Raw genomic sequence first — 72,089 nt, 5'->3', positions numbered from 1 at the left:
CTGAATAGACCATAAATGTGAAATATGAAAGAGAGCAAAATGAGACAGCCAATAAAATAAAAGATTTGTTAGTCAGCTAAAAACTATCTACAAAATGGTACTACCGACAATCAGAACTGGTGATTAAAGAAATATTCTTTAAAACTGATGCTAATTTTTTTCCATGAGAAATGAGTTCTTGTGATAATGCAAAATGGTAAAATTGCTATGCATAAAAAGTTTTTAATTAGATAGCAAAGACTGTGACGGTGCATGTATCTTTTCTGCGCGGAAATTGAAACACCATGTACACATAACAGGAGAAAAGACCAAGAAATGTGCCAGGTCTTTAAGAAATAAGCCAGGTACTAAATTATTATATAGTTGTAAACTCATGCGTCAATAATATTTATCAACTTGACATTATTCCCTTTCAAAGTAATTTATAGCAATTAATTCTTATTTATAGATATGCTTTCTACTCTGGTTTCCACCCTCACCCCCAAAAGATGGTGTTGAAAAACCTGTTCCCATCTAGGAGCCACTACTAAAGATGTTATTTGGTGCAGTGATTTTGGTAAACTAAATTGTCAGCAGTTCTTAGGTTGGAACTACCTTGAAATTCGACAGACTGTAATGAATTCTAAGATAAATACATTATTTTTAACTTTTCTTTAAAAGGACTTCACTACGATACTGAATTTCTTAGATAAGCCTGACTTCCAAAGGATTTCAGAGGATTTGGCTTAACAGTAAAATGAGGTAATGCAAAGAAAGTGCTTGGCACAGTACCTAGCACGTGGGAAGCGCTCAAGGAAGTAGGAGCTCTATATAATTGAATGGACTCGATACATATTTCCAAGAAATTAGAGTCTTTTTTGTTCAGGGCTCCATCATGTATGGGTTCGCGTGCTAGAGAAAACCCATACATGGGTTTAATTTCTTAAAGTCCTGGAGGCTGGAAGTCAAAGATCTAGGTGTTAGCAAGATTCGTTTCTCCTGAGGCCTCCGTGTGCTTGGATCGTAGGTGTCCTCACATCATCTTTCCTCTTCGCACTGGCATCCCTGGTGTCTCTGTGTGGTCTTCTCTCTTGTAAGGACATTAGTCAGGTTGAATTGGGACTGATGCTAAGAGCCTCATTTTAACTTAATTGCCACTTTAAAGGCACTATCTCCAAATGCAGTCATATTCTGAGGCCCCTGAGGGTTAGGGGTTCAAGGTATGAATTTGTAGAGGATGCAGTTCAGTCCATAACAACACAATAAGATGAAGTATAAGCACCTCCCAACACTGGAGGAGCTGTTGGGATCCAAAGTGTCCAGAGGATGGGAAATCTAATAAGCAAGTATGGAGCAGAACGGCTGGGGAGGGTGGTGGCCCAGCACCTGCTCTGCACCTTCTTCTTGCCCTGGTACCATTTGCCTCCTCTCCTGCACCAGCGTCTGTGCAGCTTTGCATTTCTTCTACATCAACATCAAAGCATCTGAGCCCTGAGTCAGATGTTGGTTTCCTTAAATTAATACTTGATGAAAATGAGTAAAAGGCTTAGTCTTTGAGGAACCTCCTCCCCCTACCAGAGAGCCTAGTTCTGCCTAGAGAAGCTCTGGTTAATTGAATAGGGGCTAAGGGGGTGAGTAGGGAAGATCCCCCACCACGGTTTAAACCACCTGCTCAGGATTCTTTATTGTCCCCCACTTGCTTCCTTACCTTTTTTTTTGCAGGTGACTCTGTGCTCCCTGGATGAAGAAAAACCAAGTTATGGGGTGAAGAGGGGGTGGTTATTCCAAATAAGGACTGGGGGGCAGTGAGACAGCCAGTGGGGAAGTGAAAAGGAAAAGGGGAGGTCAGGGAGTGCCCTCTATTTAAAGGGACCTGAAGAAACTTGAAAAACAGAGACTGGTCTTAGCACAAGCAGTGTTCTTTTATCCTTATTGTTTCATCCCATGCAAATGATAACTGCAATTTATGAGACCCTATTAATGTGCTATTCAGGAAAGAGTCTTCTTTCCTTCACAGGATGTTAGCATGAAGAAACAGTGTCATGGCATAAAATCATTTCCATAGAATATGTAATTAGCTAGAGCGGAACCTTAAGGGAAGGGAGGAAAGAGACCTCTCTTCCCTGTTTCCCTTCTCTCCAAGTTACAGGGAGGAGGGGGCTTGAATCTGAGAGTGTCTGTAATTTAAGCCCTGGAATAATGCCTAGTACAGTGCTCTACACTGTGTTCAATAAATAGATGTTGTCAACTGACAACCCCATTGTAGAGGAACATTTGTTTCTTTAGCCAAATTCACTGTATCTGCAGAGTTCCATTGTTCTTTGGGGCTCTCTCTTCCTTAAAATGATGGATTGCCAAGTAATAAAAATGTTTTCACCTTTATCTCCTCTACTCTCACCCCCTTTACTTCTTTTATTGCCAGGCTCCGTGTCAGGTGATCCGTCCACCCATCTCTCATTGGCTTCCTGGTACCCAGCAGCTCAGAGCCATTCTGGTTTTAAAATTTTGGCAAATTTTTCATTATAATTGTTGAGGTTTGTCGATTAGGGGAAATGTGGATTGTGTTTTAATTGTTCAGAAATAATAGCATTCTGACTGGCATGAGCCAGGAAAGTCTCCCCTGAGCAAAGACGCCCTAGCTGTGAAAAATTAAGAGGCAAACTAAGCCATAAAACCAGGAAGCTGAGAGGGGTAGAGCAGCCTAACACCAAGGGGTTACCATCTTTTTTTCCTAAATCGAAAGAGGTTATTTAGTCTTTTAAAACATTTTAGAAAATTAATGGTTTGGGTAAATAATGTTTTTATCCAAAAAGAAAATGAGTGGTTTCCTCTTATCTCTCTATATACTATCAATTATCCTGGAGCTCTCTGTGACCCACATTTCTCTCCATCTACCAGTCAGAACCTAAATTCCATGCAACACCTGAGGAAAAGGCACTCACCCAAAGAATCACAAGTTGACATTTGTCTTCTCTGTATAATCACAGGTAGTGTGAATATGTTTCAAGCTAGAACCAGAGAGATACTGCACAGAAAGTTTTTTGAAGAACTTTGCAGCTCAGAATCTAATTTAATTAATGAAATGGGACCTATGTGATCATGGGATAAATATACCACATCTTCTTTATTCATTCACCTACAGCTGGACACCTAGATTGCTCTCTTATCTTGGTTATTGTAAATACTCGTAGGAGTGCCGGCCGCACTGGCTCCATCTTGCCCTTCCACCTTGTTCATTGCCCCAGCAGTGACCTCCCTCAGGGCTATGGGTTCCAGGCCCCACGGAGGTTAATGTATGCCCTGATGGGGATGTAGAGGACTTCTTCTGATCATCCTTAAAGTGGTGCACAGAAGGTACCAGTTTAGATAACTAGTCAAGATGACCGGCACACAGAAGGGTCTACTTCAGATAAGTAGTAGAGATCCTCTGGCCCACACATGGCACCACCTTCGATAACTACCCTGTGACCTCACTACCATGCGCCTCACTTCATAAAACCTGAGGATTGAGGTCCAGACTGGGTGGAGAAAGGCTCAGAGAAGAGCTGCAGGAGAATGGTCCTCACATGCCTGGATTATCACCGGATGCTTCTTGTCGGTAAGTTACACAGAATAAAACTGTGTAAACAGTGTGGAGTGGCTTGCTCCATTCTTCACTCTAAAGTGCCTTCTTAGTCTGGAGACTTTACTGACCCTTCACCACCTTCTAATAATAATGGTGCAATTAACATAGGGGTACATATATCTTTTCAAATTAGTGTCTTTGTTTCCTTCAGGTAATTCCCAAAAGTAGATTACTGGATCATATGGTATTTCTATTTTTAATTTTTTTTAAGTTTTTTTTGAAGAACCTCCACACTGTTTTCCAAAGTGGCCACAGCAATTTATATTCCCACCAACAGTGCACAAGTGTTCCCTTTTCTCCACATCCTTACCAAAACCTGTTACTTCTTGTCTTTTTTATTTTAGCCATTCTGACAGTTGTGAAGGACGATGTGTTGATTTGTATTTCCCTAATGATGAGTGACATTGAGCATCTTTTCATATATCTGTTAGCCATCTCTGTGTCTTGTTTGGGAAAATGTCTTTTCAGATCCTCTACCCATTTTTTTTTTAAGATTTTATTTATTTATTCATGAGAGACACAGAGAGAGGCAGAGACACAGGCAGAGGGAGCCTGACGTGGGACTCCATCTGGGGTCTCCAGGATCACGCCCCGGGCTGAAGGCAGCGGCGCTAAACCGCTGAGCCACCGGGGCTGCCCCCTCTACCCATTTTTAAATCAGATTTTCTTTGTGCGTGTGGTGTTTAGTTGTATGAGTTTTTATATATTTTGGATATTAACCCCTTTTCAGAAGTATTTGCAAATATCTTCTCCCATTTAGTAGGCTGCCTTTTTGTTTTATTGATGGTTTCCTTCGCCGTGCAAGTCTTTTTGGTTTGATGTAGAGCCATTATTTATTTTTGTTCTTGTTTCTCTTGCCTGGAAGATAAATTTCCAAAAATAATATTGCTAAGGTTGATGTTCAACATATTACTGTCTATGTTTTCTTTTAAGAGTTTTATAGTTTCACATCTCACATTTAGGTCTTTAATTCATTTTGAGTTTGTTTTTGTGGATGGTGTATGAAAGTGGTTGGATTTCGTTCCTTTGCACGTAGCAGTCTGGTTTTCCTAATTTATTGAAGAGACTATCTTTTCCCCATTGTATGTTCTTGCCTCCCTTGTCATGGATTAACTGATGGTATAAGTATGGGTTTGCTTCTGGGCTCTATATTTTGTTTCATCGATTTATGTGTCTATTTCTGTGCCAATACCATACTGTTTGATCACCATAGCTTTGTATGATAGTTTGAAATCTGGGATTATGATACCTCCAGCTTTGTTCTTAAGATTGCTTTGGCTGTTCATGATCTTTGATGGTCCCATAAAATTTTAGTATTATTCTAGTTCTGTGGGGATTGCATTGAATCTGTAGATTGCTTTGGGTAGTCTGGACATTTTAACAATATTAATTTTTCCAATCCATGAGCATAGTATATTTCTCCATTTTTTTCATATTGTCTTCGGTTACTTTCATCAATGTCTTACAGTTTTCAGAGTCCATGTCTTTCACCTCCTTAGTTAAATTTATTCCTGGGCATTTTATTCTTTTTGATACAATTGTACATAGAATTGTTTCTTTAATTATTTTGTTTGCTAGTTTGTTGTTTAGTGTATAGAAACACAACAGATTTCTGTATGTTAATCTTGTATCTTGAAACTGTACTGAATTAATTTATTCTAATATATTTTGGGTGATATCTTTAGGGTTTTCTATGTGTAATATCACGTCATCTGCAAATAGTGACTGTTATTTCTTTCTTACCAATTTGGATGCCTTTTCTGTTTGATTGTATTGCTATGGCTAGGACTTCCAGTACTATGTTGAATAAAAGTAGTGAGAGTGAGGTATCTTTGTCTTGTTCCTGATCTTAGAAAAAAGCTTTGAGCTTTTCTTTTTTCTATTGAATATGCTATAGCTATGGATTAATTATATTAACATTACTTTTTTAACAGTAATTCTACATTAAGTAAATGAAAATTTGGTTACCTTATTTGTAAAAGTATTGAAGCCTATTCTTGGAAACTCATTGGATGTAAAATGTCCTGAAATCAATATGTTATGAATATTTTGGCAGCAAAATTTAAGAATTCAATGTGCAAATTCTTACTTCCTACACCAGTGAGAAGGATTTATAATTTTATCTGACTAAAAAACAAGGTGATAGGTGATCCCTCTGGAGGATGAGGCAGCACATAAATAAAACAAAATAAATAGGTTATGAAGACTTCTAAAGAAATTTTAATTTAATAAAATAAGGTTTCAACTTTTTCCCTTTACAAATATTTAGTAAGAAATATGACTTGTGTGTCTTTTATTTCTAACAATTTATCTGCAAACTTTTTAGCATTACTTACAAAGAAAACCCACAAAAGAAGAAACTAAGTGGCTGACATTACATTGTCTTGGCAGTTATCTCTGATAAAGTGTTTAAGTGAGCTAAGCTACTATTTATTTTGAAAGCTTCAGTAAACACCTATCTTTGAAAAACTGAAAGCTTCAGGGAACACACATGTAACTTGAGGTGAGTTACATTTAAAAAGATGGAGAAGAGAGGAGGGCTTGAGTCAAGACCAGTCATCATAGAGTGTGAACTTCAGAACTGCAAGGGCTAGAGGAAATGCCTCTCCTTTTCCTGGGCTCCACCAACCCGGTGCTCACTGACACCTCTGTCCTAGCACACAGCTTGCTAAAGTCCAGCGACCTTTATTCTACTACTAGAGGAGCTCCTTGAGGAGCAGATATCTTATTTCTTCTGTTATACAGCTGTCTAACGTGTCTTTTCAAACACATTCAGTAAACTGTGGGTGAATAAATAACATGGCTCAATACTCTTGTTACAGACAACAAAAAAGAGATCAACAAAAAGACAATGACTTGTGTTAGAGTCACACAGTTGATTAGAATGGTGACTGGTATGGGGCTCCTGGGTGGCTCAGTCAGTTAAGCCTCTGCTTTCAGTTCAGGTCATGTTCCCAGGATCCTGGGATCAAGCCCCACATCTGGCTCTCTCCACAATGGGGAGCATGCTTCTTCCTCTCCATCTGCCACTCCCTCTCCTAGTTCTCTGTTACTTGCTCTCTTTGTCAAGTAAATAAATATTTTTTTAAATATTTTTTTTTAATGGGGACCAGATAAAAACACAGATCTTTCAAAATTCATGCTGTGGAAATCTTAACCAGGAAGTTGAATCAAAAGTAGGCCCAAAGTGCAGAAAATGGGTTGAATGTAGGTTGTGGCTCATGATAACTGATTGATTTATATAGTTTTTTTTTTTTGATTTATATAGTTTTTAATGAAGACATTGCCCTTAATATTATCAACATAATTATCTTACTCCATGGAGATAACTAACATGGAAGTCCAGTGATTTAGAACATGGTGGATTTGAATTCCAGGTGGGACACTAGCTGTGTGGTTTTACTAAATTCCTTGATCTGATCTTCAGATCCATGCTCTCTGTAATATGGATTGGAAAGTAGCTACCTCTTTGTTGTTCCAAGGAACAAACAGATAATACATATTTAAGAGCATAGAGCTCAGGGTGTATCACATGCTTATCAACACAGCAATAATTTGAAGTGCTTTGAAGGGATTCATTAAACCTTTGAATGAATGAATGAATGAATGAATGAACCCTTGAATGAATGAGAAAAAAATGAGAAAAACACTCAAAATTTATTTAAAACCTGTATACCTGGGGCACCTGGGTGGCTCAGTGGTTGAGCGTCTGCCTTTGGCTCAGATCCTGATTCTGGGGTCCTGGGATTAAGTCCCACATTGTGCTCCCCGTGGGCAACCTACTTCTCCCTCTGCCTCTCTCTGTGTGTCTCTCATGAATAAATAAATAAACAAAATCTTTTTTTTATTGGTGTTCAATTTGCCAACATATGGCATATCCCCCAGTGCTCATCCCGTCAAGTGCCCCCCTCAGTGCCCATCACCCACACCCCGTCCCCCCACCCACCTCCCTTTCCACTATCCCTTGTTCTTTTCCCAGTTAGGAGTCTCTCATGTTCTGTCCCCCTCACTGATATTTCCCACTCATTTTCTCTCCTTTTCCCCTTTAATCCCTTTCACTATTTTTTATATTCCCATATGAGTGAAACGTATAATGATGTCCCTCTCCGATTGACTTACTTCACTCAGCATAATACCCTCAAGGTCCATCCACATTGAAGCAAATGGTAGGTATTTGTCGTTTCTAATGGCTCATTAATATCCCATTGTATACATAGACCACATCTTGGCTATTGTGGACATTGCTGCTATAAACATTGGGGTGCAGGTGTTTCAGTTTTTCACTGCATCTGTATCTTTGGGGTAAATCCCCAGCAGTGCAATTACTGGGTCATAGGGTAGCTCTATTTTTAACTCTTTGAGGAACCTCCACAGTTTTCCAGAGTGGCTGCACCAGTTCACATTCCCACCAACAGTGCAAGAGGGTTCCCCTTTCTCCACATCCTCTCCAACATTGTTGTTTCCTGTCTTGTTAATTTTCCCCATTCTCACTGGTGTGAGGTGGTATCTCATTGTGGTTTTGATTTGTATTTCCCTGATGGCAAGTGATGCAGAGCATTTTCTCATGTGCTTGTTGGCCAAAATAAATAAAATCTTAAAAAAAAAAAAAAAAAAAAACATGTAGGGATCCCTGGGTGGCTCAGCGGTTTAGTGCCTGCCTTTGGCCCAGGGCACAATCCTGGAGTCCTGGGATCAAGTCCTACATAGGACTCCTAGCGTGCAGCCTGCTTCTCCCTCCTCCTGTGTCTCTGCTCCTCTCTCTCTCTCTCTCTCTCTCTCTGTCTATCATGAATAAATAAATAAATCTTTTTTAAAAAGTATACCTATTAATATAAATCTTAAAACATAGCTCATGCACATTTATATATTTAAATAACTTCCATAGGTACAGTATATTACAGAAAGGGAAACAGTTCTGGAAAAAAGTACAAAACATTAAGATGGTTGTTTTGGGGTAGAGTAATTTTTATCTGTATTTGCATATATTTTCTACAATAAGCATGAATTAATTGTATAAAATAAATTTATTTTAAAATGTGAATATTTGGTTTTATCTGGCTTCAAATCATATTTAAGTCCTAAGATTACTGTACTTTCACACATGAGCTACTGATAATGTCAAAGTTATTGGGATTTTCCTCCCAAATGCTGCTGAGGTTTTTGTTTTTCATTATTTTTATAGTGATTGATTCTACCTAATACCATGTGTCAGGTACTATTCCAAGTGCTTTATAAATATCAACTTAAGAAACAGCAATAATACCTTATTTGGGGAGAAAAGTAGCTCAGGGTAAAGGCAAGACAGACCTGGATTAAAATCTTTTTAAAGGACAGTCTAAATTCGGTCTTTTAAAACCAGATTAATGAAAAATGCAGGGCAAATACAAAATTCCTGCAAGCTATTCTATTCATATGTGCAGAGTAGCCACAAAAAAAGATCTAGTTAAGTATATTCTGTTAAGAGATTAATAATGATTTTCTAAATAATTTGGACATGGCTTTATAAGGCATTATTTCACAGGATCACCAAAAATTATGTAAACTACATAATAGGCACCTAACATACCCTATTTTTTTCTCTAAACTAAGCTACAAATTGCTGTTCTCTAAGTGAAATTCAAGTACATAATTACAAATGTAATAATAAAGTTGAAAAGTAGTTCTCATTATCTCCCCATCTTACTCTTCTCTGCAAGCACAAGGTCCCCATGAAGCCAGCAGGCAAGACTGGGTAGCTGTGAGGTCACAGAGGGGGCACAGCGGTGGGTAAGCCTCGAGCTGGTAGTCAACATGATATACCTCTAGAATCCGTATAATCACCCTGAATAACACAGGCACATCATGGTAATATATGATGAGCTATCATTCTCCCTTGCTGTTCCTTATGTAGCCGTGATGACCATAACTCAACAACAAATTTGTCATAGAACCTTCAAAGAAGGGGGGGGGGGGAAGAATCAACGAGCTTGCATACGTCTGTTCTGGGAACATATGATTTTGTTCTAATATAAATCCAGATATATTCACAACCGTATTTGCTTCATGTGTAGAAATGGCTACTCTTAAATATCAGTGTTCCAAAGGCACCAAATGTGCCACTGCTGTCACCTCAATGTCAAGCAACAGAAAGGAGGCCTTGCCAGAGGAAGGCTGAAAACCTCTTAGCAACAGGGAGAACCATCATGAGTCTCCCTGAGCTGGGCGCTGGGCGCTGCAGAAAAGCCAGTGGCCGCAGCCCCACCTGGGAGAGGTTAACTGCTTTCCAACCAGCTCCAATATTCATCTAACGCCAGAAGATGATTTCATGTTTGAAGTTTTAAACCCTAAGCATTTGATTGAGGAAACAACAGAGCCAGCCGCCTTTTTTCCTAATGCTCCCTGGGCGGGCGCTGGGAGGAGACCTATGCCGGCAGGGGCCGAGGGCTGCACTGGTAGCTGTTTTCACATGGAAAAGAAGGCAGCAGAGAATTATAAAACCACCTCATCCTGGCAGTAAAACAAAGGAGCTCTTCCAATGCCATATGAAAAAGCAGAAGGCCTGAGAGGATTTTTCTGAAATTTCTTTAGAAATCTCATGGACACCTGCTAGAAGATGTGTCAAAGTTCAAAGATCTCTGAGTCTGCAGAAGGGAGGGGCTCTGAAAGAAAACAACACTGATAAATAGAAAGAAAGCTGAATGGGTGTTTAGAATTCACCATACCTGATACCGACCCCTGTCATCCCATTACTGACGAGGGAACAGAGGTCCAGGGGCACCTGAGTGGCTCATTCGGTTAAGTGTCTGCCTTTGGCTCAGATAATAATTCTGGGGTCCTGGGATCAAGCCCCACATTGGGCTCGCTCAGCAGAGAGTCTGCTTTTCTTCCTCTGCCCCTCCCCCTGCTTGTGCTCTGTCTCTGTCTCTCAAATAAAATCGTTAAAAAAAAAAAAAGAAAGAAAGAAAGAAAAGGAAACAGAGGTCCAGAAGAAGGACAGTGAGCTTTGGGCTGAGCCAGGATTAGGGACCTACTGGGCTTCTGTTGTAGCTTCCAGGACTCAACCTACAGACTCCTCCCTCAGTGTTGTACAATGGGCTGCATTACAATAGGGAAGGAACTGGAAGCCACTGGAAGTTTGAGCAAAGAAATGACCTGGTCCTCTCTGTGTTTTAGAAGACTGATTGGGTAGTCCCTATGTAAACTGGATTAAAAAATCAGCATTAGTACAGTATCACCTTAGTCCAGGTAGATGGGAACAGGAACCGAGGGAATAAGGTGGAAGGGGCAAGGTGTACATGCTCTTTTAAACCTGCCTGTCTTCAGACCACAGGAAACCAGAACCAGTCATAGGCCCGGTCCCTGACATAGTGCCTCGTGCTTTATAGAAGGGACACTGTGGCTGCTGTGAAATGAACAGGTGAATCAAAGAGGTAGAAAAGACAGGAATCGCTGACTGACTGGATAAAAGGAAGGAAGAGAGTCAAAGATTACCTCTAAATTTGTGGGTTCCATAGCTAAGAGAATGTTATGGAAGTGGGAGGAGAAATTGGTAACAGGAGCATCAGGGAGAAAATGGAGTATTGGGGTCACCCAAGGTGGACCTGGACAGCGCTTCTTGAACTGCTGACCTAGAAGTGATTGGTGAAGCCCTAGGATAGATGAGAGTGCCCTGGAATGACAGAAGCAGACAAGGGCTGAAGCTGTCCGGGGGTCAATCTGCACCTACAGGGTGACCCAGCTGTGGTTTTTAAGACTCCTTGTTCTCCACACATGGTTGATAGAACAATGGTGTTGGCCACTGGCAAAAACAAGAGAATCTATCTTCAGACCTGAACTCAACATCCATGTGAGATCTTCAAACAAGAAGACCCAAATGTGTGCTTATGGTACAATCAAAAAAAAATTCAGCTTGAACTTTGAGCTTGTCCAGAAGTTTACAATCAAAAAAACCTTAAAAAGTTTCTATTTTAGAATTTGTAGGGGCTCCTGGGTGGCTCAGTTGGTTAAGTGTCTGCCTTCAGCTCAGGTTATAATCTCAGGGTCCTGGGAATTGAGCCCCACGTGGGGCTCCCCACTCAGCAGGGAGTCTGCTTCTCCCTCTCCCTCTGCCACCCCCCCCTCATGCTCTCTCTCTCTCAGATAAATAAGATCTTTAGAAAAAAATTGTATAAATTTTTAGTCTCATGGTGAAGAAATGTTTAAATTTTGGAATATATGCCAGATTCAGGGGACGAGGGAACATGATAATCTTCTCAATGATTGGACCGGGTGGCAGATGGGCCTTGACACCCCACTCCCCGCCACCCCACACACACATGCACCTCTAGGAATAGCTGTACGTATGCATTCTCTCTGGGAAGCCGTGGGGTGTAGTCACCTACACATGCACGCTGTGCCTGCTGTGGCCTCAATAGTCTCTTCAGGGGTACCCTACAGCTTTTCTGCAACTTCCATCCACCTGCCTAATGAAACAGAGGCCAGACTTTTGAAATGGGCCTTTTATAATCGTGGTTATTACTTTCTAAGGTAGTTAAATCCTAGAACCATAAATATCAAAATTCAAAGACTGTTATATTTGAACACAGCCTTAGAAATGAGCTAGTTAAATCCCCTTGAGGAAACAGAACCAAGTCTGATCTTCCCTCTAAGGACAGAAGGGCTAGGTTTTTAGCCACAGCTGACATTCTAGGATCTGAGGCTGAAAGTGAGGTTAAGTATGGACCTGGTCCTCCTGCTGGAGAATGTGCAGTCAAGAGGATGGCATGGGGCAAAGGAGCTTGAGAACCACACTCTCACTGTTGTCAGACATGAGAGCAAAGTTTCCAAATAGGAGCTGGGTCCTGGAGAAGGAGAGAGGGTAACTGGACAGTCAGTGAGGTACGGGGAGGTAAGGATAGTGCTTACAGACTCTTGTGGGTGAGGCCTTCTCCTCACATTAACCTGGGTCTGCCATGAGGACTGTCCTTTGAAGATAGATTTCCCCAACACCCTTATGGTCCTAGAGCTAATTCCCATCACTGGTGGAAATAAGAGTTTTAGCATAAAGAGGGAAGAATACAGTAAGATCACAAGTATTAGTTAAGCATATGGAACTATGTAATTATCATGAAGAATAGTATATTTATTTGCCAAAAAGAAAGTTGAATGTATCAACTTGTACAGGATATATAAAGGTACCTAGCTCTCTTTTTTTCTATTTGCTCACTGACCTCTCTATCCACCTATGTTTAAAAAAAAGTATTCATGTATTCATTAGTTCACTATTTACTCAACAAATATGTATTGTTTGCCTAATGTGTGATGGACACTAGGTATACATATATTTTCACAAAATTACCTGGAGTTTTTGAAGAATAATATCAATCTACTAGCATAAATTCAGCCCATGGGACTCCTGGGTGGCTCAGTGGTTGAGCCTCTGCCTTTGGCTCAGGTCGTGATCCTGGGTCCTGAGATCGAGTCCTGCATCGGGCTCCACACGGGGAGCCTGCTTCTCCCTCTGCCTGTGTCTCTGCTTCTCTTTCTGTGTATCTCTCATGAATAAATAAATAAAATCTTTTAAAAACTAAGTGAATAAATTTAGCACATTCCAGCATTTACCCTTTCTAAAAGCAGCTCTACTTTCATGGGAGAGGAGTCACTTCCCCTGAGCTGAGAGTATCTGTTCTTTGGGGGGGAAAGCCCAAAATAAAAAGCCTTCCATTGCTATATCACAGGCATTTCCTGGATAGTCTTCCTTCAAGTAAGCAACAATTTCTAATCTGCCCCTTAGGAATATTCAAAAATAGTCCCCCCCAGCTTATCCTTGCTGCCCACAGCAGTTGTTCGTAATATCTCTATTTTTGCTGTTCAGTTTGCTTGCATTTTGACATTATTCAGGGTTTACACTGTTAAATCTTCCCAGCCTTTATCCATACCAACTTCTTTCAACACTTAGCTAACCTGTGGATGGTGATGGGACATTAACTTATTCTCCACATGATCTCTACTACGGTGAACAGCCAGTATTTTCTGCAAAAGGCATTTTCTCCAAACTGAAAGGAGAAGAAAGCTAGCTCCAGCTTCCTGTGGGCCAAGTCCCCACGGAATTCTGGGAGGGAGAAAAAGGTTAATTGTGAACAGGTTCATGCATGTGTCACTTACAGCTCACCACTGGATCCCTTCAGTCTCACACCCTTTCAGCAGTAGCTTTAACACACTGAGACCAGACAGGAGTTTTTATTGCTCTCTTCAATAAGACACAGGGTGAGTTTAAAGAAGGCAATCTTTAAGATTTATCCCTGTGTTCTGGAATAAACGTTCAGTAATTCCTTTAATCCATGTTGCCATCTCCCCTGGTCTTTTGCTTCACTTTGGTCTTTTAACATCTCACCTTACTTTAATAGCAATTATCCGAATCCATATACTAATTCAATGTAACAAGAACGCTAGTAGCATGAACTTTGTATGGGCAAGGCAAGGTACTGGACCAGGCATTTATATTACACTTCATAATGATAATTGGATAGATTTTTTTTCATAAGGAATTAGAGTCTTATAACATCCCTTAACACTTGTTGAAGCACTAGGCATGAACTTGCAAATGTATGCTAGAAATAACATAAACTTAGTGAACAGGATCTGTAGAGGTAAAAGCCAGATTTTAAATAGAAGTATTTGGTCCCAAACTTCTTTATGTTTTTATCTATCCATCCATCTACCCATCTATCTCCACAGCAGTGTATATCTGTACATATATGCTTAAATATGCTTAGCTTTTTTCTGAGAATTGTCATTGATTTTTCTACTTCAAAAGGCACTACACATGGTCCATTTCCAGGACATTTTGGATTAGGGCAACAACATAACATTTCTTGAAATTTTACAAAATCTTTTATACCTATCCTCTTTTGAGATAAGTGTCAAAGAAATCTGAACATTTTGATACCTGAAAACAATGTGACTCTCTACCATCCTCAAAGTAAGTCGACAGAATCATTAGTCCTTATTTAAAAGCTTATCCAAAACCTAGGACCTCTACACATCATGTGATTCATTCTACATCTGAAGTAATAGCCATCTTTAAAATCATACACTTAGTATAATTTTGCAGCTTGAAGGCTTTTTAGCAATCCATTAGTTCATTATTTCTGAAAATTCCCTCCAAAAAAAAATTCATGTACTTCAACTTGTTAATAGGTGTTTAGGGAAATGGTTTCTGTATTCAAATAAAGTTTGAAATGTCCTCTCTGGAGGCTCACAGAGCATGTTAGCATATTAAAGGCCTGGCGGACTTTTGTTTAAAAAAAAAAAAAAAACCTACTGATGGAAGGGGGTGGGGCTTTCATATTTTATTCTCTATATATTTATTACCTTATATAAAAATATATGGCATGCTAACTGAAAAAGAAATGAAGATCTAGATCTCAGAGGAAGTGGAGAAAGAGAAGAGAAATAGGGAAAGAGAGATCCCTGGGTGGCGCAGTGGTTTGGCGCCTTTGGCCCAGGGCGCGATCCTGGAGACCGGGGATCGAATCCCACGTCGGGCTCCCGGTGCATGGAGCCTGCTTCTCCCTCTGCCTGTGTCTCTGCCTCTCTCTCTCTCTCTGTGACTATCATAAATTAAAAAATTAAAAAAAGAAAGAAATAGGGAAAGATTTGATCCAGTCCCGGTAGAGGACTGGCATTTAAGGATTAAGAGATATGTCTGAAGAGCTCTGGTATAAAGTTTTATAATGCGAGGTGCTGTATATCCCTTGCTGGTGTCCTTAAGAATCACATTATTGGGGCACCTGGGTGGCTCAATGGTTGAGCACCTGCCTTTGTCTCAGGTCATGATCCCCGGGTCCTGGGATCCAGTCCCACATCGGGCTCCCTGCAGGGAGCCTGCTTCTCCCTCTGCCTATGTCTCTGCCTCTCTCTGTGTCTCTCATGAATAAATAAACAAAATCTTTAAAAAGAAGAAGAATCGCATTACTTGTCAGAGCAAGAGAATGAAGGAAGGAAAGGAAAGAGGGAGGGTGAGAAGAAGGAAGGGAAGGAGAAGAGGCAGGATAGAAGGATAGAGAAAGAGAGAAAGGAACTGTTTAACTTTGTAAAACCTTGTGTTTCCAAAACTGATCTGACTATAGAACTCTTTATGCAAAGAGTATCCATGAACGTTAGTGATGTGCCGGCAAATGTTTAACGACTTTTGGGAAAGGGAGGGGCCTGATTTGTAGCATTTACCTGTTTCCATGGTGTAAATTCTCACCATGGTCAATTTCAAGCTGCCAACATGGCATCCACCATTTCCCAAGCTTTGGGCCCCAGCATGGGACACTAGTGTTCCTTGGGACAGAGTTTGGAAATGCTGAGTTGGTGTACCTTCTTTCCTTCCCCATCCTCTCGCCTATAAATGTATGCCTTAAAGATGAGCAGGGTAAAGCCTAGAGAGGTTATATGACTGTCGAAATTACACAGCTAATCATTTTTATTGGTATCTAAACTCTAATTTCTATACTCAGTGATGATTCCATGCTAGCTACGTAAAATTTTAACTATGTAAACAGGAAGTGCAGTACCATAGAGCCCAGTGAGAAGGAAGATCCTTGCCTCAGAGATAGGACTTAAAAGTTTTCTGGGGCTCAGCTCCTCTGCTTGTTAGATCGTATAATTTGGATAATAGGTGTGTATTACCAATACTTCCTAATTGTAATAAAACATGCAGGCTCATTTCTTCATAAATATTTTGAAATCTTTAGTCAAAAGAGGCTGTATAACCATTTAAATGTTATTTTGAAGTATTCATGTTTCATTCAAGTCTTGAAATCTTGTAGATCTGCCCGTCAAACTAGAGATTACTCTCCAAGGTCGGAGGAAATACCCTACTTAGAGACCAAGGAAAAGTTACCTCTCATTTATCTGAGTATTTTTGTTGTTCAAACTTTTCCTCTCAAACCACAGTTCAGTTAATATATTTCTACTTGCCAAAGAAGGATTTGTTGAGGTAAATGCTTTTAAAATATAGAATTATTTTTGATATATATTTACACACATTTATAAATAAATTTGATATTGTTTGTGGAAGGTGATGCTAATTCCTTGGACTCAAAGATGAGAATACAAATTTGCTTGTATTGAGAGTCATTATCCTTTGTGGCAGAGACATCCCTGTGAGCCCTTCTGTGAAAGGATTTGTCATGTAAATCCCAGGGTCTTCTCTGACTGGCTTTCACCAATCTTAGACAAGTCTCTTAAAACCTTGATTTCCTTATTATAAAAAGAATGGCATGATAGTAATCTAAACTTTATGGGGTAGCTGGTCTCTCAACTACAGAGATTTTGGGAAGTGATCATTAAGTCTGTGAATTTCACTTTGACTTTTGGCTGTTTTACAACATTTTGACTCTTTCCCCAAAAGCTTAGTGAGAAAAAGAAGTAGAACTAAAATTTGTTTCCTTTATCTGTGGATTGAAATCATTCAGATTCTGCTTGTGTCTCATTAGAGATGGGTGCCAAGAGTTGATGACAGTGAATTGTTGATATCTTGTAAATATAATAATGGATTTGTGTTGCCACTATATTTACTTAATAAGCAGCATCAATAAAAGGACAATTTTATAAACAAAGGCTTTACAAAATCCAATAAGCCACAGATACAAGATAAAAAGAAGAAGTTTAATCAATAGCGGAAGGAATTAAAGGGTAAATGGAGCTGCCTGCTGATTGGGACACTTTCCTGGGTACCTCTGGCTGAGCTGCTTTTTACACCCCCAAACAATGGAAATAATTAACATTCTTCTAAAATCCCTTCCAAAATGATGAATTTCTGATTTTTCAAAGAGTCTAATGAAATTCTGCAAACTTTCAGAGTTTTTAACTTGAAACCTTCCTCTATCTTCAAGTTTTTCTGTGGTTGCAAAATGATTGATTCCTTGAACAATGCATACGAATCATTCAAGAAGACAATTTCCTGACAGTTACATACATTACCTATTCCTAATACCTAAGGAATATTCTGAACAAGGTAGGTAACTGCAAGTACCAATGAGTCCTCCTAGGATTGGTATTCTGTGATATTCATTGCTCCTTCCAAGTGAACTTAAGTTTGTCCAGCAGTTCGTGAGTGCAACTATTTTATGCGATTCTGGGGAAAATCCTGAAAATTATATGAAGATGAAGAAGAATTGTAATTAATATTTAAATAGAATTTTGCTATTTACCTAGTATTTTTCCCCATGTTGTCCCATTTAATCCTCACAGCCACCATAAGGTGTATTCCCATCTTATGGATAAAGGAGTTGAGGTTTCAAGAATTTGCCTTCTCCAGGTCAGTGGAAGCCTATGGGGGAAGTTTGGAACTCAAATACCAAATTCTGTGCACTTTCCACTATAGCACGTTAACTCTTAGAAATGAGCTCCACTTTTGCTTGTACTATTCATTACTAATGTCAGTCAGTCCCCAATCCTAGGGAACCAGCAAAGGTCAAGTAAATATGTTATCTCTGCATATTAACAATAGGGCTCTGAGGCACTTGGGTGGCTTAGTCACTAAGGCTAAGTGTCTGCTTTCAGCTCAGGTCAAGATCCCAGGGTCCTGGGATCAAGCCCTGCATCAGGCTCCCTGCTTTTCCCTCTCCCTCTGCTCCTCCCTACTATCTCCCCTCCCCACTTTCGTTCTCTCTCTCTCTCAAATAAATAAATAAAATCTTTTAAAAACCAACAAACAAACACAATAGGGCTCTGACCTCCAGAGTCAGTAGTAATGAGGCCATATAGCAGAGAGCACTTCCTCTCTAATCTGACGGTACAAGATTGGAATTCTGGCTCCGATGCTTAGCTGGGCAAGTTTCCCAATATCATAGAAGCTCAGTTTCCTCATCTGTACTATGGGGATAATGATAGCACCTATTTTATGGCATTGTTGTGAGGATTAAATGGGGTTAAATACAAAGAGCGCTTAGCACGTAGTAAGCACTGACTAAACACTAGTTTAAAAGAAATAGAGTTGTGTGGCTGTATGTTCCCCTTTGTTGACTAAAAGAATCCAGCAGACTTAAAATTTTGCCCATCCAGTGAAGGTAACAAATTGAAGACATATGAAAATGCCATTGTCAGTACCATCTCTAACATCAAAAACACTTCTGGTAAATAGTACTAGAGTATTAGAAAGTATAGAGTGGAAATTATATGGAAATAAAAATATGTATAAACTTCAATACATGAGATTTGAATTTAAACATAGAATCTCTAAGACTCCAGGCCAAAAATTCTATGACTACGGTAATTTGGTACTAGTTATTTGATATGAGTTTACTGAAGATAATTCCTCAGTTTAGTTACCTCAGTTTTTTTTTTTTCTTTTAATGTCTTTTTTTTTTTTTCTTTTAATGTCTTAACATATACCTAGTCTAGTCAAGGCACACACAGAATGTCCACATAAGGCCCATCACTTGGGGCTTAACTGCTCGCTCCTGTCTGCAGAAATGTAAAGGCCACCCCAGGCCACCAACTTAATTATATCCAGGATGCGCACCAGAGGTGAAAAGCCTCCTAGAACTGTTTTTCAATCATCATCTCTCCAACTGAGCCGGACCAGTGACACTAAAACCAGCAATTAAAAGCCTCGAGTTTAGAAATACATTCAGTTTCCCAAGTCCCCAAATGGCAAAGGTTAAGTGAATTATGTGGAGATAATTCGCCAAGGTCCCAAGGGAGGGTTCTGCTAACTTCAGATCGCTGGCCGTTTTGGTCTTATTTTTCCCTTCCAAACTGATCTGCTTCTTGCAGTGGTGCTGCCAATGTAAATATCAGAAAAATAAGAATAGTTGCAGATAGAGAAAATTAAAAAAACTTTCAATATGTTTTCTTGGGGGAAGCCATGTGATTAGCCCATTTAGCATGTTTGTAACACGGAAGGTTTTCTTCCTTTAGCTAATTTTCAAGAATAAATGTGAGTCAATTTACACTCACCTCATATTAAAAACATTTGAGATCTTTACTGTGTTGCTTTGCTACTTAAATTGGAGCATGTCGCCGGGGATCTTACTGTGGGAGACCATAATGGGACCCGCAACTCTCCTCCAGGCTGAATTAGAACCACCCATTACACCTCGAGTTGTGTGGTAACACCTCCACAGTGTTTCCAATTAACTTTGTAAGTTTTTAATCAGTGACCAATGCATCTTTGTAAATTCAATTTACCTTTTATTGCACCACTATAAAGCGTCTTGCAGCATTCCGGTACTTTGTGAACATTTTACTTGCTACTGACATAAGACAGCTATTGGACCTACAACAAAGGCTAAGCTTTATGAGTTACCTGAATTAGGATGGAGGTGAAGTAATTAAACCCCAAAGAGCAAGACGGGGGGAAACAGCTATGCCTCCACAATCCACACACACCAATACACAGGCAGGAACTCCCGAAGCAACTCAGAAGCTGAAACATTTGAGATTAAATCCCCAGGAACTCCCTTCTTTTATTGTGAATTTTAACTCCTAATATGTTGACAGAAGTACATAAGTGAAAGGCTCAGGCACATTTTATTATTAAATCTATACTGCTATTTGTTTTTTCTTTAATCAGATTCAAATGCATCCTGTTAAAGAGCCATGGGTGATTAGATCATAAATCTGAATGACCTTGAAGATGATGAAGGAAATGCTTCTCTGTAAAGCGATCATCATGCTGCCAGCTTCATCAGTTACACATTTTTACAGGTGCAGAGAAAATGTTCAATTTCAGATAGCTTGCAAGAATCACTCAGAATAAAATATTACTTTATAAGATCTCCAGATAATAAAGCAGATGAACTAATTGCACTACTGAAAAATACGCTATATAGTTTTTTGGTTTCTATTTTTGCTCCTAAAATAAGAAAATGGCAAAAAAAAAAAAAATTAGAGGAAGGATTAATATAATTCCTTGACCTCAAATATAGCTACTCTAGGATCCCAGCTTAGGTTTTGTTGTGTTTGAATATTACTAATGACACATTAACTCATTGCCCCTCACTGCAAATTATTAACTAATTGTGCATAATATGGTCATGAGACATATCTTTTGTTACATATTTAATCAAAAGTCTGCATTTTTATAAAGGCAGCAAATTTATGGATGACATTTATGGTTTTTTCCTTAAGTACTGAAGAATTCTTTTGTCTTATTTTTAGATTTATCACTCAACCATGAGACATTTGACATTCAAGACGTAGATCTGCATCTTGCTATTATCACATTGAAAATATTATAAATGTTGTAATTTGTCAGAAGTTTTTTAGACACTGACATTATCCAGTTCACTAATTGATTCATTTATTCATCAATTTATTTATTCATTAAATGCCTAATACCTACCTAAGATAAATAGTGCCTAAAAATGTGACCCTTCTCCTGCAGACCGAGGATTATAAATGCAAGAAAAATTTCAGACCTACATACACTTAATGTGTTGTTTATTTTGGATGTTTATTTAGACTTTATTTGCTTTTCAGGTGTCTTTAAAAATCAGCCATGACCTAAAACTTCTCATTGAATCTGTACATTGTTACCATTTCTAAACCATGGGCTTGGCTTTCTTTGACCTTTTCTGAAGGGCATACTCTTTAAATACGGTTTTGATTCTTCTGTATCATAGATGATTTTGATAGCTTATGAATTCTTCATAATACATATACAAACCAGTCAAAATACAGCTTTGATTTCATTACCCTATTTTTTCCCATTCTTTATTATGTGCATTAAAGAAATAAGAAAATGCTTGACAGGTTACTATATAGCTACTTTAGAACGTAGGAATTAGATGTGAAAAGCACCCTTTTAAATTGCTGTATACCGATCATTAGTTTCTCACCATTTCTGCTGGGTGCTCAAAAATATATGACAAAAAAAATATATATATATATATGACCAGATACAGAAGAGGAGTTTCAATAGATAGTATTGAGTTTATGTTCTTTATCCCACAGTATGATCTTCACCCAATCGAAGTAACATTCCAACAGCAGGGCTGCAACTGGAGGACAAATGGGCCCTGGCATGGCAGTCACATGATGGGGAGGCTTTCAAGGGGTTACTAAACTTTACCCCCCTTTGGCCTACCCCTAACAAAATCAGCCATGGGATGTTCAAAGGGGTGAAAAGAGAGACGTGGCTACCCAGCACTCAGGCCTTCATGATCATTTCCCAAGACATTCATCTGACACCCCAGAGTGACATCAGAACTTGCCCCAAAGATGAGGCACATCAGAGGTTAGAATGAAAAGCTTTGGAGAAGTGCCTTGATATAGTGACTAAGCTATGAAAGGCTGCCACTAGTTAAGAGCTTGAAATATGCAGGCATGGAGTTTGTCACATCCACCCCCACGTGGTGGATGGGGAAGCAGAGGCTTAGGAATTGATCCAGAGCTAACAAAACTTTGGAACTAGAATGCACACCCATGTTGGCTATGAATTTCAGGGCTATGGATGTTACTGCAGACAGTAAGAGTACCCATGCTCTTAACCACTGTGCCACCTCACCCATCAGATGCCAGAATGTCATGCTATCTCTGAAGCCTAAATCCTCATTCTTTAAAATTTTAAATCTATGAATTATACCTTGAGTAACAAAATTTACATCCCAGAAACCCACCCTGATGCAAAAGCTGAATTATTACTATATTCTAGTGCTATTTCCTTTTACTTAATGCTGCCAAGCTATGCCTGATGGAGACACTGTTGTACAGATACGTTGGAATTAAAGATCCCCTCTGAAATAGCAAGAGTCTGCCCTATTTTATTGCAAAACGTGGCTCTATTTTAGAAAAGTAGACTAATTGTCTTGCCTCCCACCCCCCCACCCAGCCATCACTGGATCGTTTCCATTTAAACCATCTTATAGCCAAAGCCACTTTACATCATTTAGGTTTAGCCCTTTAAATAAAAGGCTTCTAATATCTCTTACATATGAAGGATTTTAGAGTATTGTATATGATATGCAAACTGTTTGCATTAAAATCTAAAACAAGATTTGTATATATTCCATGTTATTTGGCCACATAAAACTCCGGCTCTTGAAGTAATTAGGGATCATTGGAAATTATCATTTTGGATCCTAGTCAGGGAGTATTTTAAAGATCAATGAACATCGGAGGCTTCCAAATTCCACATTCCGCATTCCACCCTCTCCACACCCAAAAGAAAGAAAGATTAAAAACAAATTCCTCTGGTATTGTCAGTTGTTCTCAGGCATTCTCCGCACACCCGCTCGCGGGATCGGCCGCAACAGCTCAATCAATAGGGAAGAGTAATGTAATCATTGCCGCCGCGTTTTCTGTAATTCCTCATTGTGGTAGCAACAGCATTTCAATAATATTCAGAGAGACTATTTATGGTGCTTAAGGTAAGAGGTTTGTGCCATGTGTAGAATATCAAAAAATTCAGTGCTAATATTTAACCCCTAATGAGAAACATTCTTAAGGAAAGAAACATTTCAGCACTTCTCTGTGCCGGACAATAGTCAGAGGACACTGAGCCACAGGGCATTTGAATGGGAAAAGTAGTACGTGATGACCATTAATTAATCGAGGACCAATACAATATAGCATACCCCCACCATAAGAGATTACATGGCTGATAAATGAAAAATGAGGACACCCACTATATACTGATACAAAAACTTCTCCAAGGTATTTTGTCCCGCAAAGCACAACACTATCCTCCTGCATAGTGTATACAGGAGGCTATCTTTTATGTGTAAAAGGAGAAAAATTAAAGATATACATATGTATTTACTTCTTTATAAATAAGGAAACTGAAAGCTGTATCTAAAACTGATAACATTTTTCATCTGGGTGTGTGTGGGGGGTTGGGGGTACTGGGGTGGATGAAAGACAGGAATGAGTAGAAGATGCTTATATATATTCATATATATGATTTTAAACATGTGAATAATTATTTGAGAAATTAAAAGTTATATAAGTGGTATATGTATTATCAGCAGGGAATGAGTTTAATAAATATGGTATATTCATAGAGTGGAATATTATGTGGCCATAAAACAGAATAAGGAAGCTTTCTATCTACTGATTTAGAAAGATCCCTAGATGCGTTATTGTGTTTAAAAGGAAATCCATATACAGAATAATGTCCTTAATATGCTACCATTTTTGTGGAAGGAGGATGAGTATTTGCTTGCATGTGATTAATTAGCTCTGAAGGAACACACAGGAAATAAATAGCGGTGATTGGTGTGTGAGGGGAAACAACTGTGTGGTGTGACTTGAGGTTGGGAGACTCTTCATCGAATAGCCTTTCTATGCTTTTCTCTTCACCACTTGAATATATTATCTTTTTATGATAATAAAATTCAGGCATTCATTTTTTAAATTGTAGTATTTAACTACAATTACTGCTTTTTCCTGAAGAAAGAAAAGAATTAATTAATAAATTGATCTTGGAATTAGAGAAAAGAAAACCAAGCTCTAATTCATCAAACTATCTCATTTGACAGACTACTAATCTAACCACTACCAAAGTACTAATATTTCTCCTCACTTTTCTCTATACTAATTTGACTGGAGTGTACTGTCTTTGATTCAAATGTACCTTAATAAAATTAACTGGATTCATTTTTTTTCTAGACATGTAAATAAATGTCAGGCTTGTCTCCCATCCACCCCACCTCCCATTCCAGGAAGGGAGGACTAAATGGATTGAGACTGTGTAATTTAAATTTTACCTGGCTCATTATCACTTTCAAATAATTTATGCATTTTAAGCAGCTGCTTTTCTTCTCCTTATGTGTCAATCATGCAAATTAGCAACCCCTCAATGAAACTAGCCTATAATAAATCAATTTTTAAACTAAGTATTTCACAGGATTATCTTTCCCTGTACAGATTTTAACAGCTGTAAAACACCAGCACTTCCAATTGGAAAGTCATGGAGAGATCATGAGCTTATAGTTAAACAAATCTGGGGTTTAATCTTGACTCTGACATTTATAAACTACATATCCTTGGACAAATCATTTAACCTCTTTAATCCTCAGTCTTCCTTATCTGTAAAATGGGAATGAGAATGCCTATTCGCAGGGCTGTCATTTAAAAGGCATATTAAATTGTTTAGTAGAATGCCTGATAGTAGAGTGGCCAATAGTCTTGGTTTGCCTGGGACTCTTTCCTTCAGTACTGCAAGTCCTACCCACTGGGAAACCCCTCAGTCCAGGGCAGATCTGGACAGCTAGTCACCCAACTGGTACAAAAGGAATATTCATTGCGAATTAAAATCTTGAGTGCACAGAGTAGGGAGGGCAATAGCACCCATAGTAGGTTGTTTTGTTTCTTGGGGAACTTCTGAGAGGAGGATACAAAAAGTCAGCTCTGAAACTTTTAGACAACAGAAGCACAAGATAGGCAAGGAAAGGTGAGTAGTGACTTGACTTGGGAGCCAGACGGCCTGAGTTTTATTTAGTTCTGGTTCTGGTTGAAGACCAACAGTGTGGCTTCAGTGCTACTGGGCTTTGGGTTCATCAGCTGTAAATGAGAACTTTAAACCAGCTCTTTCTTAGCTCTAAAAGTCTACTTTAGGAATAGTCAGAAATGGGATCCCTGGGTGGCGCAGCGGTTTGGCGCCTGCCTTTGGCCCAGGGTGCGATCCTGGAGACCCGGGATTGAATCCCACGTTGGGCTCCCGGTGCATGGAGCCTGCTTCTCCCTCTGCCTATGTCTCTGACTCTCTCTCTCTCTCTCTGTGTGACTATCATAAATGAATTTTTTAAAAAAAAATAAAAAAGAAAGGAATAGTCAGAAATGCTCACGTGCTAGGAAAATATCTGAACATCACCAAAAGGCAATGGAAAAGCTCAATGTTCCTTGTCTCGTCAGCCCCTCCCATGCTGTGAGCGTGTATCAAGCATTGTCTACTATGTTGAGAACTTTCTGCTGGATAGAAACAAGGTGAATGAGATCCAGCCCCAGACCTACACTCACATAGGACCAAGTGAGCATTATTTTTGCCTACTAGAATCTGAGGAATCTCTGGCAAGAAGTTGGTAACCAGGGTCTAAAGGTTAGGTAAAACATGAATGGGCTGTAGATGGCAAGATACTGAGGACAGAGGCAACAGTCTGAATGGAGGGGAGAATGCTAGTAGGCTGGAATCCTAGTGCAGACTGTGGAGATAGGTCATGAGGTTTGCTGAGAGCAGAGAATAAATACTCCAGAGAGCTCTAGTAAAAGAGGGTCTTTGCAATACCACCCACTGCCAAGTGAGAAAGAAAATGGAGGCCTTGGGTAATGAGGAGGAGAGAGATGAAAATCTAAAGTGGAACCAGAGCAAGGCCAAGGGAAGGTTTCTTTAGAAAAGAGGGGACATGGTTGCAATACTTGACAAATTTGCAGCAGAGAGAACATACATAGAAAAGTTCACTTTGGAAAGGAGCAGGGGGTTTTCTTCTTCCCTCATTTGGGCACGGGAATAAAAGAAAACTCCAGAGAAGCCAAGCGGTGGTAGAATGGGTTTCCTGGTCTCAATCAACAGAATAAAATACCAGTCAATGCCACCATGCTAACCCTTTTAGTTGATTTAACTATCACCTCAATATGGTGAATTATCTTCGTGGGTACGGAACAAGGACAGTGGTGTTCAATTAACAGGATAATGTTTTGGTTAACTGAAGGTTTATTGAATGTTTCAAATAGAAATTATGCCTTGTTCCAACTTCTGTTTTTTTGGATTTTATAAAAATCTATTGATCTATTCTCCTCTCCTGGCAATTAAAGCATAAAGGTGGGCAGCCTGGGTGGCTCAACAGTTTAGCGCCACCTTCCACCCAGGACGTGATCCTGGAGGCCCAGGATCAAGTCCCACGTCAGGCTTCCTGCATGGTGCCTGCTTCTCCCTCTGCCTGTGTCTCTGCCCCCCCCCCCCCCCGTGTCTCCCATGAATAAATAAATAAAATCTTTATTTAAAAAAAAAAGCATAAAGGTGGACTTAAAGATAGGATTTATTGGATTTTAATTTAAAAATTGTTAATTATAAAAAATTCAAAGAGGAAAAATTCTCACATACCCCCCCCAATCCAAATATTACTAAGATTTTGGGGCCAGTATTTCCTCCTAGTTTTTTTCTAGGGATTTTTATTGTTATGATATTATGCAAATTGTTAACATATATCACAGTGGGTCTTTTTTCACTTAACCAAAAAACCAAGAATTTTCTCATATTACTGCAAACTCTTACAAGAATTTGCTTACACTCATCATTTTAATATCTGTATTCCATGATAAGACTATACCATAAATTATCCACCTACCCCTCTATTTGGACATTTGGGTTGTTTTTAATTTTTCACTATTATATGTAATGCAACAGCACACAACCATATAAAGAAAAGATATTTTCTAATTTATTTAGGATTGTTTTCTTTACCTTGATTTCCCAGGAATAAATTTTTTGACCTCTTTTTTTTAGTATAGTTTACATATCTTGGAAGTCACTCATTTAAAGGATACAGTTGTTTTTCATATATTCACAAATATGTGCAACCATTACCACAGCCAGTTTTAGAGCATTTTTATTGCCCCCAAAAGAAATCCTATACTGTTTAGCTATCACCTCCCTACTCCTCACCCAACACCCACCTCTCACCAGCCCTAGGCAACCACTATTCTATTCTCTATCTGTATAGATTTCCCTGTTCTGGACATTCCATATGAATGGAATCATGTACTATGTGGTCTTTTACAACTGTCTTCTTTTACTTAGCATAATGTTTCCTTTTATAGCTGAGTAATATTCCATTATATGGATATACCACATTTTGTTTATCCATTCCTTTAGTTAATGGGCAATTGAGTTGTTTCCACTTTGAGCTACTGTGAGTAATGCTGCTATAAGCATTTGTGTACACATTTCTGCGTGTACCTATGCTTTCATTCTTTAGTGTATATACCTAGGAATGGAATTGCTAGATCATAGGGCTACATCACAGAAATATAGGTCACAGAAATATAAATTCCTGCCCAAGAGAGTTAAGATACATGTAAGTCTCTTAATATGTATCTCCAAGTTGCTTTTCAAAAAGCTTTGAATTAAGTTTTAACTCTATGATTGAAGATCTTACTGTTATTCATGGTCGGTTCTCAGGAGTAATGATGTCCCAAAATAACAGCCTAGGACAGTGTTGTCCAATAAAAATATCATACAACTCATTAGGTAATTTAAAATCTTCTAGTAGACACATTTTTTAAAAAAGTAATAAACAGGGGAGTGTGGGTGGTGTAGTCCGTTAAGCATCTATCTGACTCTTGATTTCAGCTCAGGTCATGATCTCAGAGACATGAAATTGAACCTCACCTCGGGTTCTGTGCTGAGCACCAAGTCTGCTTGGGTTTCTCTCTGCCTCTCCTTCTGCCTCTCCCCTTGCACACTCACGTGCTCTCTCTCTTTCTCTCTCAAATAAGTCTTTAAAAAAGTAATAAGTGAAATTAATTTTAATAATATATTTTATTGAACTCAATATATCCAAAATATATCTTTTCAAACTATATATTTAAAAATTATTGCTAAGGTTTTTTTTCTTCTTTATTCACATTCAGTTTCTGAAATCTAACATGTGTTTTACACTTTACATCTCCATTTGTTTTTGTTTCTGGTTTGTTTTTGTTTTGTTTTGTTTTGAGATTGTATTTATTCATGAGAGACACAGAGAGGCAGAGACGCAGACTCCCCACAAGGAGCCAGATGCAGGATTCAATCCTGGAACCAGGGATCATGCCCTGAGACAAAGGCAGATGCTCAGCCTCTGAGCCACCCAGGTGTCCCTCACATCTCCATTTGAACTAGGCACATTTCCAGTGCTCAGTAGCCAAGTGTGGCTTAGTGGCTACTGTATGGAATAGCACAGGTCTAGGAATTTGGCTATCTTCTTTGGAAGGTGGCAGGCTGTTACTTTTAAAAACATATCCTCATTTATGTCCCTTTGTTACCTTACTCTTTTTAATAAAAATGAAGCAGAAACAAAATTTAACTGACTAAAAAAGCCTCCTAGATAAGAGAATGGCTTACTAAATACTGTTTTACTGCTTCATATTTCTACCTGTTGAGTAACAATGTATAATGGGTGAAAAAAAAGACAACTTTAAAAGATACACTCCTTTATTCCAGCTTACTTGAACAGATCCTGGGGCTAGTTTTGTTTCTAGAATCTACATTATGTTACTGAATGCTAAACACCAGTGCAAACATTCTCTTAAATTAATAAAAATTTCTTTTGTTGAGTCTTTAATGATGAAATGAACAGGAAAGAAGAAAAGCAAGAAATAGATTTGACTGTGCTATACTGATGAAAACCATGTTTTTCAATTTATTCTCACAATAAAAAGTATTTGATCTGAAATCCTATATAATCCCAGGATGCAACAATCCTTCTCTGTTGTATGGCAACTTCCTGCCATGCATAATTATTTTCCAAAAGCGTATCAGGTCAGAAATGAAGCAGAGAATGGGGGAAAGAGTCCATAGTGATCTTAGGCAGATTTTATTTTACTAGTAGGAATCAGTTGGATAGTTATTACCACCTGGCACTGCTAATGAGTCTAGTTGGGAAAACAAAGCAGCAAAGCATTCCACAGCAGACTGCACCGTGGTCCAGTTCTGGGGAGTCTTTTGGGGTCTGTTGAGCATCTGAAGATACATTTGAAGGTGTTTTGGCTGTTATAAAAATCAAATTCTTCATTCTTCAGTTTTAAAAGAAACCTTTTGCTTAGAAAGAATTACCAGTTGTGATTCATTGGTGCTTCTATAACCTAAATATCTTACTGTATTTATAAAATAACTTCTTATAGCTCAAATATATCTTATACATTAAAAACAATTTATTTATAATAGTCTTGGAGGAAGTAGACCATCTCTTTCAAGAAAGTATTTCCACTACTAATTCAAATGGCCTCTAAGGAGCCTAAATAAAGAGACCCTATATTGTAGTCATTCAGTGCAGGAAGTCTGATGTCAGAGTCCTAGATTCAAATATGAGCTCCATTTACTATCCAAGTTATTTTTCTGTGCATAAGAGCCCCCTCCTGAAAATAGGAATAATGACAGCTATATTAAGGTTGAAGTGACATAATGTATAAATGGTACTTAACAGAAAGGCCATCACTTCTCTTTATTGTGGGTTTTAGGGGGATTATTGATTTCATATACATCTTATGGATTCTAAGATATCACAGCAGAATAGAGAATAGCAAATAAAAAGTCAGGGAATATCAAAGAATCAAGCACCGATTATTATAGTATAAAATTGCTATGCTGTATTGAAGAAAGCATGGCTATTCCCCAGGCTGTGAGAACTAAGGAAAAGAGGACTGGAGCAATGGGCAGGGGAAATAGTGGGAAACATGAACTTATTTACCAAGAAGATGTTTTACTAACACACTCCATATGTTGTTAACTAATTCACTACATATTTACTGAGCACTAAGTGTATGCAAAGTACTATGCTTGGTATTGAGGTTACAAATATGAGATATGCCACCTGCCTTCCGTAATCTTTTTTTTTATTATTTTATTTATTTATTCATGACAGACAGACAGAGAGACACAGGCAGAGGGAGAAGCAGGCTAGGTGCAGGGGATCCCGGGTCTCCAGGATCACACCCCGGGCTGAAGGCAGAGCTAAACCTCTGGGCCACAGGGGCTGCCCTGCCTTCAGTAATCTTAAAGCCCAACAGAATGTTGTCTTTATGACTGTATGTACCACCTTACCTTGTAGGTCGTCGCTGGCTTGTCAGCCCTGGCCTCTTGGTTATGAGCAGCAATGCTTTCTTATTCACATCTGTACCTCTGCATTGTGCACAGTGGCTGGCTCATAATAACTACTCAATAAACATTTGCTGAAGTGACTTCCTTAGCAAGAAGGAATCAATCATTATTGGATTTCCAGCTGTAACAGATAAACTCTTTGAAGGCAGAGACCCATGCTTGTAAATGTCTTCATTCTAAGAAAGGTGGAATTTTGATAGTAGTTACACCACTATTAAAGCATTATCATGCAAAAAAATAAAATAAAATAAAGCATTATCATTAAAATGAGAGTCACTCTGTAATATCATATTTCCAACAGGTTTCTTTAGTCACAAGTACAAAAAATACACAATTGCATTGCACTGTCATATCTAATCAAGGGAAATAAAGCAATGAAAATGTGCTCTGATATGTTTTTTTTTTTTCTTGAAGTCTGGAAAACCTTTTATTTTTCAATGAGAGAGCTTTTTGTTGAATCATAAAATGCTGGGATTTCATCATTATTTTCTACTCAGATTACTTTATTCCTCTTTTTAAAATAAAATTTAGAGTAGCCCAGGTGGCTCAGCAGTTTAGCACCATCTTCAGACCAGGGAGTGATCCTGGAGACCCAGGATCGAATCCCACATCGGGCTCCCTGCATGGAGCCTGCTTCTCCCTCTGCCTGTGTCTCTGCCTCTCTCTCTCTCTCTGTGTCTCTATGAATAAATAAATAAAATCTTTAAAAAAAATTTAGACAATGAAACACACTTAAAGGAGGAAAGACAGATTATATCATATGTGTGTGTTCCAATTCTCATGTGAAAATAATGTAGTCAATGAGAACAATTCATAATACTGTTGCTGTGTATTTGATAAAATTATATTTTGAGTACATCCTTTCTGATGCCCTGTGAAGTAAATTGTGCATTAGGATATTATTAACTTTGTTAGATTGTGGAAGTTTACAGCAACGTTTTGATGGGGTAAGTGGAGGCAAATTATAGATATTCCTAGTCTATTGAAGCTCATTATGATTGGCAGTCTGGAATCGAATGCTAATCTACAGCCGAATCCAAGCATGATGACTTTCCATTAATCTGTGATGGGTTTTTATTTCTTTATTATGAGCTAAATGTGTAAATTCAAAAGAATTAACAAAGCCATCTTGGCACGATTTAATTCTCAGGCTCCCTCTGCTGGTAGTAAAAGACAACAGATTTACAGAGAACTTAAGAATGAGAGTAGTATCACTATTTCCGCAATTTTGCCTTTTACAGTAAAGCGAAATTTATTGTTAGACATTCATGTAATAAAACCAAGTTTTTTGGTTTATAGCTAGCCAGTTTTCTCACTAAAGATTAAGCGATATTTTGTGGTTAAATTAATTCATATTTTCATCACAGAAAATTGAACTATTTTGTATTTAAAATAAATATTTGCCAGAGTTATACAGATTAATTTATAACATCACTTATACAAATGATCACCAACAGCTTTCATAAGCAGAAACGGCACACTTAATAAAGACATACTGAAGATTTAGTAGCTACCCAAACTACTTTATCCTCTCCTATATAAATCCTGTACAACGTAAATACACACCCCACATACCATCCAATAAAACAATTACTTTTTAGGCCATAAGATCTCAACATAACACATAAAAATACATTGCAATTTGGAAAAAATATATTCGACTTGCAATTCTCTGAGTATTTGTGTATACAGTGCTGTTTTAACTTTGAAAAGCGTTTTCACATTTATCATCACATTTTATCCCAAAGCCCGTGAGACAGAGCAGATACAATTATCCCTATTTTACAGACAAAGTAACTGAGGTCAGAGAAGTTAAATGATTGGCCCCATTATGCACTAGTTAGCAGAAAAGAGGCTTCAGCTCTTCCAAAAGGGTCTGCAGGCCTCTCTTTTGAGAGCTATTTAATAAAAAGGCATTAAGAAAATTATCTAACTTGTCTAGTTTTTTATTAACCGTGTTGTCTTGAATTGCCTATCCATATTTATGCTTCACAATCCCCTATTCAGATCACCTCTTAATGAACCCAAATCTTCTGAAAGCTATACACAATTTTCAACTAAGGGTCCTGGTAAAGAAATAGAAGAGAGAAAAAAGAACCAAGTGGGGACCAGTTTAGCATTATCCACTGGGTTGGTGCAAGAATTGGGGGAGGGCTGTGTTCTCCTGACCAAGTTCTAAGATCATTTGGGAAGTGATAAGAGTTAGGTGATTGTATAGAAATGTAACCTGGGTTCTAATTGGGTCAACCTCAAGATAAAAACAAATGAATACTCCAGTTCCCAGGAGTCACCCAGGCCTATAAAGTAGAGTCTTTCAAAACCAAATCACGAACTTAGCTTTTTTTCCCCATGCATAAGTGAACAACCTTTTAGCAAAATTTAATGACAGAGTTGAGACCAAAGATTCTGGTCTAACTAACAATCCTCAGTGAAATAGGTTTGATGGTTTCAGTTGAGTGCATATCATGAAAGCACTCTGGCACAATTGATAGGATGTTCATGAGGAGGTAATATACAGATCCACAGATTAAATTACTTTTCACCCCAAGAGATATTTATAGGGGCGATCTATCAAGGTTACAGAGAACAGCAGTGACATGACAGTGGAATGCTCAACCTAAGCTTATATGCTAGAACATAAAGACACCTGCAATTTTATCCTTGTTAACTACTACAATTGACAACTTTTCATTTAAAAAAATATTTTGGTTCAGAAGTCAGTTCTAAAGATTTATACTTGTTCTTCAAGTTGAATAAAAATGCAAAAATATATCTTTTATTATAGAAAAGATACTACCTGCATCTTAAAAAAAAATATATAAAATTACTGTTTTCATAGCAAGAAAAAGTCTATTTTATTATAGAATAGATGCTACTTCTATCTTCAAATAAGAAATAAAGACCAGAAATACAAAATTATTGTTTTTCATCACCATAAAATCCATTCAATTGCAAAAAAAAATATTTTTCTGAATAGAAATTTCAGTAAGCATTTTGCCTCTAGAAAGCCTACCGTGAAATCAACTCAATTTCAACTACATTTCAATGTTAGGTAATACTGATGGATAGAATTGTCATCTTCTACCTCACAAATTCTACTTCACTAACTCTTAATTGGAATGAATCTGTTCCACCTGACCTTTAGATACACACATGTTCAAAATTGTGTTATTTTCTGGATCTTGTCAACAATCAAGAAAATAGACCTAACTGTGCTTTCAAAAAATATAATAACACTTTAACATTATCTCATATATCTGATTACTTCATTCTTCAGACACAACAACCAAGGAAGCAGAAGAAAACCAAAAAAAAAAAAAAAATCTAAGAAATAAAAATAAATCAGACCTAAGTTCATTCACTTTATTCGCAAGAAAGTTCCTTGGCACCTCTTTTATAGTCTATTTCCTCTTATTTTTAACGTTCCAACAAGCTTGATTACCCAGGAAGAAAAGTATTGCTAGAGGTGGGCATATTGACATTAAGAACAGCGTTTTATATATACCAGATATAAGTCAAACTACCACTCATGTCCAGAGAAAGGATTGTAAAATTGTAAAACACACACCAATTCGTGTCTAGTCTGTCATAATAGCAGAGAGCAAGATTGAAATGTACACTTATAATTTCTAACGCACAATAAGCTAAAGACCCTATACTGCCTGCTAACCCTATTGCTTGGCTTCGGTGGGGCTATCACAGAGAGAGAGAGAGAGAGAGAGACCCCTGAGCAAGTTTACTCTAGGGAGGGGAGGCCAAATCTCTTCCTCCACACCTGAGTGCAAACACAGGTTCAGAGGCCCAGAGAAGGGCCTCGCCAGGAGGGAACAACCAGAGTTGGCAGCCCATGTAACCCGCATTCACTTATCCATGCAAGGCCACTTCTACAGGGCCTCCATTGCAGGTTCTTCTGTTCTGCTTGTACTTTGACACAGGAAAGCTGCGTCCCCACCCCTCCTGGGTAGCATCCAACAGGGGTGGAAGTGAAGGAAGATTTTCTCCTTTTGATATTGGAGCAGTCTGACAAGAGCTAGAAATAGAAACTCAGGTTTACATGTTTGATGACCAGTTGTCTTCCCAAAGTGATAAATCGTGGTTAAATCAGAAAGCCATATCAAATACCTTTTGCCAATCAACCTTTCAATACTGTGTTTAGTCCCATTTTTCTCTCTATAAATATAACCTTAATTTGATGAAGTCATAGTTGCTGTGTTTCTTTGGTTCTCTCTTTAAATGTTGAGCCCAACAAAAATCGGACTATTCTATAAAAGACAATATCATGAGAGAAGTTTCTAATTTAAGTGGATATCTTTGAGAATCTTCAAGCAAACATTTGGAAATGTTTGGTTAGACAATTTAGAGAATCTCCAAGTGATCATTCAAAACCAGGTCTCAACCTTCTTAATAAAGATCCTTTGCTGCAAATCCTTGAACTTTTAGTATCTGCTGATTAGAAAGCTACATAGTGATGACAAGCCACTGTGCCAGGTTAACAATTTAATTTTAAATTAACTTGCATTTAATCATAACATCTCATATATTTGAAAGTTAGCAATACAAATATATAGGAGACACAAATTGAAGACCCACTCACACACCTTTCACAGTAACTCCAAGGGCTCTACAAACTAAGACCCACAGATTGGAAACTACTTCTTTAGAATGACTAAACTCATGAAAATATTAAGTAGCTGAAAGAACATCTGACCATTTTGAATGTGGGCAGGTTTTAATTTGGCAAGAATCTGGGGGGAAAAGATCAAATTAACTGTCTTCCCCGCCTTTTTTAGATCAAGTGCATTTTGAATATAAATAGGATAAAGAAACAGAAAAACTGAATACTTGACTGTCATTGAAACCAAAGAGCCATTACATTTTAACACAGGAAGGGATGTCATTAAAAACCTATCCTTATGTGAGAAAAATATTTTGTTGGTTTTTTTTCCCCCATTTTATCTTTTATCCTAGGGGGGAAAAAAAGGCAGAAACTTACAGAATGGGGCAGCCTGGGTGGCTCGGAGGCTTAGCACTGCCTTCGGCCCAGGGTGTGATTCTGGAGACCCAGGATGCTGGAGTCCCATGTCGGGCTCCCTGCATGGAGCCTGCTTCTCCCTCTGCCTGGTCTCTGCCTCTCTCTCTCTCTCTCTCTCTCTCTCTCTCTCTCTCTCGGTCTCTAATAAATAAATAAAATCTTAAAAAAAAAAAAAAAAGAAAGAAAGAAAGAAACTTACAGAATGATTAAGTAGGAGAGTCTTGTAGTGAATAAGCACTGAGTTTTCAGAGCCAAGAAAAATGAATTTAACACCAGGTCTCAGCCCTAGCCAACTGTAGGATCTTGAGTTTCTTCACACCTATGTTTCATATGTAAAATAAGAATAGTACCTTCATTAGAGAAAATAATGATAAAGGTCGGACGAAGTAACTATAAAGTACTTGGTGCATATTGATATCTCAAAAAATGGTGGCCATTATTATGCTTAGAGAATTTTGCCTGTGAATGGATGCACAAGTGAGCTGTACCTTTAGAAAGCTAATATATTTTTAGTATACGTAAAGGAAGAACAAATTGCAAACAGACCTGAAAGCCAAAGGCCCAAAATGCAAAGAGAGTGCAGATAGGTAGCTATCCTTACTCTACTTAAGTCAGCTCCAGGAAATGAGAGAAGGAATTTTTATCACTGTTTATTTTGTGCTTGGGCTCTTTGCTGAGGCCACGAGTACTAAATGGTGTCTACACTCTTGGTATTACAGGAACCACTTGCAGAAGAATTAAGCAATTCTCATACTTAAAAAAAAAAAAAAAGCCCATAGACCTAGGAGAATGTTTGAGACAAGTATGGATTATGACACAGACATAGTTTTCAGACCTTCTTGCTTACGTGAAATTTATAGATCACATTTGTGAGAGGAAGCCAGGTTTCCATGTTTAAATAGGCATATGTATCCCACTGCTAGATTTAGAGATTGTTTATTGTCAAAAAGACTCTCAGATGGGCTCATATGCTGATACTGCAGTTTTTCTTTAATAGAATATTAATTGCTTTCCACTACTACCTCAAAACAATTGAAAAAAATATGAATCACAAATATGTTGTGGCTTTAAGCTAAAAGAGTTTCCACTTCATTTCTTTTAAGATTTTTTTTTTTAATTCATGAGAGACCAGAGAGAGGCAAAGACACAGGCAGAGGGAGAAGCAGGCTCCCTGCAGGGAGCCCAACGGGGACTTGATCCCCATCTCTGTCTCCAGGATCACACCCGGGGCTGAAGGCGGAGCTAAACCACTGAGCTACCCAGACTGTCCTCCACTTCCCATTTTTTATAACTCTGAATATTATGCATTTTTTTACCTTGACAATGAATAGGTATAAAAGTCTAGTTCTTCATATTTGGTGAGAAGAGAGGGAAGAGATCTCAACTTAGAATTTCCTTTTTTCTTGTAACTTATTAAAATACTTAGGAGCCAAACATTTAGCTTCACTCGAAATAAGGATTATAACATCAAGAAAGTACCCTTGGCCCTTCAGGGATTTTCTTGAAGTCTGCAGAAAATCATCCTGATAGCACCTGAAGGATCAGGAGGGGATAGTTCAATTACAGTTGGGAAGTGCTGCAAGGAAGATCTGCACATAATTCTCACAGTGCTCATTACCTCTGGCTTTCTGCCTTAGCAACTGCCATGTACTACATCAAGCGTGTAAATGTTCTATGCAGAATGTTTTTTTGTCACAGCCTTTGGGCTCCTGGAGCACAGACAGGGCTAAGAGAAAGTTAGCATAAAATATTTGGGATCCAGTTCCCTAACTTTTCAAAATATTGAGGTTTTAATCATAAGATATATGATTAATAAAAATATCTAAATGTACTACATAATAGTTTGGTTAAATCATACAACAGTTCTATGAAGGATATAGATACTGTTACCACCTTCACCTGAGTCTGTGTGATGGGTTGCTTCCCCGTATAAGGTTTAAGAATTCATACAAAGTCACCCATTACATTAGGCCCACGTATCCTAGTTCCTCTCTGCTTTCCTGAGGGCATATTAGGCCTAGGCATTGTTCTAGTAAATTCTCAGTTTCCCATTCAGGCTCCTATCATTCTTAAATCCATTCATCCCTTCCATAAGCACTTATTGAGCTCCTACTGTATGCCAGGCACTAAGTATACATATGTATATACTCCCTACCATTGGGTAGGTTATAATCTGTGGGAGAGACAAAGATAAACAAATGAACACACAACTACAGATTGTGGTCCACACTGAAGGAAATAAGTAGCAAGGTGACAGTCAAACCTAGAGATCCTCTGTGGTGTAACATTCAAGCCACAGTCTGTAAGATGAGAAGCACCCAGAGCTTCCTAGGAAGTAGGAACAGTAGGAATGTGCTCAAGGATTCCTGGGTATTCCCAGAAGGCACAGAAGATCAGTGTGGCTGAGGCAGAGCAAGTGAGGAGCAGTATGGGGGCAATCACAATGGAGAAGGGCTAGGGCCAGATCATGCAAGGTTTATTAATTCGGGTTTTCTGAATTGCAAGAAGCCTTTGAAAGGTCTTAAGCAAAGGAGTGGTGTGTGTTTAAAAGACCTCTCTTCATGGGGCACCTAGGTAGCTCAGTTGGTTAAGCATCTGCCTTTGGCTGAGGTCATGATCTCAGGGTCCTTGCTCAGTGGGGAATCTGCTTCTCCTTCTCCCTCTCCCTTTGCCCCCCCACCCACTTGTGCTCTATCTCTGTCTCTGTCTCTCTCAAATAAATCTTTTTTAAAAAGGCCTCTCTTTGATTGACTGTGTGCTAAATGGACTCAAGTTTGCCAATACTGGAAGTGGGAAGACAAGTAAGGAGGCATTTACAATTGGCCATGCTTTTGAAGCAGCTCTCCTCATTTTGACTTCAAGAGATGCTGTAAATGCAAATGGAGGGCAAACTCTAAGGCAAGTAAGCACTGTGCTGCTAATCAAACTCTATGGAATATTAATAAGCATATCCATTTTTTTAATTTCCTTGAGCATCAGATTTTCTGGAGAAAATTGGTGACCTTGAAGAGTTGTACAAAATGAAAAATTAACAAATATGAAGCATAAACATCATGCCTAGCAGAGAGTAGGTGCTCACAAAATTGTATCATCATTTTCCTAAAAATGGTACCTTATGACCCATAAATTCTCTGTTTTAAAAAATCATCAATATTTGCATTGATAAACTTGTTAGGACATCAAAATTACCTTGTTTGGGTCCTTATCTTCTTTCTTGCTTTTTCTTTTTTTTTTTAAGATTAATTTATTTATGATAGAGAGAGAGAGGCAGAGACACAGGCAGAGGGAGAAGCAGGCTCCATGCCAGGAGCCCGATGTGGGACACGATCCTGGGTCTCCAGGATCGCGCCCTGGGCCAAAGGCAGGCGCCAAACTGCTGAGCCACCCAGGGATCCCCTCTTGGTTTTTCTGTTTCATCTCGGAGTACAGGTTGATTTTGCAAGAAAATGAATAGTCTACTTAATATATGAAAACCAACCAAGTCCTTAAAAATTCCAAGTATGTTCAATGCCATCCTAATAGTAGTTTATTTCTGGTTAGCATCTAAGACACATTGACATCTTTGTATCTATACAAATGGAGGAAAAGATATTTTAAATATGAATTTTTTTTTTTTGGCTGGGTACAGTATACTTTATTGATGGGACATGACAAGGTAGGGCTCCCCAAGCCCCTCCCCTTCCTCGGGGTCTAGGATGTAAATTGGAGGTCAGGAGATTCTCAGTGTGTTGGGGGATTAAGTTGGGGCAGAGACTCCCCAGCAGCTGAGGGCCTTTCTCTTCCTCTTGTTCTTGCTGGGGCTGGTGGTCCAGGAGGCTCTTACTCCTTGGAGGCCGTGTGGACCATGAGGTCCACCACCCGGTTGCTGTAGCCAAATTCATTGTCATATCAGGAAATGAGCTTGATGAAGTGGTCATTGAGGCAATGCCAGCCCCGGTGTCGAAGGTGGAAGAGTGGGTGTCACTGTTGAAGTCACAGGAGACAACCTGGTCCTCAGTGTAGCCCAGGATGCCCTTGAGGGGGCCCTCCAATGCCTGCTTCACTACCTTCTTGATGTCGTCATATTTGGCAGCTTTCTCCAGGCGGCAGGTCAGATCCACAACTGACACATTGGGGGTGGGGACACGGAAGGCCATGCCAGTGAGCTTCCCGTTCAGCTCAGGGATGACCTTGCCCACAGCCTTGGTGGTGCCAGTGGAAGAAAGGATGATGTTCTGGGCAGCCCCTTGGCCGTCACGCCACAGCTTCCCAGAGGGGCTGTCCACGGTCTTCTGGGTGGCAGTGATGGCATGGATGGTGGTCATGAGGCCCTCCACAATGCCGAAGTGGTCATGGATGACTTTGGCTAGAGGAGCCAAGCAGTTGGTGGTGCAGGAGGCATTGCTGACAATCTTGAGGGAGTTGTCATACTTCTCGTGGTTCACGCCCATCACAAACATGGGGGCATCAGCAGAAGGAGCAGAGATGATGACTCTCTTGGCCCCGCCCTTCAAGTGAGGCCCAGCCTTCTCCATGGTGGTGAAGACCCCAGTGGACTCCACAACATAGTCAGCACCAGCATCACCCCATTTGATGTTGGCGGGATCTCGCTCCTGGAAGATGGAGATGGACTTCCCGTTGAGGACAAGTTTCCCATTCTCAGCCTTGACTGTGCCGTGGAATTTGCCGTGGGTAGAATCATACTGGAACATGTACACATGTCTCAACAAGTAGTTGAGATCAATGAAGGGATCATTGATGGCGACAGTATCCACTGGTGGTGGCGCCTGGTGACCAGGCGCCCTGGTGACCAGGGCCCCCAATACGGCCTGGTGACCAGGCGCCCAATACGGCCAAATCCGTTCACTCCGACCTTCACCATCGTGTCTCGGGGACGCGGCTGGCACTGCACCAGAAGATGCGGCTGTCTGTCCAACGGGGAGGAGCAGAGAGCCTCAAATATGAATTTGTATCCTATTTAAAATTCTGCTTCCGGGATCCCTGGGTGGCGCAGTGGTTTGGCGCCTGCCTTTGGCCCAGGGCGCGATCCTGGAGACCCGGGATCAAATCCCACGTCGGGCTCCCGGTGCATGGAGCCTGCTTTTCCCTCTGCCTGTGTCTCTGCCTCTCTCTCTCTCTCTGTGACTATCATAAATACATAAAATTTTTTTTAAAAAAATCTAAAATTCTGCTTCCAGGCAGCCCAGGTGGCTCAGCGGTTTAGCGCCGCCTTCAGCCCGGGACGTGATCCTGGAGACCTGGGATCGAGTCCCACCTCGGGCTCCCTGCATGGAGCCTGCTTCTCCCTCTGCCTGTGTCTCTGCCTGTCTCTCTCTCTCTCTGTGTGTCTCTCATGAATAAGTAAATAAAATCTTTTAAAAAATAAATAAAATAAAATTCCACTTCCAGTTTTAATTATTCACTAAATCTGAATTATATTTTATAAGTCAGTACTTGTCATTTAATAACAGTATATTTGAACTTTACATAATGAAATCATAAATTAAATATTAGGAGTCAAGTAATATTTCCACTCAATAATATTTATAATTAAGATATTGATGTGTCTACTTTCTTACGCAATACACAAAAGTAAGTTCAAAATGGATTAAAGACCTAAATATGAGATCTGAAACCATAAAAATCCTAGAAGAGAATATAGGCTGTAATTTCTGTATGCCATAGCAACATCTTTCTAGATCTGTCTCCTGAGGCAAAGCAAGGAAAACAAAAGCAAAAATAAACTACATCAAAATAAAAACCTACTACACAACAAAGGAAATAGTCATACTGAATGGGGGAAGATATTTGCAAATGACATATCCGATACAGGGTTAGTATCCAAAATATATAAGGACTTGCATAACTCAACACCAAAAAAACAAATAATCCTATTGAAAAATGAGCAGAAGATATGAACAGACATTTCCGTAAAGAAGACATACAGGTGGCCAACAGACACATGAAAAGATGTTCAGTGTCACTCATCATCAAGGAAATGCAAATCAAAACCACAATGAGATATTACTTCACACCTGTCAGAATAGCTAAAACCAAGGACACAAGAAACAAGTGTTGGTGAAGATGTGGAGAAAAAGGAGCTCTCGTGCACTGTTGCAAATTGGTGCAACCACTGTGGTTCCTCAAAAATTACGAACAGAATCACCATATGATCCAGTAATTCCACTACTGGGCATTTACCCAAAGAATACAAAAACACAATTTAAAAAGAGATATGCACCCCTACGTTTATTGCATCATATTTACAGTGGTCAAATTATGGAAGCAGCCCAAGTGTCCATCGATTGATGAATGGATAAAGGAGATATATACATATATCTCACTATGAAATGTATATGTGATGGAATATTTAGCCATAATAAAGAATGAAATCATGCCATTTGCAACAACATGAATGGGCTTAGAGAGTGGAATACTGAATGAATTAAGTCAGAGAAAGACAAATACTCTATGATTTCACTCATATGTGAAATTTAGGAAACAAAACAAGCGAACAAAGAAAAAAGATACAAATCAAAAAATGGACTCTTAACTGTAGAGAACAAGCTGCTGGTTACCAGAGGGGAAGTGTGTGTGGGGATCGGTAAAATAGGTAAAGGAGATTAAGAGTTAAGATTAAGAGCACTGAGTAATGTATAGAATTGCTGAATCATATATCTTACATCTGAGACTAATAGAACACTGTATGTTAACTATCCTGGAATTAAAATTTTAAAAATAAGTAAAACAAGCTTAGCACCAAAAAAAGATAGCTATGTGTCTGTATCGATAAATGATTATCCTTTGCAATAAAGAAATATGAACTGTATTCTGACTAACATTCTCCATGTTCTTTTTTTTTAATATTTTATTTATTTATTCATGAGAGACACACACACAGAAAGAGAGAGAGAGAGAGAGGTAAAGACACAGGCAGAGGGAGAAGCAGGCTCCATGTCGGGAGCCTGATGTGGGACTCGATCCCAGGACTCCAGGATCACGCCCTGGGCTGAAGGCAGACGCTAAACCACTGAGCCACCCAGGGATCCCCCATGTTCTTTCTTAATGCTTTAATCCATATTCAATTTTTAGCTATAAACAGGAATTTGGCCTGTTTTTAGGGTGGGGGGTGGAGGTGAAATTCTGGATTTGAGAATACTGAAAAGGTATCCGGAAAGCCTTCCAAAATGGATTATGACCCAATCATAAGAGTCAGAAGAACCTGCAGCCACACAGGACCCTAACCTGTCAACACTCAATCCTTAGATTATTCACTGTATCTTTTCCCCCTTCAAATGACCCACCTGCAAAAAGAAAGACCGATTCATAGTTGGGCAGATATTTTAATTCAGTGCCAATTTTAGAATGCTCTACAAAGTAATATGTTATTAGACTGGTATTAGACGAGTCAGATCAAGCAAAAATCTCAATATAGAAAAATCTGGATCAAAAAATTGTTGGTGAATAGTCAAGCAGATTCTTTTTGTTCCCCAGCACTAATATGCCTTTTCATTTATTTTTATTTTTTTCTAATATGCCTTTTTAGTGAAGAGTCATGTTTCTAATGTTGACTTGTGAATCAGTATGTCTCAGGTCAGCACAGAATTCCCTTTCATGTCAAATACAGGTGAAACGTGGAATCAACAAACACTGCAGAAAATAACTACAGCTTGGTTCGACCTTTCTTGGAAAACCCAAGTTCAGAAAATGGAGCAGAGATGCTAATGATGCAATTCCTCTGGCTGCAGCCCTGGAAGGGAACCGGGACTCTGTCTTTTTTCCTTTCTCCTTTCCTGTCAGAGAGAAGGAGTGGGGGCTTCCAAGCTCTAAAATACAAGCCACAACCACCACCAAGGGGTGAATGGTGAGAAGTGGTGGCACTCTGAACCACGAGAAGGAGCTGGGGTGTAGGAAATAGAGATGAGAGAAGGGATCAGGAGGCAAAAGAGGGAAAGAAAGGGAGGTTCCCACAGTAACTGAAAAAATGCTTCACCTAGCCTTGGGGAAGCTGGCAAGTGATGGCAAATGTCCCAGGTAGAGGCAAGAGCAGGATGAGGGCAAGAGTGGGATCAAAGTCACAGAAAGGGGAGCAGAAGAGAAAAAAAGTACTGAAGGCCAGTGAGGTGTGTCCCCCAGTCCATATGGCAGGAATTGATGCAACACAAACTAGGGTAAGAAAAACTGGTGGCTTTTCACATTTTTCATGTTGGTTTTAGATGTTCATTGCTCCATTTCTTTTTCTTTTTTTTTTTTCTTCAAGATTTTTATTTATTTATTCATGAGAGAGACACAGAGAGAGGCAGAGACACAGGCGGAGGGAGGAGTAGGCTCCCTGTAGGGAGCTCAATGCAGGACTCCATCCCAGGACCTGGGGATCACAACATGAGTCAAAGGCAGTCACTCAACCACCGAGCCACCCAGGTGCCCCTTGCTGCTCCATTTCTATGCTTCTTGGAGGTTGGAAAACATGGATTGATTCTCACTGCTAAATGTGATTTTCTAGACTAAGTTACCCTCATGAAGACAATATGGAAAAGCTTATATTTCTACCAGATTTAGGTAATTTGTTTACAAATTGAGGATGCAAGCTATATCTCAGAGTTCCGATAGTGCAGGTTGGGAATTACCTGATGCCCTTTTACTGTCTTACCCGACACCCTATATCCCCGCCCCTGGTACACACCTGGCATCCGTGGAGCTCTCGATAAATGGCTGCTGAGAAGATGGTGATACTTCTTGACATGAATACCTCTAGACTTCACAAGCAAAATAACCTTTCTAGGAGTAATTTTTACCAACATTCAGAGAACTAGAAACTTTGAAAGACTAAGCTGGCCATGTCTGTGACCACAGGACTACTAATCCGGATCATGAAAGAAAACAGATAACAGAAAACATTTTGTCAACAGAAAGGCTTTCCTTAAGTTTTTGATGGCCTTTATTTTTTAGAGCAGTTTTAAGTTCACAACAAAACTGTGCAGAGCTCTCATTTATTGCTGGTGGGAATACAAAATGGCACATCCACTTTGGAAACTAGTTTGGCAGATTCAAACAAAACTAAACATACTTTTACCATATGATCTAGCAATTGCACTCCGCAGTATGTCCACACAAATAGATGCACCCAGATGTTTCTAGCAGCCTTATTCACAAGTGTCGGAAATTGGAAGCAACCAAAATATCCTTCTGGAGGTGAGTTGGCCAAATAAACTGTGGAACATCCGGACAATGGAATATTATTTGGTGCTAACAAGAAATGACCTGTAAAGCCATGAAAAGACATGAAGAAAACTTAACTGTGCGTTGCTAAGTGAAAGAAGCCAATATGAAAAGGCTACTACCTATTGCATGACTCTAACTATACAACATTCGGGAAAAGGCAAATCTATGGAGATGGTCAGACGATCAATGATTGCCAGGAACTAGGAAGAAGGGGAAGATGGATAAGCTGAGCACAGAGGGTTTTTTTAGGGCAGGGAAACTACTCTGTATGATACCATAATGATGGATCCATGCCACACGTTTGTCCAAACCCGTAGAATGTACGACACCAAGAGTGAGCCCTAAGGCGAAGAGCGGACTTTGGGGCCTAGTGCTGTGTCAGTGTAGGCCCGTCCATTGCAACAGATGTGCTTCCAGGCAGGGGTGATGATAACGAGGGAGGCTGTGAATGCATGGGAACTGGGGGTATATGGGAAATCTGTACCTCCTGCCCAGTTTTGCTGAGGAAGGTTTATAAGTGGGCTACTCACAGTGTCTTGCCATTTGGTAATTGCTAACTTTGCTGAGTCCTTACTATGCGTCAGGCAGGTGTAGAGCCGGTCCTATTTAATCCTGAACATTGCCCTGTGAAGTAGATGCTCTTATCGTCAACCTCCCCATTTTGCAGAGGAGGAAATGAGGCTTAGAGAGACCGAGCACCTTGCCAAAGGCCACAACGTCACAATGGACGGAGCCTGCACTTGTCGTCATCATGCCATGCTCTATTGGGCCGCTGACGCCAACTGAAGTTAGTGCTTTGTCACAAGGACATTGTAACATGTGGGCATGACTAATAACTAGGACGGGATAGGAAGACTATGGGCTGAAATTTCCTCTGAAGCTATTTATAAATAAGCTGTAAAGATCATATAGACTGCCACCAAGTGAGAGATCCGGGGACTAGCTTTGCATGAGTCACTTAGCATCCTCTGCCTACGGATCAAGAAACATTTGCACAAACCATGTTAGAGATGGTCCTTCTGTCAAAGAAAAAGGAGTTAAAAGTCTTCTGGTGGCAAGCATTTAAATAGATGCTAATGATTTATGCTCTGACTTTTAAAAAAAAAGTGTCTTGCTACTTCATTATGCCTAAAATAAAGTAAAATATGACTTTTTCACTTTTTAGTGATTTATAGACTACCTCACACTGTGCCCTCACAGGGCACGTACAAAGGGAAGACTGAAATCATTAATAATGTAAACGACGCCCACATCTGGTTGATCCTCCCAGGTGAGTGAAGCGAAAGCCTGATTTAACAGATGGACACTGCACTGTTTCCTGATGGTAAAATCACCAGATGTTTAGAGATTCCAGAAGTACAAAGGCAGAAGGAAGTGCGTTAATGATGAGGTTTCTGGCACACCTTTGAATTTTCTTACTTTTAACACTGCATTTTCTTGCACATGGGGTATATGTGCACGAATTGTGCCATTACTTGAATTTTAATTAAAATAGAATTTTACTCTAGAATATTTTATTCTAAAAATAAGGAACAAAGGAAATGGTCTTATAAACCATTGCCAGACTATACCAAAGACTATTCAAAGTTTGAAAAAAATTAAGTTGTTTTACTTCTGATGGATTATTTTTTGCAAAAGCCCTGGAAGGGGCCAGGGCCAAATATACAGACCGTTGTGGCAACGATTTACCCAGTCCTCCCTGGCTCTGCCTCCCTGGCTGTGCAGGGCTCGGAGCCTCTGGCCCCGGCTGCAGGGGAACCATAGCCAGTTTGCCTCAGCACTTGACTAGGCTGTATCCATTATTTTTTCTTAGGTTTTATTTATTTATTTGTTAGAGAGAGAGAGGTTTTATTTATTTATTTGTCAGAGAGAGAGAGAGAGCACAAGCAGGGGGAGCGGCAGGCAGAGAGAGAAACAGGCTCCATACTGAGCAAGGAGCCCAAGTTGGGGCTCTATCCCAGGACCCTGGAATCATGACCTGAGCTGAAGACAGACACTTAGCTGACTGAGCCACCCAGAGGCCCCTGTATCCATGATTTTCCTGACCCTGGCAGGAAGTTGAGCCCACCCTCACTTGAGAAAGGGAAATTGTAGAGGCCATAATACTGAGGACCTGCCATGAGGATTTTGGTGCCAGCAGAGGCACAGGAGGAAGATTTTTTTTCATGGTGAGGAAGTGCATAAGAGCAAGGGCTATGCATAGAGCAAGACTTGGGTTTGAGTTCTGACACCAACATTTACTAACCACGTGGACTTCTCTTCGGACCAGTCACTTAACCACTCTCTGTCTTGGTTCTCAGTTTTCTCCTCTGTACAATGGGATTAGAATGCATACCTCATAAAACTGTATCGACGATCAATGAGATAAAGGGTGGAAACGCACTTTGCACACTACCCAGTAGAGCTGAGCCCTTAAATAAGAAGAAACCAGAGAGAGAAAAACCGCACAATGAATTTCTCTGTACACTGCCTCAGGCAACACACCCTCCCTCCTTTTTGCCTCAAGATGTTTCCATTGCCATGCCCCGGACAAACTAGTTTCAACTCATTTGGTCCAAACCTGTGTTGATCACTCCCATAATCAAAGCTCTGGGCCCTCCGCTCAGTAAAGTGAATGTGGACAACAATGTCCCATTATCATCATCATCAAGCTTGCTAGTTATTCCCACCATAAAAAAGAAATGATAATTCTGTAACGATCACTTCAATAGCAATCATGCAATATATCAATGTACCAAATCAACACCTTAAGTTTATGTAATATGTCAACCATATTTCAAGAAAGAAAGGGAAGGAAGGAAGAGAAAAAAGGAAAGAAAAAGAAAAGAAAGTTTATTCATTCCTTCATTCGGGGCTGTGGACTGGTCCCAATTGGAGCTTCTTCAGAAGGGGGAACAGGCTGAGGGACCCACCCAGCAAGGCTCTCCGGTCATGATTCCTCTTTCAGATATTCAGAGGTTTGGCCTTCTGACTCCATCCTGATACAGAGACAAATTACAAAACAACCCAAGTAGCCTTCTCTTCTCTAAGGATCTTTCACGTGTGCTCTGAGCGGGTGAGGCTGCCCTGGGGTTAAGCACTGGGCTATCAATTGATGGAAGGCAGAAGTACGCCCTGAAAGAGGCAGGCCAAGCCTCCCTTTTTCCTGTTCTCTCTCAAACTACCTGCTGGGTGACTGTTTAATTAGTGGGAAAACAGCGATTCCCAGAAATTATGGAGTCTTTCGTGTTCACAAGGATCTAGTTCCTTACGCGTTTTTCCCAGCAGTATATACAACCATTTCCTACTATTAAGTACTAGGCTAATCTGAATATTAACTATCTGCCAATTTCAACACACCTCTCCTATAAACATTTCCTTCCTGGGTAGAGAGGAAGCCCAAATGATGTGGTCCTATGTAGTTCTTTAACTTTCTTTTTTATGATTGGAGCAGAGCATCTGATTATTTCCAGGTGTTTCAGATTTTCTCTTGGTCTCCTTGTTATTTCTCTCCTCTTTGAGCTCTTTTGGCAATGAATGTGACCATGAGGTCTAAAGCTATAAAGGATGTGTTCGCCACTTCCCTCTTATGTCTGTCTCTTTATTTAACCACAAGTTCACTGTCTTTATCCATGTTAATTCCCTGAGGTATTCACACAGCATTTGTGTTGACTGCCTTAATTTTGATCTTCTCTAATCATTCCCTGCCAGATGGTAGTTAAAGTTTAATGGTCCCTATAAAAATAGTTCCCTTTCTTCTTTCATCAGTCATGTGTGTTTACTTAGCTAACTGCTGGATGTTCAGAATGAACACAAAGTGACCACCAACAAAATGAATTCAACAAACACATTGGCTTAATACTTTTCATGGTAGCTAAAGATGTTGCCTGCCATTACCCACTCAGCCATTATCCTTACATTTTATTGTCTTTCCTTTTCTGTTTTTGTTAGTTTTCTTTCCTTTTTATCTCCCTTCTCAGGTTGTTTGATGGAAAGCCACAAGATTGTGAGGCCTGGCAGTCATCAGTATGCAACAATTAAAGTGTGTGGACATGTCCAGCTCCAATAGCATATAAGTGCTAGATAGATGACATCTGGCATATCTGGAGAGCTTTCCGTGCCACACCCGTAAGATGTGAGTGAGCATCATTCTTTATGATTCAGATAAAGATGCTGAGGGAACTCGCAGAAGGCCACACAAGAGGCTAGGATAGAAACTCGCATTCTTTTTTTTTTTTTTTTAAGAATTTTCTTTATTTCTTTTTTTTCTAAATTTTATTTATTTATTCATGAGACACACACAGAGAGAGAGAGAGAGAGAGAGAAGCAGAGACACAGGCAAAGGGAGAAGCAAGCTCCATGCAGGGAGCCCAATGTGGGACTCGATCCCTGGTCTTCAGGATCACACCCTGGGCTGAAGGCAGTGCTAAACTGCCGAGCCACCCAGGCTGCCCAAGTATTTCTAAGTAATCTCTACACCCAACATGGGGCTTGAACTCACAACCCCAAGACAAGAGTTGCACATTCCTCCAATTGATCCAGCTGGGTGTCCTGAACTTGGCATTCTTAAGGAACAAAACAAAACAAAACAAAACAAAAAAAACATATAGATGTAACAAACTCATCTCTAAACAAAATAATATGCCCTTTGTGGGTTTTATGCATCCTAAAACATTCCTGAGCTGGCTAGTTCAGGAAAAGCAAGTAAATGAGGATATTTGGTATGCCATTTTTCAGACAAGGTAACTGAAATCAGTCACATTACATGACTCTTGCCAGGCCACACACACATCTCTAGAAGGATCCTGTCACTTAGATTTACATTAGATTTATTAAAATATGTAGGAGCTATTTAAAAAATAAATAAAACTAACCAAACAAAAGATTAACAGCATTTTTAGAGCAAGCGTTCTGGGTGACTTTATATATACACTCCACTTAAAGCCTATAAAATTTAGGACTCCAGGGCAGGAGTCTGCAAACTACAGCCCGAAGGCCAAATTCAGTACACTGCCTGTTTTTGTAAATAACGTTTTATTGGAACATAGTCACAGCCATCCTTTTGCATATTGTTTATGACTGCTTTCACACTACAAGGCATTGTTGAGTGGTTTTAACAGAGACTATATGAACTGCAAAGCCTAAAATATTTACTATGTGGCCTTTTACTGAAAAAGTTTGCCAACCCCTGTTCTAGGTCTTTGAATTATGGCATTGCATGTCACTTTTACATAAATAATTTCTTGTTATGACTCAGAAATGTTATTTGGTGTTGTTGCTGAACGTATCTTCAAATGATCTGATTTTAAATAGCATTTCAAATGCAAAAGGATTCTAAAATCATCTACCAAAATGTATATTAATTGACCACCTTAAAGAGTTAAAAAGTGACAAATGTTCAACAACTTCTTGGTGATCTGAGAAGCAGTTAATCGCCGCTGTACATTCTACAGGTGGTAGTATTCTGGAATGTGAGCAAAAGATATGCCAACTTAAAAAAAAAAAGATATGCCAACTATTACTCAAGGAAAAAAAAGTCAGTGTTAGTATCTGTCCAGTTCCATAATTTGGGGCAAGAACCATAATCCATCTGGGCTTTTGTTTCTTCATCTATGAATCAATGCCATGTATTAAATAATCTCTGGCATCACTTTCAGCACTAATGTTCTGTTGCCCATATTCTACTCAAAACTGTAGTGTACTCCACAAAGTGTAAGTGACCCTCTTTTCCCACTCCCTGCCTCTCTGCCAAAGGGGAAAAAGAAAGTTTCTAGGCTCTCATAGGAGTATAGTTAGTCCCAATGGTTGTTTTTTATTTTAACTCCAGGATATTAACATATAATGTTATACTAGTTTCAGCTGTACAGCATCGTGATTCAACAGTGCTATACATTGCTTAGTGCTCATCATGATAAGTATCCTCCTTAATCCTCATCACCTATTTCACCCATCCCCCCCACCTCCCCTCTGGTAATCATCTGTTTGTTTTCTATAATTAAGAGTCTGTTCTTTGGTTTGTCTCTTCTTCCCTTTGTTCGTTTGTTTTGTTTCTTAAATTCCACATATGAGTGAAATCATATGGTATTTGTCTTTCACTGACTTTTTTCGCTTAGCATTATACTCTCTAGGTCCATCCGTGTTGTTGCAAAGGCAAGATTTCATTCTTTTTATGGCTGAGTAATATTCCATTGGCTATATGTATTTTAAACAATGTTGTGATAAACATAGGGGTGCATATATCTTTTTGAATTAGTGCTTTCTTATTCTTTGGATAAATACCCAGCAGTAAAACTACATGGTCATATGGTGATTCTATTCTTATGTTTTGAGGAACCTCCATAGTGTTTCCCAAAATTGCTGCACCAGTTTGCATTTGCATCAACAATGTGTGAGGTTTCCTTTTCTCCATATCTTTGCCAGCACTGTTTTCTTGTGTTTTTTATTTTAGCCATCTTGACAGGTGTAAGATGATATCTCGTGGTTTTGATGTGCATCACCCTGATGATTAGTGATGTTGAACATCATTTCATGTGTCTGTTGGCCATCTGGATGTCTTCTTTGGAGAAATGCCTGTTCATGTTTTCTGACCATTTTTAATTGGACTATTCTTTTGATAATGGGTTGTATAAGTTCCTTATATTTTTTAAATACTAACCTGTTTTGGGTGTGTCATTTGCAAATATCTTCCCATTTCATGTGATTGTTTCCTTTGCTGTGCAGAAGCTTTTTACTGTTTACTAATTTATCCTTGCTTTTGTTTCCCTTCCCTCAAGGGACATATCTAGAAAGATGTTACTATGGCTGATGTCAAAGAAATTACTGCCTATGCTCTCATCTAGGACTTTGATGGTTTCAGGTCTCACATTTAGGTCTTTAATCCATTTTGAATTTATTTTTGTGTATGGTTTAAGAAAATGGTTCCATTTCGTTATTTTGCAAGGTAGCTGTCCAGTTTTCCCAATACCATTTCTCGAAGAGAGTTTTTCCCATGTATATTCTTGTCTTTGTCAAATATTAATTGGCCATTTAATTGGGGTTTATTTCTGGGCTCTCTAGTCTTTCCATTGATTCATGTTATATTTCTGTGCCAGTTCTATATTATTTTGATTACTACAGTTTTGGAATATATCTTGCTATATGGATTATAATATCTCCAGTTCTGTTCTTCAAGATTACTTTGTTCTTCAAGATTACTCAGGGTTTTTTGTGGTTTCATACAAATCTTAGGATTTGTATCTTTTCTCTTGTTGATGTGATGTATCACATTGATTTGTCCTAGTCTGTGAAAAATGCTCTTGGTATTTTGATAGAGACTGCATTGAATCTGTAGATTTTTTTGGGTAGTATGGGCATTTTAACAGCATGTATTCTTCCAACCTATGAGCATGGAATGTCTTCCCATTTGTGTCATCTGCAAGTGCTTTCATCAATGTTTTAGAGTACAGGTCTTTCATATCTTTAGTTAAGTTTATTCCTAGGTATTTTATTATTTTGGTGCAACTGTAAATGAGAATGTTTTCTTAATTTTTCTTCCTGCTGATTGATAACTAGTATATAGAAATGCAATTGATTTCTGTATACTGATTTTATGTACTGCAACCTTACTGAATTCATTCATCAGTTCTAGCTGTTTTTTTGACAGAGTCTTTTGGGTTTTCTACAAATAGTGAAAGTTTTATTTCTTCCTTACTAATTTGTGGCTACGACTCCCATATAATATTGAATTAAAGTGGTGAGTGATGTATTTGGACATCCTATCTTGTTTCTGATCTTAGGAGAAAAACTTTCAAGTGTTTCACCATTGAGTATGATATTAGCTGTGGGTTTTTCATATATAGCTTTATTATGTTGAGTATGTTACCTCTAAACCTACCTAGTTAAGGGTTTTTATCATGAATGGATCTTGTACTTTGCCAAATGCTTTTTCTACATTTATTGAAATGATCTAATGGTTTTTAAATTTTTTAAATTTATTTGACAGAGAGAGAAGGCACAAGCAGGTAGAGCAGCAGGCAGAGGGAGAAGGAGAAGCAGGCTCCCCACTGAGCAGAGAGCCTGATGTGAGGCTCGATCCCAAGACCCTGGGATCATGACTGGAACCAAAAGCAGATATTCAACCGACTGAGCCACCCAGGCACCCCTAACCCCTATGTAAGCCACCCAGGCACCACCAGGCACCCCTAACCTAATGGGTCTTGCCCATTTTCTCTTGTAGATGTGATGTAGCACATTGATTGATTTACAAATAGTGAACCATACTTGCATCCTTGGAATAAATCTCACTGTATTGTAAATAATGATATTTTTAATGTATTGTTGGATTTGGTTTGCTAATATTTCATTGAGGATTTTTCATGGATGTTCATCAGAGACATTAGCCTGTAGTTCTCTTTTTCTTTATGTACTGTCTTTATCTGGTTTTGGTACCAGGGTAACACTGGCCTTATAAGAATGGATTTGGAAGCTCTCCTTCATCTTCTATTTTTTAGAATAATTCAAGAAGAATAGGCATTAACTCTTCTTTAACTGTTTGGTACAATTCATCTGTGATACCATCTGGTCCTAGATTCTTGTTTCTTGGGAGTTTTTTGGTTACTGATTCAAGTTATTGCTGGTAATCTGTTCAAATTTTCTATTTCTTCCTGATTCAGTTTTAGGAGGTATTATATTATAATAATTATATTATGTACATTATATTTGGGAGAATTTATCCATTTCTTCTAAGTTGTCCAATTTGTTCATATAATTTTTCGTAATATTCTCTTACAATCCTTTGTATTTCTGGATGTCAGTTATTATTTCTCCTCTTTCATTTCTGATTTTGTTTATAGGAGTTCTCTCTCTCTCTCTTTTATGAGTCATGGTAAAGGTTGATCAATTTCTTGATCTTTTTCAAGAACCAGCTTTGATTCTTTTCAAAGGACCAGCTTTTGGGTTCATTTATCTATTCTATTCTAATGGGTTTTTTAGTTTCTATTTCATTTATTTCCACTCTGATCTTATTATTTCCTTCCTTTTACTGATTTTGGGATGTGTTTGTTCTTTTTCTGGCTCCTTTGGGTAGGTTGTTTTATTTGAGATTTTTCTTGCCTCTTGAAGTGTGTCATTCAAAGCCACTATTTCTTTGTTAATTTTCTGTTTGGATGATCTGTTCATTGAAGTAATTGGATATTAAAGTCCCCTACTATTATTGTATTTCTGTTGATTGCTTCCTTTATGTTTGTTATTAACTGCTTTGTGTATTTGGGTGCTCCCATGTTGGGTGCATAAATATTTACACTTGTTACATCTTCTTGTTGGGTTGTCTCCTTTATGATTATATAGTGTCCTTTTTTGTCTCTTGTTAAAGTCTTTGTTATAAAGTCTATTTTGTCCAATATAAGTATTGCTACCCCAGCTTTCTTTTCACTTTCATATCCATTTGCATGATAAATACTTCTCCATCCCTTCACTTTCAATCTGCATGCATCTTTTTATTTTAAATGTTATTTATTTGAGAGAAAGCTCTAGAGAGAGCATAAGCTGGATGGGGAGCAGAGGAAGAGGGAGAAACAGACTCTCCACTGAACATGGAGCCTGTTGGGGGCTTGACCTCAGGACCCTGAGTCCATGATCTGAGCCAAAGTCAGATGTTTAACCAACTAAGTCACTCAGGCGCTCCTCGATCTATGTGTGTCTTTAAGTCCAAAATGAGTCTCTTGTAGGCAGCATATAAATGGGTCTTGCATTTTTATCCATTCTATGACCCTTTGTCTTTTGATTGGAGAGTTTAATCCATTTACATTCAGAGTAATTATTGATAGGTATGTACTTATTGCCATTGTGTTACTTATTTTATGGTTGTTTTATAGATCTTCTCCGTTCCTTTTTTCTTTTGCTCTCTTCTCTCACAAGGAATTGGCTTTCTTTAGTGATATATTGGGATTCCTTTTTCTTTATTTTCATATTTTTATTATTGGCTTTGGATTTGCGGTTACCATTCAGTTTGTATGTAACATCTTCTGCATATTGGGCAGTCTATATTAAGTTGATGGTCATTCAAGTTTGAACCTATTTTTTTAACCTATTTTTTACTCCTCTTTCTCCCACATTTTAGGTATATGGTGTCACACTATACATTCTTTTCTTTTGTGAATCTCTTGGCTGATTTTTAGTTACTGCAATTTAAAAAAAAAAAAAAACCCTACCTACAAAAAGATTTGAATTTTAAATAACTTTAACCTGAATTTCAAGGGAAGGGGGATGAAGGAGAAATGATATTCTGAGATAAAAAAATGTCAAGTACTTTAATGCCAAATATTTCAGCTATGACTAGAAAGTGGAGGATGCTTTTTTGGACATGAGGAAGTATATCCAACACAGGGCAAATTCAGTAGCAACTTTCCAAGAAGATTTTGAAGGGGAAATTAAGAAATTTAACTGACAATTTAAAAGATTCTTTTTGTATTTATACAATTTAAAATATTCTTTTTATATTTATACCAATATTTATACCAATTTATACCAAGATTCTTTTAAAATTTATACCAATGCTGTTGTAGAGCAGCATGGAAAAATCAACATGAATTTTAAAAGTAAAATACAACACTTCAGAGAAATTTTGTTCTTGAGGAAAGAGCTTTAGATTTCATGGCCAGAAGCCTTCTCTCCCCTTGTCCCCTCACATAAAGGGTTGTTCCTGGTCACTGAGGAACCTTAACAGAAAAGTTGGAGAGACCTTTACCTTCAGAAAGTGAATTCTCATCTTCCAACATGAAAATTATCACTTTTACCTTTGAGTCAGTGCAGCAGAATTTCTATTCAGACTTATTACCATGTATCATAACTTTTAACTAGTTTTGAGAAGTTTATTCCACTGATATGTGTACAAGCGAGCATTCAGAGTGGCTCAGATATATAAATTCCCAAGAGTATGTGTGTCTTGTCCTGATGTTTCAATACATTATTGTGGGTAGAGTTCAAGGCATCTTACATCAACCAAGTTATCTCAATGTTCCATTCTAAGCAAGGGAGGCAGTGGTAGGAGGTGAGGAATGGAATGGGAAATAAATAAAGAGGTTCTCCCCCTAACTCTTGGGTGACCTTAGTAAAATACAACATTGGGCCATGGTGTCTTTATTGTAAAGGAGAGGTTGGAACTACAGGCAGGCCCACATGTGCCACATGTGAAATTCTTAGTAAATTATAACTGTTGTGAAAATACTATTTGTTTTTCTTTAAGACTTTATTTGACAGAGGGATCCCTGGGTGGCGCAGCGGTTTGGCGCCTGCCTTTGGCCCAGGGCGCGATCCTGGAGACCCGGGATCGAATCCCACGTCGGGCTCCCGGTGCATGGAGCCTGCTTCTCCCTCTGCCTGTGTCTCTGCCTCTCTCTCTCTCTCTCTGTGACTATCATGAATAAATAAATAAAATCTTTAAAAAAAAAAAAAAAAAAAAAAAAAAAAAAAGACTTTATTTGACAGAGAGCACAAGCAGGGGGAACAGCTGGCAAAGGAAGAGGGAAAAGAGGGCTCCTTGCCCAGCAGGGATGCCCAGGACCCTGAGATCATGACCCGAGCTGAAGACAGTCGCTTAACCAACTGAGCCACCCAGGCGCCCCTGAAAATGCTATATTTATATTATCTTCCACTCATGATCCTATTTCTGGCCATTGTAAAAACTTACCATACCTTCTAAATTTCCAAAATAGGAGTGACATTTGCTATTATACTTAATCTAATTCCATATTTTAGTAAAGGGAACATTAACACCATGACCAGTGCAGATATCAGAAAAATAATTTGGAACACAATAAATGAAAAAAGAGAGAGATGATTACATATCTAAAGGAACTGCTGTAAAGAGACCCAACAATAATAAGGCTTAAGAAACAAGGCACCTTAATTCTCTCTCAGGTAACAGTCACAGGTAGGCAGGAAGCCCCTTCCACATAGCCTGAGACTCTCTCAGTAGCTTCCAAAGCCACTTTGTTGCCATTCCAGCCACCAGGAGGGCAGATGCCTAGAAGTCCAGGACCAGGAGTCGGTGAGAGGCAAGTTGCTCACATGGCCTCCATCTCCCTTCTGTTGGCATGAATTCCCCCACACACCCACACCTAGCTGCAAGGGATGGCTAGGAAATGGGAAGGCTCATCCTAGCCTCATCTCCATGATTACAGACGAAGAGGAGAATGGATTTGAAAGGACAGATAATCCTTATGGCCACTGGAATGAAAGAAGCCTGAAGAGGCAAGTTAGTCTGTAACTCAATGTATAAAATGTATGTACAGATATATACATTTTAATATTTTTAAAGATATGGATAAAAATTCTAATATAATAAAATAACGTAAAATGGTGCTCATCCCCACATTGACAAATCTTAGAATTTATAAGTGGAAGACTCTAATTCTCTTCCCTCCCTTACCAGAGGGAACACACTTGTGAATTTAGTGAGAAGTCTTCCCTTCTTGTTCTTTTTAAATTTTTCTACATTTTAAATCAATAAACAATATGAAGAATAATTCCGTATTACATAAAGTGGTACCACACTGTATCTATCATAATACAAATTATGGTCTTTAGACTTATCCATGTTAGGAATAAAAACTCAATTCCTTTTTTTGACAGCTTTATGGTATTTATATGTGAAGATATGGCTTATTTCTGATCTTTTGTTATTACAAATATTGCTGCAATGAACTTCTTTGTGTACATGGGAGTCTTCTTTTGCTAGAATCGTATTGTTTAATAAAGTAGCTACTAGCCACATGTGGTTACTTACATTTAATTAAAATTAATCAAATAACATTAAATTTTTAACTTCTCAGCCACGGTAGCCACATTTCAAGTGGTCAGTAGCCACATGTGGCTAGTGGCCAGTGACTAGCATACTGGATGGCATAGCCATCATCACAGAAATTTCTAATGGACAATACTGCTCTAAAATATATATACAGTAGAGGAATTGCTGAGTTTGTAAGGTATCCTCTGTTTTATTTTTTTTAAGTTTTTATTTATTTATTCATGAGAGACACAGAGAAACAGAGGCAGAGACATAGGCAAAGGGAGAAGCAGGGTCCCTGCAAGGAGCCCAAAGCGGGACTCAATCCCAAATCCCGGGACTACACCCTGGGCCAAAGGCAGACGCTCAACCGCTGAGCCACTCAGGCGTCCCACATAGCCTCTGTTTTAATAGATTTTACCAAAGTGCTTTCTATATGAGTCAAGATTCTTAGTTATAAGCAACAGAAAGTCATTATAGATTATGTAAACAAGGTAAATATTTTTTAAAGGATGTTAGATAGCTTACAGAATTTCAGGAAAGGCTTGTGAACTAACTTGAAAATAAACTATCTAATATCACACCATGGACTTGACCTAATGAGGACAATGGTACTCTGCTTAAAGGAACAGGTACTGCCCCCTTTTATTTCCAAAGTGACACATGCCGGATGTTGGCCTGTTTCTTGATCTATAATCATTGCTGCCTCCAAAGATTGTGTATAGGTACCATCACTGCTGCCACCCTAATTACAGAGGTTCCACTTGGTCCCTCCTTTTTAACACCATCTTCAAAGTTTGGAGCTGATGCACCTGTTTGGCAGACCGGGTCAAACACATGCCTCCCATCTTCACAGTAGGCTAGGAAAGCAAGTGTCTTGCAATTTTTCACCTCTGGGAGATGTGCAAATTTCACACTTACAAGTACCCAATTGGTCTCCAGAGTGGATATAAATATTTTAAGCCCTGCCATAGCAAAGGTCAGTTTCCATTTCTCCATGTAGTTTCCAACATGTGGCATCATCCAGCATGTTAACATTTGCCAGTCTAATGACTCTGCCAAGCTATCTCAATGTGGTTTTAATTTGCATTCTCTTAATTAATAGTAAAGTTGAGAACTAAAAAGAAGATGAAGGAGGAAGATGAAAAGGAAAGGAGATGTACTTTAGGTATACAGTTTGCCTATAGCCCCATCCTTAAATAATTTGTTCCTAACTCACAACCAAGAATATTATCCAAAGGTTCCTAACCAAAACCAGTTGAACCTGAGCGATGATAGACTCCAGTTTGCAAGTCAACCTGAGGATGCCCAGCCTTAAATCAGTCTGCCCAACTGTCTCTTATGGAACCTCTTATAACACTTGTGTTCAAATGGAGACTGTTCCTGTTGGATATTACAAGATACAAAAAGGTTACACAACTGCATGATTTTGTCTAACTTTATGATGACATTTATGTGATTGCATCTTGGCCATGACCAAGGCCAGAGTCCCTCTGATAAATTAATTTCATTTTATACCCTCCCTTCATCATTCTCTTCAGAAGCTCATGTACTTCAGAATTTACTTGTATTAATTCACCCCAATAAAAAAATCTTTCTTTTTCTTCAGCTTCACATTTATCGTGCTTCTTAAAGTTAATTTTATCATCGGAGCTTCTGAAATTGCCGAAGCACAAGGATGAATGTCAGCGGTCAAGGGTTTTTAAATGAATTCTGACAAGACAGAAAAGGTCAAAGCAGATTTCAACATGTTCAAATGTGGTCCTGATTATAAAGATTTTTACAAAGAGTATTTAGGTTGTTCCTTAAAACGGCTGCAATATTCTGCTATACTTGCTGTATTAAATTTTGTCTGGAACATTCCTCTGTCTTGGGCCCCCAATTTCTGCATTGCTCACTTGGTTTAGATGTCATTGTTTGTAAGAAGTGTTTCCAGATCCCCCAAGAGATAGTCAGTTGCCCCTCCTAACACCCTGTCCATTCTCAGTGGTTGTCTCCCTTACTGCATTTATTACACTGTATTGTAATTGCCTGTAAATTTGTGCACCTCTATCCTCTGAAAGATCAGCTTCCGGGGGGGCAAAGACTGAACATAAGGTATTCCAGAGACTAGGACAGTGTCCACCTAAAAATATCTGCTATACTTTTATTAAATTAAGAGACATTCTTCAAAACCATTGCCTATACTCCATAAAAGTGTCGTGATCATGAAAGACTGAGACACTGTCCCAGGGTAGAGGAGATTAAGAAGGCCTGACTCTAATCCTATATTGGATCCTGAACCTGAAAAATAACCTTAATGGGACAATTGGCAAAATTTGAATAAGGTTGGTAGGTTAGGGGCTGCCAGAGGGCTCAGTCAGTTATGTCCCACTCTTGATTTCAGTTCAGGTCATGAACTCAGGGTCATGGGATCGGGCCCTAGGTCAAGCCATGTGTCTGGTGTCTGGCTCCATGCTCAGCAGGGAGTCTGCCTTTCCCCTTCTCCCTCTCCCTCTGCCCTTCTCCCTACCCCGCCCCCATGTGTGCTCTCTCTCCCTCTCTCTCTAAAATAAATAAATAAGTCTTTTTTTTTTTTTAATGTTGGTAAGTTAATTAATAGTATCAACATTAATTTCTTGGTCTTGATCATTGTACTGTGGTTTTGTAAGATGTTAACATTTGGGAAGCTGGATGAAGAGCTCATGAGAATTCTTTGATTCGTGCAATCCTCTTTTGTAAGCTGAAATTATTTCAAAATGGAAAGTTAAAAAATTTTTTAAAGATTTTATTTATTTATTTGAGAGAGATAGAGCATGAGCAGGGAGGAGAGGGAGAAGCAGATTCCCCGCTGAACAGGGAGCCAGATGTGGGGCTCAATCCCAGGACCCTGAGATCATGACCTGAGGTGAAGGCAGACACTTAACCAACTGAGCCACCCAGGTGCCTCTAAACATTTTTTTAATAGGAAAAACATGAATCTGTTGACTCATGACTAAAAAGGGAGGAAGAGACTGGGAAGAGGAGGAGGGAAAAAAGGAATGAAAGCTAATGCCTCAAGTGCCATGTTGTTACCACATTCGTAGCAGTCTAATTAGGAGATGTTATTCATGACCACAAGCTACGTAATCCTTTCTTTACCGTTTACTCCTGAGCTTTGTTCCATATGCTTTCACATCATTCAATCGGATTTAGCAAGCGCTGAGCACCTGCTATGTGCCAGGCACAGTGAGAAGCACTTTGGATAGCTACAGTGTGGTAAGATGCCCACGTTTCTCATCCTCAGAGAGAAACACAATCTACAGGGGAAGCGGAAGCAGAAAAAACCCATGTGGCAATACAGTGAGGAACACACAACTGTTCCCACGAGGACCAAATCAAGAGGCAAGACCACGAGGGCATTAGGCTAAGTGAAATAAGTCAGACAACTAGTGTATGATCTCACTTACATGTGGAATCTAAAACAAACAAACTCATATTTGATTGGTGGTTGCCAGTTGCAGAGAGTAGGGAGGTGGGCAAAATGGGTGAAGGTAGTCAAGAGGTACAAACCTCCAGTTATAAAATAAAGAACTCCTGGGGGTGTCATTTACAGTGTGGTTACTATAGTTGATAATACTGGATTACATATTTGAAAGTTACTAAGGTGAGTGTCCAGGTGGCACAGTCAGTTGAGCGTCGACTCTTAATTTCAGCTCAGGTCATGATCTCAGGGTCTTGGGATCGAGCGCCTAGTCGGGCTGAGTGTCTGGCTCCATGCTCAACAGGGAGTCTGAGATTCTCCTCTCCCTCTCCCTCTCCCCCTTCCCCTACTCATGCTCACACGTGCTCTCTCTTTCTAAAATAAATCTTAAAAAAAAAAAAACTTACTAAGAGAGTAGATCTTTTTCATTCTTTAAGCTTTTACTTAAATTCCAGTTAACATACAGTGTAATTTTATTTTCGGGTGCACAACATAGTGACTCAACACTTCCGTAGAACACCTGGTGCTCATCACAGGTGTCCTCCTTCATCCCTGTCACCTATTTAACCCATCCCCCACGCACCTCCCTTCTGGTAACTATCAGTTTGTTCTCTATAGTTAAAAGTCTGTTTCTTGGAGAGTCTCTCTCTTTTTCTCTTCCCTTTCCTCTCTGCTCATTTGTTCTATTTCTTAAATTCCACATATAAGTGAAATCATATGGTATTTGTCTTTCTCTGACTGACTTATTTCACTTAGCAGGATATTAAGAGAGTAGATCTTAAAATTTCTCATCATAAGAAAGAAAATATGTAACCATAGGTGGTGATGGATGTTAGCTAGACTTTGTGGTGGTCATTTCACAACATATACAAATACCGAATCATTATGTTGTACACCTGAAGCTAATATAATGTTATATGTCAAATATATATCAATTAAAAAACAAGAAGAGGCAATAGAGAAAAGTGCTTACTTTCCTGGGAGGACAGACACTTCACAGAAGAGGTGATGCACCAGCTGGGTTTTGAAAAATAAATAGGATTTACCAGTAGATAAAACTGGAAAGAACATTCCAGGCAGAGCATGTATAAGATCTCAGACATGGGAAACAGCAAAGTGAGTTCAGCACAGCTAAAATGAAAAGTGCCCATAGAACAGATTCCTTTTTAGTAGCTTTATTAGGATATAATTCACATATCATAAAATTTACCAATTTAAAGGGTACACTTGAGTGAGTTTTAGTATAGTCACAAAGTTGTACAACCATCATCACTATCTAATTTTAGAACATTTCATCAGCCTCCAGTGAAGCACCATTGCCTTTAGCAGTTACTCCCCATTCCCCACCCCCAGCCCTAAGCAACCGTTAATCTACTTTCTGCCTCCATTGGATTTGCCTATTCTGGACATTTCATATTAAAGGAATCATATGATATATGGTCTTTTGCGATTCTTCCATTTTGCCTAATGCTTTCAGGGTTCATCCATTTTGTGGCATGGCTCAGTAGTTCATTCCTTTTCATTGCCAAATAACATTCCAGTATATGGATGCGTCACATTTTGTTAATCCAATCCACAGTTGATGGACGTTTGGATTATTCCCATTTTTTGGCTATTAAGAGTGTGGCTATAAACATTCCTGTACAAGTTTTTATGTGGACACACATTTCCATTTTTCTTGGGTACATACTTAGAAGTAGAATCGCTGGGTTATACAGTAACTCTATATGGTTACTTTTTGAAGAACTGCAAACTGTCTTCTACAGTGGTTGCCCCATTTTACATTTCCACTGGCAGTATATGAGGGTTCTGATTTCTTCACAATTCCACAACACTTGTTATTGTCTATCTTTTTTATTATAGTCATCCTAGTGGGAGTGAAGTGGTGTATTAGCTTTCTAGGGCTGCTGCGACAAATTATCACAAACTGAGTGATGTAAAATAACACATATTTATTCTTTCACAGTGTTGGGGGCTAGAAGTCTGAAATCAAAACATCAGCAAGGTCATGCTCTCCTAAGAGCTTTAATGGAAAGCCATTCCATACCTTTCTCTTGATTTCTTGTGTTGCCGGCAATGCTTAGCATTACTTGGCTTATAGATGCATCACTTTCATCTCTGACTCTATCATCACATGAAATTCCCTACTGTGTCTCTGGGTCTCTTCTGCAATCTTACTGGGACCGACCCTAATCCAGTATGACCTCATTCTGACTTGACTACATCTGCAGACTCTATTTCCAAATAAAGTCATATTCCCAGATACTACAGTTAGGATTTCAACACATCTTTTTGGGGGACACAATTCAACCCACAACAAGTAGTATCTCATTGTGATTTTGATTCACATTGCCCTAACGGCTAATGATATTTGGCATCTTTTCATGTGCTTATTAGCCATTTGTATACCTTCTTTGGAGAAATGTCTATTCAAATCCTTTGCTGGGACACCTGAGTGGCTCAGCAGTTTAGCGCCTTCCTTTGGCCCAGGGCATGATCCTGGAGTCCCAGGATCGAGTCCCATGTCGGGCTCCCTGCAAGAAGCCTGCTTCTCCCTCTGCCTATGACTCTGCCTCTCTGTCTGTCTCTCTCGCTCTCTCTCCCTGTGTCCCTCATGAATAAATAAATAAAATCTTAAAAAAAAAATCCTTTGCCAATTTTTAATTGAACTATTTGTCTTTTTATTCTTGACTTGTGAAAGTTCTTTATATATTCAGGACCCTTATCAGATATATGATTTGCAAATGTGTTCTTACTTTGTGGGCTATCTTTTCACTTTTTGATAGTGTCCTTTGAAACACAAAAGTTTTTTACTTTGATGAAGTCAAATTTATCTTTTTTTCTTCTATTACTTGTGTAATAGCTAAGAAACTGTTGACTAATTCAAAGTCATGAAGATTTATGACTATGTTTTCTTCTAAGAGCTTTGTAATGTTATTGCTTAAATTTAGGTTTTGTATCTAATTAGAGCTAGGGATCCCTGGGTGGCGCAGCGGTTTGGCGCCTGCCTTTGGCCCAGGGCGCGATCCTGGAGACCCGGGATCGAATCCCACGTCAGGCTCCCGGTGCATGGAGCCTGCTTCTCCCTCTGCCTGTGTCTCTGCCTCATTCTCTCTCTCTCTCTCTGTGACTATCACAAATAAATAAAAATTAAAAAAAATATCTAATTAGAGCTAAATTGTGTATATGGCATGGGACACGCATCCAAATTCATTCTTTTGTATGTGGATATCCAGTTGTCCCAGCACTACTTGTTGAAAATAATATTCTTCCCCATTGAATTGTCTGGGCACGCCTGCCGAAACATGAATTGATCATAAATGTAAAAATTTGTTTCTGGATTCTCAATTCTATTCCATTAATCTATATGTCTGTCCTTATATTGGCAATACACTGGCATGATTGCTATAGCTTTGAAATCAGGAAATGTGAATTGTCCAACTTTATTCCTATTTTTTAAAATTATTTTGGTTATTCTAAGTCTCGTTCATTTTCATATATATCTTAGGATCAGATTGTCATTTACGACAAAAAGTTAGCTGGAATTTTTATATGGATTGTGTTGAATCTGGAGATTAATTTGGGGAGTATTGTCATCTTAACGATACTAAGTCTTCCAATCCACATGCATGAATGTTTTCCTACCTATTGAAATATTCTTCAATTCCTTTCAACGTTTTATGGTTTTCAATGTGCAAATTTGACATTTGTTTTGTTAAATTTATTTTGAGTATTTTATTTTTTGATGCTATTAAAAATGAAAATGTTTTCTTAATTTCATTTTCAGATTGTTCATTGCTAGTATATGAAATAAAATTGATTTGTATACTAATCTCATGTCTTGCAACTTGCTGAATTCATAGGTTAGTTCTATTAGCTTTTTAGTGAATCCCATGGGATTTTCTATATATAAGATCATATCACCTGCATATTAAGATATTTTTACCTCTTCCTTTTCAGACTGGATGTCTTTTATTCCTTAATCGTGCTTAATTGCCTTAGAGCTTCTAGTACCATGTTAAGTAGAAGTGGAGAGAATAGATATTTTTGCCTTGTTTCTGCTCTTGGGGGAAGAGCATTCTGTCTTTCATCAAGTATAACATAATTGTGCATTCTTCATAGATCCCTTTAACAGGTTGAGGTAGTCTTCTTCTACTCTTAGTTTGTTGAGTGTTTTTGTCATGAAAGGTTGGCAAATTTTGTCAGATGCTTTTTTATGACTTTTGAGGTAGTCTTGTGGTTTTTGTCCTTTATTCAACTAAAGTAGTATATTATATTCATTGATTTTTTAAAGGTTAAGCCAACCTTGCATTCCTAGGGTAAGTACCATTTGATCATGGAATATAATTCCTTTTATATTTTGTTGCATTGAGTTTGGTAGTTTTGTTGAGGAATTTTACATGCATTAGGGATATTGAGCAGTAATTTTCTTCTCTTACAATGTCTTTTTCTGGTTTGGGGATAACACTGGCTTCACAAAATGAGTTGGAATGTGTTCCCTCTACTTCTGTTTTTTGGAGGAGTTTACAGGATTGATATTAATTTTTCTCTTAAACTTGATGGAGTTTATCCATGAAGCCATCTGATCCTTGGCTTTTCTTTATGGGAAGTTTTTTTGATTACTGATTCAGTCTCTTTACTTGTTGTATGTCTATTCAAGGTTTTATATTTCCTCTTGAGTCTGTTTTAATAGTCTGTGTCTTTCCGAAAATTCATCCATTTCATCTACATTATATAATGTATATATATAATGTAGATTATATATTTGTTGGCATGTAATTGTTTATGGCATTTCCTTATAATCTTCTTGATTTTTTTAATATCAGTAGTTACATTCCTTCTTTCATCCTGATGTTAGGAAGCTGAGTCTTCTCTCTTTTTTACTTGGTTAGTTTAGGTAAAAAGTTGTCAATTTAGCTGATCATTTCAAAAGACCAACTTTTCAGTTCACTGATTTTTCTCTATTATTTTTCTATTCTTTAGTTCATTTATTTTTGCCCTCATCCTTATTATTTATTTCCTTCTCCTAGCTTAGGTTTAGTTTCTTCTTCCTTTTCAAAATGTCTTAAAGTGAAAAGTTAGGTTACTTATTGAGCTCTTTCTTTTTAGTATAGTCAGTGAAGTAGTGAGGCACTCACGTAGAGTACAAAATTTAAGAGCACTTTAAAAGGCTCAGTGATCTTTTTTGAACTTTCTTAGTAGCCTCTATACTGTTTTCCAGAATGGCTGCACCAGTTTGCATTCTTACCAACAGAGCAAGAGGGTTCTAATTTCTCAACATCCTCACCAACGCTCATTGTTTCTTGTGTTGTTGATTTTAGACATTCAGACAGGTGTGAGGTGATATCTCATTGTGGTTTTGATTTGTATTTCAAATCATGAATGATAATCAGTGATGCTAAGCATGTTTTCATGTGTCTGTTGGCCATCTGTGTCTTCTTTGGAGAAATGTCTATTTGTATCTTCTGACCATTTTTTAACTGGATTATTTGTTTTTTGGGTATTGAGTTGTCTAAGTTCTTTATATATTTTGGATACTAACCCTTTATCAGATATGCCATTTGCAAACATCTCCCATTTGGTAGTTTGCCTTTTGGTTTTGTTGATTATTTCCTTCACGGTGCAGAAGCTTTTTATTTTGGTGAAGTCCCAATAGTTTACTTTTGCTTTTGTTTCCCTTGCTTCAGGAGACATATCTAGAAAGATGTTGCTGCAGCTGATGTCAAAGAAATTAATGCCTGTGCTCTCCTCTAGTGTTTTTATGGTTTCCTGTCTCACATTTAGGTCTTTAATCCATTTTGAATTTATTTTTGTGTATGGTGTAAGAAAGTGGTCCGGTTTCATTCTTTTTGCCTATTGCTGCCCGGTTTTCTCAGCACCATTTGTTGAACAAATGGTCTTTTTCCCACTGGATATTCTTTTTCCCATTAGATAATCTTTTGTCAAATATTAATTGACCATATGGTTGTGGGTTCATTTCTGAGGTTTCTATTCTGTTCTACTGATCTCTGTGTTTAGTTTGTGCCAGTATCATACTGTTTTGATCACCATAGCTTTGTAATGTAACAAAGTCTGAAATTGTGATGCCTATAGCTTTGCTTTTCTTTTTCAAGATTTTTTTTGGCTACTCAGGGTCTTTTGTTGTTCCATACAAATTTTAGGATTGTTTGTTCTAGTTCTGTGAAAAATCCTATTGGCATTTTTATAGAGATTGCATTAAATGTGTAGATTGCTTTGGGTAGTATAGATGTTTTAACCATATCTGTGCTTCCAATCCATGAGCCTGCCACGTCTTTCCATTTCTTGGCATCATCTTAAATTTCTTTCACCAGTATTTTGTTGTTGTTTATTTGTTTTTTAGGTAGGCTCCCCACCCACCATTGGGCCCAAGGTGGGGCTTGAACTTATGACCCTGAAGTCAAGACCTGAGCTGAGATCAATAGTCTAATGCTTAACTGACTGAGCCACCCAGGCGCTCCTCATGAGCATTTTACAGTTTTCAGAGTATAGGTTTTTCACTCCTTTAGTTAGTTTTATTCCTAGATATCTTATTGTTTTTGGTGCAATTGTATATGGGACTGATTCCTTAATTTCTCTTTCTGCTGCTTCATTATTATTGTATAGAAATGCAACAGATTTCTGTATGTTGATTTCATATCCTGGGACTTCACTGAATTCATTTATCAGTTCTAGAAGTTTTTTGATGGGGTCTTTTGGGTTTTCTATATAGAGATTCATGGTATATACATACGATAGAGTATTACTTAGCCATAAAAAGGAATGAAATCTTGCCGTTTGCAATGACATAGATGAAGCTAGAGAGTATCATGCTAAGTGAAATAAGTCAGTGAGAGAAAGGCCTATAGAAAACCATAAATCATACCATATGATTTCACTCATATGTGGAATTTAAATGTTTTTTTTTTAATTTTTATTTATTTATGATAGTCACAGAGAGAGGGAGGCAGAGACATAGGCAGAGTGAGAAGCAGGCTCCATGCACCGGCAGCCCGACGTGGGATTCGATCCCGGCTCTCCAGGATCGCGCCCTGAACCAAAGGCAGGCGCTAAACCGTTGCACCACCCAGGGATCCCTCATATGTGGAATTTAAGAAACAAAGCAAATGAGCAAAGGGGAAAAGAGAGAAAGGAATGCAAGAAACAGATTCTTAACTATAGATTTTCTGTATACACAGTGGATTTATGGGATCCCTGGGTGGCGCAGCAGTTTGGCGCCTGCCTTTGGCCCAGGGTGCGATCCTGGAGACCCAGGATGGAATCCCACGTCGGGCTCCCGGAGCATGGAGCCTGCTTCTCCCTTTGCCTCTCTCTCTCTCTCTCTCTCTCTCTCTGTGTGTGTGACTATCATAAATAAACAAAAATTTATTAAAAAAATTTTTTTAAACAAAGTGGATTTATTCAAATAATTAGAAATTGTTCTAAGAGAACGTTTCTTTAAGGTTGTAGCAGAATAGTAATTTAGTCTGTGAACTGCATACTATTCTGAGAAGTGTATTAAAAGTATACCTAGGGGATCCCTGGGTGGCTCAGTGGCTTAGCACCTGCTTTCAGCCCAGGGCGTGATCCTGGAGACACGGGATCGAGTCCCACATCGGGCTCCCTGCATGGAACCTGCTTCTCCCTCTGCCTGTGTCTCTGCCTCTTTCTCTCTCTGTGTCTCTCATGAATAAATAAATAAAATCTTAAAAAAAAAAAAAGTATACCTAGTGTGCTGAATACCTACTCATAAGACTCAAGTGCGGGTGATTCACAAGTTTTGAATAGATTGTCTTCCCAAGTTCCTTGTCTATTTCTGAGCTGTGTGCTCCACTCTTGGATCATATTTTCACAAAGGAATGATGATGCACATGCTAAACAAGTCCATAGGCTCATTCCCCAAATTCTATTTGAATATGGCCACAAATCCAACCTTGAAAATAAAAAGGAGGGCAGCCCAGGTGGCTCAGTGGTTTAGCACCACTTTCGGCCCAAGGTGTGATCCTGGAGACCGGGGATCGAATCCCACGTCGGGCTCCCTGCCTGGAGCCTGCTTCTCCCTCTGCCTGTGTCTAAGCCTTTCTTTTTCTGTGTCTCTCATGAATAAATAAATAAAATCTTAAAAAAAAAAAAAGAAAAAAGAGGGATCCCTGGGTGGCGCAGCGGTTTAGCGCCTGCCTTTGGCCCAGGGCGCGATCCTGGAGACCCGGGATCGGTCCCACGTCGGGCTCCCAGTGCATGGAGCCTGCTTCTCCCTCTGCCTCTCTCTCTCTGTGACTATCATAATAAATAAAAATTTAAAAAAAACTTGATTAAAAAAAAGAAAAAAGAAAAGAAAAAGGAATGAAAAATTTCTTGAAAAATACTTATTACTAATAAAGTAAATAACACTTAATTTTTTAAAGAGTTTTTTTTTCTTTAACTTCAAAACTTGCCATCAAGAGAAAGTACTTGTTTATATACAGAAGTTGGAGAAATGGTCAATGTGGAAATCGTGAGGGATACTTCTAGACACTTTCAAAGACTTTAGAGGCTAATGAGGAATGTTAGTTGATTCTCTCTCATTTCTTTTTTTTTTTTTAAGATTTTATTTATTTATTCACGAGAGACACACACAAAGAGGCAGAGACACAGGCAGAGGGAGAAGCAGGCTCCATGCAGGGAGCCCGACGTGGGACTCCTTCCCGGGTCTCCAGGATCAGGCCCTGGGCTGAAGCCGGCGCTAAACCGCTGAGCCACCCGGGCTGCCCTCTCTCTCATTTCTGAATTCACTTTTACTTGTGACTTTCCTCATCCAACCAAGGGGGGGATAACTGATAAAAAAGGTTTTCCATAGTCACAATTCATTATTCAGCTTTGCTTTGGATCTTACAGCCAGAGGTTCTTTTCCCTGGAATTTGGGGTACATAATGCTTCAGACCACTGACTCCCCTTTCAAGTCCACTTAACCCAATATAAAATCAAACCATAGTAAAGAGAGAGGGCTGCCTCTTCTCATTTTTCCTTGCACATTCATTCTACAGCCATAGGTTCCCATGTCCAAACCCAGCATTGTCAGTATGCCTTCTTAAAAGAAAATAACATTTTTGCAGTTCTTATAAATCAAAGAGTTTCTGTCTCATGAATCAATGGATTTCTTTCTCAGTGTTTTACTTTTTATTTATTTTAAAAAGCTCAAGCAATTTTTAACCTAAACACCAATGTTTTAACTCAAAGTGCTCAAAGATCTCATAGCCCAGGTTTGATGATGGCCCAAATAAAATAATATATACACTTACATTTATAATCAATGAAGTTGATTTATAATGTAATTGGAATTCTGTAGCAGAAACTTCCCCAGTACCGATCTAATTTTTTAATAGGACTCTTCTATATTTTAAAAATCAAATCAGATACTTCAGAAAACTTATGATGGGGATGCCAAGCTCAGAAATAGAGTGAAAACCTAAGGAAAAAAAAACTTTTTTAAATCATAAAAAAGAAATAAAATTTTAAATGTAAATAAATATAAAGAAAGCAAAAAAAGACCATAACATCTACAAACAAATAAATGCAGTTGATCCAAATCTTAGTTTTAAAGCACTGCACATGCAGTCCTTAGGAATGGCTTCCAGCTCACCGAAGAGAGAGTCCTTCACTACATGCCAAATTACAGCACTAAGGCAGATTGAGGGAGAAATATAATCAACCATTTGTTGATTATTTATTTTTTTAATCATGTCTTCAACCATCTACAGATGTAAAGAAGCATGTGGCCTCAGGCTGGAGCTGTTTGCAAACAGCAGGATTGCCTGGCCCAAGAAATGGCGCTTGCTGTGTGATGAAAGCTGCCCCTCTACAACCGTGTTTGGTTAGCACCTATGCCCTGCTGAAGTTGGCATAGCACATTCTTCATGGGCACGCTGCCAGCCTAACAGATGGGCATGAATGTAATCCTGCCAAAGAACCAGTGTGTGCAGTGAGCTCACAACTGTGGTTAGATTCCTTTCCAAGGATGTTGCATCTACTTAAGCTGCCCAGCAAAAAATTTATGACTTGCATATCTTCAAATGGCACTAATGAATATGTAAATTAATTTTTCAAATTAGTACTTCTCAAAGTGTGGTTCCCTGGACCAGCAGCTTTGGCACCATTCAGCAGACTACTGGAAATTCAAGTTCTTAGGCCCCACCTGAGACTTGTTGAATCAGAAATTCTGGGGGTGGAGCCCAGCAATCTGGGATTTAACAAGACTCCCAGGGGATTCAAATGCACAACTCAAGTTTGAGAACCACCGCTCTAAACCACATTCTCAAATGTTTGAGTTACTTGAGAAGTTTTTTTTTTTAACTTATTTTTATTTATTTATGATAGAAATAGAGAGAGAGAGGCAGAGACACAGGCAGAGGAGAGGGAGAAGCAGGCTCCATGCCAGGAGCCCGACACGGGACCAGATCCCGGGACTCCAGGATCGCCCCTGGGCCAAAGGGAGCCGCCAAACCGCTGAGCCACCCAGGGATCCCCCGAGAATTTTTTTTAAATACCGATGCCTATGTCTTAGGCCCAGAGATTCTAATATAGTTGGCATAGGGGGAAGCCTGGGCCTCAAGAGTTTTTAAATTTCCCCAGGTGATTCTAATGTGCAGCAAAGTTTGAGAAGAGTTGTTCTAACTACTCAGAATACCTCACAGAAGCGTTGAGGAGTCCTTCAGACCTTGGCAAATGCAGGTAAGTCTTCATTGAAAGAGCATTTATACAGATCTTAGCCTAAATAATTCTTTGATTGGTCCCTTCACTTTATTTTAAGCCCTTAGATGTTTATGTAATCTGTGGATTTAAGCAAAGCCCTATGTGTTCTGTGAGTCACTTTCAAGATGACTCTTCCTCACAGCACCATATTGAAGTTGCTCCAGATTTCAGATTTCAGTGTGCTCTTTCAATTTTATCTTGACGTCTTCTAATGTAATATCCCCAAACTCACTACTGGTACCTCACACCTCTGTGTCTTTCAAATGCTGAAACTTCATTTCTCAGCTAGGAGGAAGCCTCATATCCAAAAATGTAGGCTTCAGTCTAAATTGAGATTTAATTAAAAAATAAATAAATAAATAAGCCCCTGTAAGTTTAAAACTTACCCATTACATTTGCAATAGTACAAGTATTTGACTAAGAAGGCAAGAGTAGAAAAACTTGAAATATCCACCATTTTTCTGTGCTTTTACTCCCTATTTCACATGAAGGCACACACAGACATGATCATAATTGCACATCCCAGCAGAGGAATGGAAGAGGCTGCTGGCCACCTAGCAAGAGAGGGCAAGAGGGCAAGAGATTAGGATCTCA

General features: G+C 38.9%; 1 long non-coding RNA gene and 1 pseudogene across 1 annotated transcript; one reads left to right on the top strand and one right to left on the bottom strand.

The window, feature by feature from the left end:
* The first annotated feature begins 22,452 nt into the window (after positions 1 to 22,452).
* LOC125754408 (uncharacterized) lies at positions 22,453 to 59,181 on the top strand. The gene is made up of 3 exons (XR_007408507.1): positions 22,453 to 22,929; positions 48,546 to 48,700; positions 58,938 to 59,181. It is a non-coding gene; the product is annotated as an uncharacterized LOC125754408 (long non-coding RNA).
* On the bottom strand, positions 39,117 to 40,259 carry LOC112668288 (glyceraldehyde-3-phosphate dehydrogenase-like; annotated as a pseudogene).
* Positions 59,182 to 72,089: the final 12,908 nt, after the last annotated feature.

The sequence above is a fragment of the Canis lupus genome, chromosome 36 (assembly GCF_003254725.2).
Source record: "Canis lupus dingo isolate Sandy chromosome 36, ASM325472v2, whole genome shotgun sequence".
Classification (NCBI taxonomy): domain Eukaryota; kingdom Metazoa; phylum Chordata; class Mammalia; order Carnivora; family Canidae; genus Canis; species Canis lupus.
This window is presented reverse-complemented; position numbering and strand designations above follow the sequence as displayed.